General features: G+C 35.9%; 2 protein-coding genes across 3 annotated transcripts; both read left to right on the top strand.

Annotated features, from left to right (window-relative positions):
- Positions 1–41,445: 41,445 nt before the first annotated feature.
- Positions 41,446–45,637, top strand: LOC144256520 (uncharacterized). The gene is made up of 2 exons (XM_077801568.1): positions 41,446–41,685; positions 45,527–45,637. Exons 1-2 carry the CDS (start codon positions 41,647–41,649, stop codon positions 45,620–45,622), a joined length of 135 nt encoding a protein of 44 aa, XP_077657694.1. The 5' UTR covers positions 41,446–41,646; the 3' UTR covers positions 45,623–45,637.
- Positions 45,638–45,970: 333 nt separating this feature from the next.
- On the top strand, positions 45,971–51,451 carry Ptp4a1 (protein tyrosine phosphatase 4A1). 2 transcript variants are annotated; one of them, XM_077801567.1, is made up of 5 exons: positions 45,971–46,076; positions 46,987–47,079; positions 47,488–47,618; positions 48,164–48,238; positions 48,602–51,451. In XM_077801567.1, exons 1-5 carry the CDS (start codon positions 45,972–45,974, stop codon positions 48,804–48,806), a joined length of 609 nt encoding a protein of 202 aa, XP_077657693.1. In that variant the 5' UTR covers position 45,971; the 3' UTR covers positions 48,807–51,451. The 2 variants fall into 2 exon arrangements, with proteins under 2 accessions (XP_077657693.1, XP_026252604.1); XM_026396819.2 differs by having other exon boundaries at positions 48,598–48,911.
- Positions 51,452–72,089: the final 20,638 nt, after the last annotated feature.

Raw genomic sequence — 72,089 nt, 5'->3', positions numbered from 1 at the left:
CAGCAGTATAGACAAAATAAGAAGATTTTGGAAAGGTAAATTTTTCTGTTTGCAGGTCCTGGGGATTGAACCTGGGAGTGCTTACCACTGAGCTATATCCCTGTCCCTTCTCTCTCTCTCTCTCTCTCTCTCTCTCTCTCTCTCTCTCTCTCTCTCTCTTTTCTTTGTACCAGGGGCACTTAATCATGGAGCCACATCCCTAGCCCATTTTTTTATTTTCAGGTTCTAAGTTACTTTGGACCTTGCTAAGTTGCTGAGACTGGCCTCAAATTTATGATCCTCCTGTCTTAGCCTCCAGAGTCACTGGGATTACAAGCATGTGCCATGGGATTTGGCGCCTGCAACCCAATAGTTTTTAAAAGCATTCATTGACAGTTTAAAAAGCCTAATAGGCTTTAAAAGTATTTATTGTGTATGGAAAGTATTTTCATCAGCTTTTCCATAACTCTTCTCTTGCCAGAGGACATTTTAAATTACTATTTTACTTTCCCTAATAAGCACAATATCAATTCGGTTGGTATTATGTACTTTTTTGGTTACTTGTATCTAAATTCACAGCCTAAGAATCTTAAGGTCCTGGCATAAAAAGCAAGAATGAATTTTACAGTTGCTAAGTATAAAATTAGTATTTTGGACATCCCCATGACAAAGAAAGAATGAGCAATGGAATCTATCAGAGGTGAAGGATAAAGACCATATTCTACCTAATCAAGATTCCTACTTTTTTTGAGGTGGAGACCAAAAAAAAAGTGGGGAGGGGGGATGTAGATATTAGCATCAGAATTGTACAAAGAAGTGTAATTCTCAGAGGAATTAAATAGCTTTTCCAAGGTCACATGGCTTGTGAGCAGCCTAGCCAGGATTTGATTCTAAGTCTTCTAAATCTGTATGTAAGGCTCTTTGCGGCAAGCCATTCAGCCTCTGTACCAACAACAGAGAGGATGAAGGCAAAGTTTTGCCTTTAGTGTTTGCAATAATAATGTATCAATGCACCTGGAAACTGCACCAGAAAAGACAGTAAAGAATTCAATATTGAGAAATCCACAATAAGAGATTTGGGTTCAAAGGAAAGGTACTATCAAGGACTAATATGTTTTGGAATTTAGGCCCTTTCAGATTTCAGAAAGAAAGCAGGATACACATACCATATGTTATGGTATACCTTCAGCAAGATCTGAGCAGTTTTTCTTCATCAAACACATTAACACTTCCACAGTGAACCATATGAATATTCACCATAAAAGGGATAAATAAAGACTATAAAAGTCACACATCAGTTTAGTACAGTTTCACTGCTAATAGGTTCAGGTCAGGCCAGGTCAGGTTTTGAGTGCAGGAAATACTTCCTCTTTTCATAGCTGTTTGGATTTCACAATTACTGGTCAGAGTCATAGATCTGTACTGGTCTTTCCTCACCAGATGAGGGAAACACTAATGGTAAACTGATTGACAGGTTTACCAGAACTGACTTGCCACTAACAGGGTAAAGACACTGTATATGCCAAGTTTCTCCCTTTTACTTGGCACAAACTTATTTCCTGCTTTGTGATTCAATGACAGTTAATGATATGATTCAATTGAATTAAAACGTAGACCATGAAAATGAAATGCAGGTCAGTCCCCTAAAATCCACATAAGCTATTAAGCAACTCATGTGTGACAGTTCTAAATCAATGCTCAAACTATAGGCAACTTCCAAATATTACACTTAACCTGAAAACAAATAATGAAAAGGCACTAAAAATAGATTACTAGCTCCTAAAAATTAATCATTAATATATCATAAAGTACATCCTGTTCAGATTGAAGGCATTTGTAACCATGCTTCACTATGACAAATGGACTTGAAATAAACATTCAACACATTAAAACTCAGTAGACCTTCATTTCCACCCTGTAAGAATATAAACCTGTGGAATGATTTAATGTATCCCCCACGTGTAATATATGGAAGAACCTCAATCTCTGAATCCAACATATTTGAAACTACAGATCAAGTAACTTTATAATTGTCCATCAAAAATTAACCACTGGGTCTCTCACGCCATTATACTCTGATATTGCATTGGTACTTGTCTCTTCTATGTGCATTCTCTTTTTATCTTCAGTCTTCCTTGATTTTGCCATTGGGATTAGTTTCCCATTAGATGTTTATGTGATTCTTATTTGTAAATGTTGAGACATGTTGGCCTCAGCCCTTAGGAGACTTATCAATTATTATTGCTAAGAACTATGAAAAATAATGAAACAAAAATGAACATGTTCATTTTAATGTTCAAAAATGAACATTAAATCTTGTTAGACTATGAGTTATTACAGGAAAAATTTGCATATCCCTGTAGTAAACCTACTCGAAATAAGACCAAAACATCTTATTTACCTAGAGCAGTCTGTGCCTGAATTTCTAAATAATCACCAATTCCTAGCAAAAAAAAAAAAAATCTTGCTGTCATTCCCACGTTTCTAAAAAAGGACTATAAAAGTAGTAGAAATAAATTAGATGTGCAAAAGGGAGAATTTTGCACCAGGCTTTTAATCTGCAGTACAAATCTGTATGGAGGCCTGAATGACACATTAATGATATACATTTTTGTGAATATTTAAGAGTAGTACCTTTCCAAAACTGCCACAACAAAAAAACATTTACTCTAAAAGACATCAACTTTAGCCTTGTTTATATCTTGTATTAATCAGTGAAGGACTCTAAGGTGCTAATCTTAAAAGTGCTTTGGAAATGGGTATAATTTTAAATTTTATATGTATTTACTTATATCCAGCCTGTTTCAAGGAAGAAAACATTATATTGGAAAATATAAAAATAAAATGATTAAAACAGAAGCCTTGGATGAGACTGTACTAAATGACTGAGCTTCCAGGCAGCCAAAACAAAAGAAAAAATCTAGGTATCATTTCTCTACTTTGCTCTGTTAAGGAAATACAAGTACATGTGAAAAGATAGATTCCCCTGCCCTACACACATACCTCATGTTAAACCACAGGAGTAATAATTATGAATGCCAGAATAATAAACATTGAATATTAGAATGGCCAAAGTTTTTATTTGCTGTTTTAAAAAACACTATAGTGGCATTTTTAATATAAGCATATAAACATTTTTAAGTGGAAAAACAAAAAAAGAATTAATTCATGAGACTAACTATATCAGAAAGTAGAATTAAACACTTCACAGGCTCTTGTTCTAACATTATTCAGGGATTTAACTTAAAGAAACTAGAACATCATTTTTTTTAAGAATGTTTTGAAAATCCCCAGCATCAGATTATTCAAAGTTCCTTTTCAAAGGTGACATTTTCTGGGCCCCTTTCTAAAACTTCTGAATCAGAATTTCAGGTATGAATCTCAGGAATAAATAAGTTATCCTGGTGAATCATATACATGTGCTGCTGTGTACAAATTCACACATGATTTGGGTCTCAGGATGCTAAAGCTAGATCTGTAGCCATATTTTTTAAAATTTTAATTAGGTTTATATGACAACATAATACATTTTTATTCATTGTACACAATTGCAGCACAACTTTACATTTCTATGGTTGAACACGAAGTAGTGTCAAACTATATGTGCAGTCATATATGTACCTTGGGTAATGATGTCCATCTCATTCCACCATCTTTCCTATCCCCATGGCCCCTCCTCACCCCTCCTTTCTCATTGCCCCATCAAAGTTCCTCCATTTTTCCCATTCTCCCCATTATGAATCAGCATCCACTTATCAGAGAGAACATTCAGCCTTTGGGTTTTGGGGACTGGCTTACTTCACTTAGAATGATATTCTCCAACTTCAATCATTTACCTGAAAATGCCATGATTTTATTCTTTTAATTCTGAGTAATATTCCTTGTGGGGGTGAAAATATATATATATATATATACATATCAATGTGTATACACACACCCCACAGTTTCTTTATCCATTAATCTATTGAAGGGCATCTAGGCTGGTTCCACAGTTTAGCTCTTGGGAATTAAGCTGCTAAACATTGATGTGGCTGTGTTACTATAGTATGCTGATTTTAAGTCCTTTGGGTGTAGACTAAGGAGTGGGATAGCTGGGTCAAATGGTGCTTCCATTCCAAGTTTTCTAAGGAATCTCCATACTGCTTGCCATATTGGCTACACCACTTTGCAGTCCCACCAGCAATGAATGAGTCTGCATTTTCCCCTGGTGCTGGGAGAAATGGAAACCCATATGCAGAAAAATGGAAATAAACTCCTATCTCTCACCATGCACAAATTTCAACTCAAGTGGGTCAAAGACGTAGGAATTAGACCAGAGACCCTGTGCCTAATAGAAGAAAAAGTGGCCCAAATCTTCATCATGTCAAATTAGGCCCTGACTTCCTTAACCAGACTCCTAAAGCACAAAAAATAAAATCAAGAATTAATAAATGGGATACACTTAAACTAAAAAACCTTTTCTCAGCAAAAGAAACAATGAGGTGAATAGAAAGCCTACATTTTAGAAGCAAATTTTTGCCACAACCACGACAGATAGAGCACTCATCTCCAAGCTATATAAAGAACTCAAAAAACTTAACACCCTCCCCCCTATTAAAAAAAAAAAAAAACTGTAACCACATTTTAAGGTTCCCCAGCTCTCTTCTCAAAATTCCAACAATAGGGGACACTAGTGGAAGATCAGAAAGCTGGAGAAAGGAGACAGAAAGTGCTCCATCCAATTTGCCCCTGTCAGTGTCACCAGCCACAGTTTTCATCCCAGCTTTTCTAGTTATTTCCAGAAGCAGCTCATGCCAGCTGCCACATCTTTTCCATATCCCAGAACCAACCCCATGGCTCTCTGAGCACCAGCTTCTTCTAAAGTCTGCATTTCAGCTCTGCTGGATTCATAACCACCATCAATATTTCCTTGCCTCAGGGGCCTGGATACCAGTTTCACAGATTCCTCCTCTGAGCATGTGTCTAGGTTCTCACAACCCCATCCTTTCCCCCTTGCTCACCTAGGCCAAGTGACTGCTTCCTGCCATTGCTCTGTCTATAGTTTAAGGGATTTTTTGCCCTTTCAGTTTTCTAATAACTGTATAACCAATCCCCTCTGCAAATTCTCTCTTAAAATAATTGGTGTGAGTTGGTTTGTTTGTTTTTTCCTGACTAGGACCTAAAAGATATAAATATTCAAGTTTGAGCTCTACTGACTTGGATGATTACAGAAACAAAATATTCCTTAGTCTTTCTCAATTATCAATGGTTTAAATTCCTCATTTGGTGCCAGCAAATAAAAAACTGTTACCAAGAACATCAACTTCTATATTTTATTGCCTTAAGACATTTCCAGAAACTTTGGGCTCCAAATGAGCTGGTAACAAAGTTGAATTTCTATTATTGAAAATGAAGAATGCTTACATGATCTTTTCCATATTAAGAGCTAATCCAGTTCTTCATAGGGGTGGCCCACTTATGAGTCTGTGAGCAGAAAAAGAAAATGTTTTTCTCAAAATATATTTTTATTCTTCTTAAAGGTTTCCAAGGAATGTACTATTTGTATTATCTGCCAGATGAAGACTAAACTTTGGCCTTATATTTAAGGGCATCTATAAACTTACACTTAGGCACATTTTCAAAAAGATTTCACTTTATCTTCCTTTATTAGGACACTGCTTCACTTGAGCCAGTTGTTTTCCTGTTATGCCTTGTATATAGATTTCTGCCTTCCTATTTTGACTCAGACAGTCCCTTCTGTCTGGGCGTCCTCATGGAATATGCAAATACCTAGAGTAATGCATGTAGTAGGTACTTAGCACATGTTGAAACTGGCTTTCATTACCTTCCTTCTACAGTAAGCAGGATAAGTCTGCTTTCAACTGTCATAGCCATTACTTCATGTACACATTTTACATTGAGCATGTGCTATATTTTGAGTGGCTAGTTCATATGTCCAAGATATTTCCTCCCAGATATTAAACTCTTTAAGGATACCCCATATATCTTACAAGGCCCACTGTACTTCACAGAACTTGCATAGAACATCCACCAACAAAAGTTTTTTGAGTGAATAAATGACCTAATGAATAGTCATCTACTATTATGTGAGTCATTCCTTTCTTTTCTACTATATTTTAGATACATCAAATACTTTTAAAAATTCAAACAATACAAACATGCATAATATAGTGTCTACAGTGTTATAAAAATGTTTCTCCTTTCATCTTAATCTGCATAGCATTTCCCATCCATTAGCTATTTAAGTTTCAGTGCCAACTCTGAAGAACCATTTCCATTTTAACCAAGGAAAGTGAGGCTCTGGGAATTTTAGAAACCTTAGTTATGGTACATAATGAGACAATAATATTCCTGGAATTTGACAAGGGCTCTTTTCACAGACGTTGCATGGTCTCTCAGGAAGTTAGTGCTGAGACAGTGATGATGACAGTGATGAGCTCACCTGACAGATTGCTCTTTTTCCTCTGCAGAGACTCGCTTTAACACAAGGAAGAACCTGAAAAGAGTGACTCACAATTCCCAGCAGCAGTGCCAGTTCATGTGCTGAAATTCTGACCACAGGGTAATGATCGGGCTTGGGAGTCATATTTCTGCTTGATTTAGAAAAGCATCTAAGAGTTCATAAAAGAAACCCAGTGGGTTGTGGATAGTACAGCAGCTCTTGGAGGATCCTATTCACCCTTTCTCCCCAGCCAGGAGCATGGCTCGGGGAGGAGGAAGGAAGGCATCAGAGAGGTGAGTGTGGCTTCCCCACTTCCCCCTTCTTCCCCTTCTAAAGCTGCAGAGTGGATGCTGGGTGACCCAGTCCTGTACATTGGTTCATAAAGCCCAGTGAACCACAGAAATTCTTACTGACTCACAAAATTCAAACACGTTAGTGACACAGAAGGTCATACTGCAGAAAACTTAAGGACAGTAAACATTTTCTGCTCCCTTCAAGTTGTTTGACAAATAGGATTAATATATATCTTTAAGGCACTTTCCCTGGAGGATTGGCAATGAAGAACAGGTCTCATGAATATTTGTTAATAACTTCACAAACCCTTCATATTATTTAGACAAGTATCCAAGATCTCTGGGGTTTCAAGAAACAATAATTAATCTCTTCTTTCATAACATTTAATACTTGAAATAGTCTGATTGCAAGATAAATGATAGGGCAAAAAATCAAGCTTGTTAAATCTTCATTTCCTACGTCAAATATCTCTCAAACTTTTAAGCAAAAGTATTGGCCAGATTGATTGGCTCCTGTCACTATTAACCCTCTTTCCCTCCTAGCCTCTCTGACCGCTTTTCCTAACAATCCTGGCTTCCCTCTCTCTTCTAATTTTCTGCCCTATCTTCCCTTTATGAAGAAGCAATGTAACCTTTTAAGAAATTGCTTTGTCTGCCAACCCTTCTCTACAGCCTAGTTCTAGTAGCCAACCATGTTTGCATAAAAGTTAGGAAATTAAAAATTTTATGAACCTAGAGCGGAAGAGAGAGCTATGTATTTTATGGTAGTCCATTTTTTCTGGGTACACCCTATCAACAGATATTGAGATTCAGTTATTCTGAGTAATCCTTCGTTCACCCACATGCTATGTTCATAAAATATGAGCTTAAGAGGCAGGAACTCAGAAGATTAAAAATTATAAATTTAGTGTAAAAATATGTCGGCAGTTACCATAAATTATTATTTTCACTATTAGACAAATAGGATATTTTGCCATTATAAATGATTATGTAATTTGGCTCTTCACCATTATTTAGATACCTTTCTAGGACTCAGAGCAATATTTCATTTTCTGACAAAAAGAAAATTAGAATCATGAAGATTAACTGTTGCTCAAGATAGGGCAAGGATAATAACAGTATGGATTCCTGAAAATGAGCAGATAAAAAATCAATCCGAACAAACTGGCAGAAGGAAGTAAAATTGGAACCATACAAAATGATGTAACGATGAAATGCAATCATTAAAACAGCCATGAGGTTAATTACTTAGCACTCTTTTCATCCACTGGAGTCAGCAGATTATCCCAAGGTGAATAAAAGGTGTAGGTGTAACTTTGTAAGAGGAGAGCTGTGGGACACAGCTACAGACAAAGCCAGCCTGAGAAAAAGGCATGAAGGTTGAATATTGAATTTATATGGTTGTGCTGGAAGGCATCAGGGAGAGGTTTGCCCTACCTTTTTTTTTCCCCAAAAATCTGTAGTTTAAATGAATGGGCCAAGAAGATACTGCAGGTTACCTTGAAGGATGATTTTCCAACACAAATGGCTGCCTGGTACAGCTACACAGGTGGCTCATGGCAACACCTCAAACAGGTGCCATTCATATAGACCACCATGTAAAAGGAGACCTCTGTATCTTTAAAACATGGGGACCTTCTGTGCTACACCACAGGATCCATAGAATAAGAAAAAACACAGAGTATAAAATTGTATAGAAAGATGATAAAGTCTTTATTTCCCAAATGAAACATGTATATAGAAAAATAACCAGAATGAATCATATGAAATTAAAATTTCTGAAAGTATGCATGAATCCACTTTTCTTATTGCTAGTCTTCTATACTTTCATATTGAATGAATTAGCAGCTTTTAAATAAAACAACATTAGTAGTCTAAAACATCCGAATTGATATTTACTGATAGCTTCAATATTTAAAAGAATCAAAGATTTAATGATTAGAATAGTTTGTATACAAAGCAAATCTCTTAGAAATATGAGCACTATTTTTCTATATTTCTTTTCATTTTAGCCTTGTTTTGCATTTTTATCTATTCAACGAAATATAAGGATTTGCTTTTCTTTCAAACTCTTATTTTATTGTAAGCATTACTAGAGTGCTTCTATACTGGAAGCCCAAAGGTAAGTCAGGATTCAAGTGCACTTGCCTCAGGCTCCAAGGTTCTCTATATTGCCTGCCTCTAGGACTGGCTTCCGTCTACACCTCAGACACCTGTGAGCAACAACTGTGGTCACATGTTTCCTGGTTCACAGCCCGCAGGGGAGGAGACTGTCCACCATTAAACTAATCACATGCAAGAGGTGGGGCAGGGTTTAATCACTGTGAAATGTGTAGAATTATGAGCAAATACAGATTTTGTGAGATCTAGAATTTATATAATCCAGTTCTCTTTTCAAAACAACTTTTAAATTACAAAAGAAAACACTTTTTAGAATGAAAACACACAATTATATATTTTTAAAATTCAGAATTCCTATATAGAGATGACAAAATCCAGAAAGAAAAAAAGAACATTTTATTGTTATTAAGTTTCTGTCACATTGCTATTATACTTTCATCTTCACATTTTTCTGGCTATGTAATTTTTGATTGTGTCTTCATATGACAATTTTTGTCAAAGTTAATAAAGAAAAAAATAGAAATAAAATTAAGTATTTCCTACAGCATATGTAATAAAAAAATTTTCATTGTGGATTTTTTAAAATTTTCCTTTAGTCTCATAATTTTTTTTTTTTTTTTGTATTTAGGATTGAACCCAGGGGCATTTAACCACTGAGCCATATCACCTGTCCTTTTTATTTATTTTGAGACAGGTTCTTGCCAAGTGTTTAGGGCCTCCATAAGTTGTTGAAGCTGACTTTGAACTTGTGATTCTCCTGCCTCAGCCTCCCAAGCCGCTGTGATTACAGGTGTGCAAAACCGCATCCTGCTGGTATCATAATTTGATGTTAGTGAACACATACAAATTTTCAGGGATATTGTCAAATTTGGGCAAAACTTCATCAAGTTCTTTTTATATACATGGCTATCATATTTTCCACAATCTAGCTTCTGTATCCTTATCTCTCAAATTTTTAATCTCTTCCACATACTACCTGCACAGGGACCACAGAACCTGCTCCTGTCTCCATACATGCCATACACAGGTCAGCATGGCATGGTAGATGGTAGGACTATCTCTGGAAGTCATTTCTTTACCAAGGCACTTAACTGAACATGTACACATGTAATAACTAACCAAATAAATAACTCCCAATAAACCCAAAGAAAAATATTTCCTATTCACCATCTCTTTAGTTGGATTTCAAAAATGCCCTAGGCCAATGTCTGCCCCTGTCCCCAAGTGAAGGGTAAGAATGAGGGAGGGGAAGCTGAAGAGTAAAAATAATCAGTCCTAACTGATGAGAGTTAAATATTTCATTGTTATGAGTTTTACAAAAATATAACCATATTCTATCTGTGTCCAAGTCCAATAGATTGAAGTCTATTTGGAAACAAGCTATCAAAAAATATTATCTGAAAAAATAAGATAGTAAAGAATAGATATTTTGTTATAATTATCAAGTTATATCTACTTATTAGTTGATTAATAATTTATATATTACATTCCTGAGACAACCCTACATTCTATGTAATAGGAAAGGTAGGTGTATTCACAAAAATATACCACTAAACTCTGAATTCCTAATCTGAGAGGGGCATCAAAATCTAAAGACATTTATTTTCTGCTTTAAAAGAATTAATAGATTTAAAGAAAACAACAAAACATAAATCTTAGCATTAGTAACATCTTAATTTTGTAATATGCACAATTACATGAAAATAAAAGATAGTATACAATTATTTGAAATATAGTTTGCTTGGGAATTCATACTGAGATTGTTCAAGGAATAGTGCTTACCAAACTATAATATGCATTGCTTCATCTTGGAAACATCTGTCGTGTGGTTGATGGACTAAAGCACATGATGATTAAATTGACAGATAATAGCAATTGGAATAAGTGTTCCTTACTTTGAAGGACAGGATTAGAATTTTAAATGACCTTGTGAAGCTGGAATAGGAATCATATAAATAGATTGATAAGCAATTGTATTGAGAAATGTGTCAGGACATAAACCTGGGTTGGTTGGTTTGTTTGTTTTTAACTACAGAAATAAAATATAGTGAATTCTTGAGCAAGCATTAAGCATTTTTTTTAAATGCAGAAATCACAGTCCAGCTTCCAGCTGGCATGGTGGCACACGCCTATAATCCCAGCAGCTGGAGAGGCTGAGACAGGAGGATCCCAAGTTCAAAGCCAGCCTCAGAACTTAGGAAGGCACTAAGCAATTCAGTGAGACTCTGTCTCTAAATAAAATGCAAAATGGGTCTGGGGATGTGGCTCAGTGGTTGAGTTCCCCCAAGTTCAATCCCCAGTATCAAAAAAAAAAAAATCACAGTCCAGGGCTGGAGTTGTAGCTCAGTGGTAGAGTGCTCACCCTGCATTCGATCCTCAGCACCATATAAAAATAAAGGTATGTGTCCAATTACAATTAAAAAATAAATATTCAAGAAAAAAAAAAGAAATCACAGTCCATAACAAATTGAATACATATCAGTAAGAATAGCAACTATGGAAAAAGTTTCACTTTGGAGTAAGTTTACCAACAGTGTAATTGGAACAAAAAATATATGTTCCCACCACATGTAGTACCACATGCAGTCTTTCCCAAATCAAGGTTAACTCTAGTTGGGGTGGGTTTTTGAGGGCATTTGACAGCAGAGCTTCTACATGATAGATCTCCACTGCATGGAAAGAATAACACAGAGGCCTTTACTACACAAATATACTCACATTCCTAAAATAGGGGGTTCAATGCAAACAGCACTTATACAACATTTATACATCGCATTGAACCAAGTACTTTAGGCAATAAGATATAGAGAAAATGGTCCCTGTGGGCAAAGGACAATTTGCAAGTATTAAAAAATATATTTTTACATTTTTTTCTTAATTAAATGGTGAATAAAATTCACTTATCCCATAACTAAAATTCAGTGCCATTGGTCAATTGTATATGTGTCATTATGATTTCTTAAAGGGTGATATTGTGAGGTAAACTGAATGTTAATACAAATAAATATGAAAATATTTTCAAAAATAAGTATACCTAGAGCAACATCAGGAACAGTAACTTTGATGAGTTCGTCATCAGGATTGTGCTGCACACATATCAAAAGATCAGAAAGCTGACAGACTTCCAGAACATTACGGCTAGTTAAAATCAATAGGTATGTTTATTTTTGGCACAAGTCATTTTATCACTCTGCTTTCCTGGTATTTGAGAACCAGTCACAAAGGCTTAAGGTATTTCTCATTAATTTTGCTGAGAGAATGGATTATACAAAAAGATTGGATTAAAATAGTGGTATTAGAAAACATCTAAACCCAGGAACCCCATGGGAAACAAATCACCATTTATATTTTATCCACATGATTTTATCCAGTTTTAAAGATGATCTATGAATGATTTTTGTTTACCCACTACACTATTTGTGTTAACTATTTTAACTTCAAGGATAAGATGTGCTCTAAAAGAATGCTTACTCTATAGACAATAAGTATCCCTATAAGAAAATGCAAACTTAATTATTACTTATTTTAAAAGATTTCATCATATCAATAATATAAATAATAATAAATATATAACTTTTTAATACAGTTGGTTCTCCATATCACAGGGTTCTATATCCATGGATTCAACCAACATAAATAAAAAATATTTGTGGGGGAAACTGCATTTGTACTGAACATATAATTATCTTGTCATTGTTCCATAAACACTACAGTATAATAGCTATTTACATAGTGTTCACGTTATATTAAGTAATCTACAGAGGGTCTAAAGTACACAGGAGGATAGGTGCATGTTATATGAAAGTACTACATAATTTTACACAAAAGAATTGAGCATTGCAGATTCTGAGGGGTGTCCTGGAACCAATCCCCCACAGATATCAAAGAATGTCTACAAAATATCTGACAGTCTTAGCAGCACGGGACCTTTTTGTAACTTGAAGTTCCTCCAAGCTACTCCAGACTGAAAATTCTCCTCCAAATATGGCACACACACTCACGGGATTCTAGTTATTATGAAGTACTTCTATCCCCCATCTCCTTTCCTGCTCGCCAACGGTTTTCTTTACAAGTGCTTTGAAACTAAGAAACTAGTGTCTTGGATTAACTGATACCTGATAGTGCTTTCTGATTATTGAATTCTGTTTCTTGCTTTAAAAAAAAAAAGTAAGGATTGTTCAATCAGTTAAAAAAAGTACTAATAATAAAGAATTAAATTCTCAAAGCAAACGCTCTGTGACTATTAATTCTTAGGATTGGCATTTCAATTGGAATTTTTTAACAAATCGTATTTCTATATAGTTTTAAAAGGCAACATATCAAATGAGCTAGATAAAGTACCTTTGGGAGAGGAGAGAATGGGAGTAGGTATTAGAAATTAAGATAAAAAGTATTTTTAAAATAAATCTAAAATGAGAGGTGTTTTCATGCACTAATGGTAACAAGGAATGAATTAAGCAGAATAGTGTTCTCAATCATTCTAAAGTGAAATAGTATTTAAAGGGGACAGGGCAGTATATTCTTAGCAAGGGAAAAAAATCACCTAACAGTGCTTTTCAATTTTTCACTATAGTAGTGGTTCTCAATGGTCCCTGTATCGGCAGCATCAGTATCTGCTGTGAACTTATTAGAAATGCAAATTATCATGCCCCCATCTCAGACTTCATGAACCAGAAACTCTGGGGTGAATCCCAGTAATGCTGTTTTAGCAAAGCTTCCATGTATTTCTAATGCATAATAAGGTTAGAATATTAGAAGCTTTTTTAACTCCCAAAGTCTAGGCTCAGGACCAGACCAATTAAATCAGAATCTCCTATAATGGGTCTTGACATGAATATATTTTGTTTTGGATACTGGGGATTGAACACAGGGTGCCCTACCAGTGAGCTACACCCCCAGCTCTTTTTGTTTCAAGGCAGGGTCTCAGTAAACTACAGAGGCTGCCTTGAACTTGAACTTGCAATCCTCCCACCCCTCCCTCCGGAGTAGCTGGGATTGCAGGTGTGCACCAACCTTGCAGGCTGCATCAAGGTGTTTTTCAAAGCTACCCAGATAGAGAACCACTGCCTTTCTTCACTCCCAGAGGAAAGAATCAGCTTCCTTCCTCCCAAAGCAACCCTCCTTCAACAGAATTAGTTGAACCCTGCATAAATTTGTTACTTGTTTTTCCCACAAAAAAAAAAAAGGGAGGGAGGAGTGTGAAAACCACAGGTGAACACAATCATCAGAGTTGATTAATTCTACTTTACACCCTTGTCAGTAGATCAGAACTCTGAGGGAACAGGGATCCTTAAGCTTCATTTTTGTTAGTGTGGAAGGGGGAAGGGGAAGACGACCATCCCAACTCTAGGACACTGTGAGGACACCTTGACAGACAAGAATCTGGAGAAAGGGCCATAGCTGTAGTAAAGAAGCTGGTGGGAAAGTCCTACTATGAGAACAGAGGCAGGCCTGGACAGGGGGCTAAAAAGAAAAAAAAGAAGATATGATGTCACACATAAACTTGACTTGCGTTAGAGTTTACCCCAAACTAAACTTATTCAGCCAAATGGAGATTAGTTAGACAGAAAGATAAATCATCTCTGAAATTATTTTGCAAAATAGTGGGGAAACATTTTAAAATCTGCTGACATTAAATGAGCATGCAAATTTTCAGGCCCTTATCTCAGCAACAGTTGTGCCTAATCATTACCATTAAAGGTTCTTTGAAATATGAGCTGGGGTGTTTACCATTGGGAATGACTTGTTGCTCAGAGGCAGTGTTTCTCAGGTTTCCTGTTGGGAGGTAGCATCAGAGAGAGAGATTTTGAACCGCTCTATGAGTTTCTCTAGCTCTAATAAATTATAAGAAATTGTAATAAAAGTTGATTGGATATTGTTAAAGGGATTTCTTGACTTCATAAAAATGAACACACATGCAAAAACAACTGGATAATTTACAATTAAATTATAAAAGATAAATGTTAGATATGCTATATCAAAATGTAATAGAAATTAGATGACACTTTCAATTAAAGAGAGTGATGAATTTATGGGTGTTAGTATTAAAGTATTAGTATTAGTATTGTATAAACAATAAATAACAGGATTTTGAAGTTTAGCCCATATAAAATACAGAAGATACTGGGGCGGGGGTGGGGGGGAGGCAGAACAGTTGGGAGGGTTTCAACAGTGTCATTTGGGGGCGGGGGCGGGGGGGGGGTAGTGCGGGGATTGAACCCAGGGCCTTGTGCATGCGAGGCAAGTACTCTACCACCTAAACTATATCCCCAGCCTAGTAATTTCTTATTTTTAAGGTAGCATCAAAATTGTTTTAATGTGTTTCTACAATAATATTTTGAAAACTTTGCCCAAAATCATTGGGAGATTTGTTAAAATACAGATTACTAGACCCCACCCCAGAGTTCTTAGTTCAGATCTCTGAAATACAGACTGATTTTGCTGCATCTTCTTCTTTTTTACTTTTATTTATTTATTTTTTTGATACTTGGAATTAAACCCTGAGCATTATGCATGCTTGGCAAGTGCTCTACCACTAAGCAACATCTCCAGCCTGATTTTGAATTTCTAACAACATCTCTGGTGAAGCTGATGCTACTGTTGTGGGAACCACACTTTGAAAAGCACTGATTTAGAATACTGAGAAATTCTAACATGTAGAATTTGTTTAAAAACCACATAATACATAAGATTTAAAAAGAAAAAGAATAATTCAATAAATATACCTGACCTTCAAGCTAAGTTGAAGAATTGAATATCACAATGCAGTTGAGATTCCCTGTATTGCCTTTGGATTCCACTTCTCTTCCAAACTCAATCAAGATAATGATTAGCCTTCACGTTTAATCATTACTTTCTATGGTTTGCAAAAGTACTGCAAATCAGCAAGAAACAAGAAATGTATAAGAAGATAGTCAAAGGATATGAATAGGCAATTTTCGGAAGAAATCCTAAAGGTCAGCAAATACATATAAAGGCATGTTCAAACTCATTTTAGAATGACAAGGATATAAGTTTTAATAGACTATGAAATTATACTTAATTTGATTCAATGGGGAAATACCAGGAAACTGGATAATACTAAATGTGGGAAGACCCCAGAAACACCCATGCCTGTTAGTGGAAGGAAACCAATGCAATCCTATGCAAAACAATCTAGAGTTTCCTGGTCAAATTAATGTAGCTATACACTATGCCCTGTGATTTAGCTCCTAGAGGGGTAAATCTTCAAGAAATTTCACATATTCTTGCCAGGTATGGTGGCGCTCATTTGTAATTCCAGCAACTTGGGGGGCTGAGGTAGGAGGATCACAGTTCAAGGTCAGCCTCACCAATTTAGTGAGACCATAAATACTTAGAGAGACCCCCAGTCTCAACATAAAATACAAAAAAGGGCTAGGGTGGTGGCTCAGTGGTTAAGTGAACTTCAGTTCAATCCACTGTACCAAAAAAAAAAAAAAAAAAAAAAAAGAAAGAAAGAAATTTCACACATCCAAAAGGAGACTGGCTAGATAGAAATGATGGAAGTCTGAGGCAATCTTGTGTCCATGATTGGGGAGTGGATAAACAAAAGATGGTAGATGCATTTAGTCCTTGTACTACCTACCACCCAGCAGTTGGAAGAAGCAGGAAACTAGGTGTACCTAAAAATAGAGATGCATTTTAAAATCCAGTTCTTGTTTTTGTTTTTTTTTTAAAAAAAGGATACAAGTTGGGCACAGGAGCACACATGCACACATCTGTAATCCTAGCTAGTTGGGAGGATAAAACAGGAATATCACAAGTTTGAGGACAGCCTGGGCAACTTAGCAATGCCCTATCTCAAATAAATAAATAAATAAATAAATAAATAGGGCTGGGCATGTCACTCAATGGTAGAGCACTCCTGGGTTCAATCTCCAGTACCCCAAACAAGAAGATACAAAATAAGCTTTCTATCTATGTAAATTATATATATACAAAACAAGGATGTACATCAAACATATTAGATTGGTTGTGGGGGGAAGGGAGTTTTGAAATAGGAAATAGAAATAAAAAATAAATTTTAAAAAAAGATGAGTCATGTGCCACAGATTAAAGAGTGTAATCAAAGTCAACCTAAATTCCATATACTTAAAATCTGTGTGGCATCCTAGAAATCAGCCAACAACCAAAGTAGATCTCCTTACATTGTTTGTTCCCTCAATACCTCCCTCAACTTCCTCCTATCCCAATTCCCTAGGCTTCTAGCTAGTGATGGATTTTCTTCTGACAATTTTTGCAAAGGCAGAGGTTCTCGCATCCTGTGCCTTGGTATGCTTGTTGAACAATAAAGATCTGAAGGTAACTAGCCATTTAAGTTATAATTTGGTAGGGTCAGGGTGGAGCCTGAATAGTTATATTTTAAATGAGTTCCCCAGGTACTAATCAAAGAACTAATCTGTGCTCCACTCCTACTTTCCCAGCACAGCACATGAGATTTCCTAAAGAGAAAAAAAAATCAAGATGAAAAGAAATCCAGCACTAAAAATGGAATATAAATATTAGGATTGATGTTTCCAATCTCCTCACACTCACATGTCAGCTGAAGATCACACCTTATACTTCATGGAACAACTAGAAGCAATCAGAAGGATGGACTCCTATTGTCCCCATCAAATTCCATCAGACAAGTTGTATTTTCCTATTACTCAGAAATCTCACCACTCCCTTCCTGCTACTTTGAAATCTCACCACTCCTTACTGAAAGCCAATCTCTCTTATCCTCTCAAGGGCTTCACCCCTGCAATTACCTCTTTTGCATCATCGGATTTTCCCTTTGTACTATATCTTTTCCATCAGCTTAAAACTATTCTCCAGTGTCTCCTGTTGTTTTTCTTCTTTTATTTTTTCCAATAGTAGTGAAAAGCACATTAAATTTTGACATTAAATTTTCTCTCATGTTTTAAAAAACTCTCCAATGTACTAAGAAACTCCTGAAGATGACTACAGAATCTTCCCTTTTAAAAGCATAGTAAAACTCTTCAAAAGAGTCCAGCTTGTCCACATTTTCTCTTCCTGGGCTTTCTCCTTTCACCCACAGACTTGATGATCTGACCTTATTCCTCAACTTCTGGCCTCAACTTCTCCATAGGACATTCCATGACTGACCATTCTCTTCTTGAGTCACCTGATTATTATCTTGGTTTTCAGCACCCCCATACTCTGCTGGTTTGGCTTCTTCCTTCGTGGATTGTCCTGTTCCATCTTCTCTGTTGAACTCTAAATATTAAAACATCTAAATCCAGTCTTCTCCACAAAATCTACATCCCCTTAATTGCTTTATATACAAAATATATCCCCCAATTAACTGCTTCTCACCACCTAAGCCCCTTCCAATTACTTGCTTAATCTGAACTGTGACCACATCTCTCCTGAGCTACCCCTTACAAACCTTTCTCCATACAATAATCAAAAACATACTTTTATTTTTATTTTTTTGTACTTTCAGACTTAGAAATTTAGAATATTCTAATGAGCCCCATCACATTACAACATTAATCAACATAGCTGTTCTCATTTCAACAACATTCCTCTTCTCTACATTACCCTGGCTAGATTATTGCTTTAACATTATTTCATCCACTTATTAGAATGTTCTTCTCTTCTGAAAATACAAACCAGTCGTGTGTTGGGCGAGTGATACTATTTGCCCCGGACTGTCCTAATTTTAAAACTGAAAGTCCCACATGTCAGGAAACCCCTCAGTTCCAGTCATTTTTTGACCGTTCAAGTGTCCACTTAAATGAAACTTCCTTAGGGGGATCATCCCTGAAAAAACATTTTTTTCAATCATTTCATCCTGTATGTTTCCCTCCTGACATGTATCATAAGTTGGAACTGTCATGTTGAGGTACTTGGGTTCTTGTTTATTGTGTAATCCTCCCACAAAAATATAAACTCTATGAAAAGGGATCTCATCTAACTCATTCACCATTTGTCTCACACCATGAACAGTGCCTGATGAAAATAATAGTTGTCCATTGAATAAATGCATCTACATATTCAAAATACTGATCTTTTGTGTGTGTGGTTCTGGGGATTGAACCAGGGCTTTGCGAATGAGAGGCACACACTCCACCAGCTGAGCTATATCTCCAGCCTGAATATACTGATCTTGACAATGGAACTTGAAAAAGGATATAGTCACAGGAACCATTTACTGTGTCCATTCACCCAATTAGTCCCTCAGGAAAGAGCCCCAGTCTTGGGAAACAAACCCTAACGTTTACTGAGAAACCTAAGCCAAGTAATTTAATGCCCCCATCTATAAAATTAAATTAATAATAGCACTCTCCTGTCTATCTACCTCTATCTTTAATCTATCTGCCTCCCTACCCCACTCACAATGTTCTAGGCAATAGGATTGTTTCAGATCCTCAAACAAGATAGATTTCATTTCACTCTTCATGGTCTATTTGTAAACAAAGGCATTAGTATTACCTTATTATCCTATTTTTTAAGAGGTGCTTATAAACTCTTACAGAGAAATATAGTAGTCCAGATTTTAATGAAATTCTGGATTTCAACTCTTCAGTTTCTTCCTTTTGTTGTAATTCGCCCCCTATGTTTCACCCAAGAACCTCCATTTCTCCAAGAACCTATATGTGAAGATTTTCACACAGTCCCTTAGACAACTGTCCCAGAAAGCTTTATTGCAAAGCTTTTTTTAAAGTTTTTATTAAAAAGCTTTTTTTAAGTTTTCTAAAGCACTCTTTAACATAATTTGAGATTTACAGAAAGGTTGCAAGAAAAATACAAAGAATTTATATACACTCATCACCCAGATTCTTGCCACATTGGTTTCATCACCTTCTATGTTTACATGCATTTTATTTTATTCTTTTTTGGTTGCAAGTAATTTGTAGACATAATACCCTTAACCCTTTAGTATCCTAAATCCCCAGAGTCCTAAAGACAAGAATGAGAATTTTTTTAATACATACTGTAGTGAAATTATAAAAATCAGAAAATTAGCATTGGTTCAACACTCTTAGCTAATCCATAGTCAGTTGAGTTCTTTCAATTGTCCAAGTAATGTACATTATAGCGAAAGAAAATTCTAGGTACAGACAGGACTGAGTTGTCATATTGTGTTTTCTTTCATCTCAATGGTGGTTTAGTCAATGTCATCTGATACCTTAATATTTCTGATTAGAAGAAGCTAATTATTTTTAGGATGTCCCTCAGTTTGTTTTTCTAGTGTTTCCTCATAATTATATTCAGGTTGTCCATATTTGCCAAGAATATCTCCGAAGTGATGTTATTTTCTTCTTCATGCAATCTATCAGAAGACATTGGATATTAGTTTCTCCCACTGGCACTGGCTTTGGTAACTTTGTTAAGAAAGAGATTACCAGATTTCCATTAAAATAACTGTTTTTCCCTATGCAATTAATAAGTGTCTCTGGCAGAATTCTTAAAGATTATATAAGTACCTTATTATAAGCTGTGTGTGGTTGTGCATGCCTGCCATCCCAGCCACTCAGGAGGCTGAGATAGGATGATCACAAGTTCAAGTATAGCCTCAGCAACCCTGTCTCAAAATTAAAAAGCTCTGGGGATATAGCTCATTGGCAAAGCATTCCTGGGCTCAATCCCTAGTACTAAAAATACATAAATAAGTAAATAAATACCATATTCCATATCAAACTTTCACCAACTAATTGTGGGACCTTTCCCATATTTTTTTATTGAATTGTTACTATGATAGTTGGCAAATGGTGGTTTGCCAATTGCCATTTCTTCAACATGTACATTCTGCTGGACAGAGAGGCTTTCCCATATCCTATAAGGAAAGAGTCATAGATCCTCACTTGATTCATTGGGTTGGAATCTGTTAGTATCTTTAATTATTTTGATGCCCAAATTGTCCCTTATTTAGGGCAATGGAAACCCCTTCAAGTGAGATCCCGTATCCTGAATCTACAAAAGTAGAAAGTTTTAGGCCAATAACCCCAATCAATAGAGAAGCCAAAAGCTTCAATAAAATGCTAATGAACTAAATTCAGCAGCTCAAGAAAAGGATCATGCAGCATGATCAAGCAGGATTTATCCCAGGGATACAAGAATGACTTAGCATACATAAATCATAAATCACTGTATTGACGGAAGGAAAGATAAAACCATATGATTATCTCATTAGATACAGAAAAAAAATTGACAAAATTCAACATCCTTTCATTATCAAAATTCTCAACCAAGTAGGTATAGAAGGAAAGTGCCTCAATGTAACAAATGACATATCTGAGAAGCCCACAGATAATCTCTTACTCCATGGTGAAAATTTTAAAGTTTTTAATCTTAAGATCAGGAACAAAAGCACCTACCCTCAGCATTGTACTAGAACTCCTAGCCAGAAAAATTAGGCAAGAAAAAGAAATAAAAGGCATCCAAATTGGAAAAGAAGAAGTTAAATAGTCTCTTTCTTGCAGATGACATGATCTTGTATCTAGAAAACCCTAAAGACCTACACCAAAAACTATTAGAATTAATAAATGAACTCAGTATAGTTGCAATATAAAAAATCAACATATAAAAATCAGTAGCATTTCTATACACTAACAATTATTTGAAAAAGAATTTAAGAAAACAATCCCATTTAGAATAGCTATTAAAAAAGTAAAACAATTGTGAATAATTTAACTAATTTAATTTAACGGTGAAAAGGCCTAAACACTGAAAACTATTAAATGGTGATGAGGGCTGAGGATATAGTTCAGCTGGTAGAGTGCTTGCTTTGCATGCACAAGGCTCTGGATTCAATCCTCAGCACCACAAGGAAAAAAAAAGATGATGAAAAAATTGGAGAAGATAAAAATTAATAGAAAGATATCCTGTATCCATGGACTGGAGTAATTTATATCGTTAAAATGTCTGTACTGTCCAAAGCAATCTTAAAATTCAACACAAACCTTATCAAAATTCCCAAAACATTTTCCACAGAAATAGAAAGTCTTGAAATTCATATGAAAGCATAAAAGATTCCAAATAGCAAAAGCTGTCTTGAGTAAAAACAAAGTTGTAGGCATCATACTACTTGACTTCAAAATACACTAAAAAGGTACAACCATCAAAATATTATGGTACTAACATAAAAACAGGAACACAGACCAAAGAAACAGAATAGAGAGCCCAGAAATAAATCCACACAATTATGGTAGATAACTGATATTCCACAAAGGTGCCAAGAACACACCATAGGGAAAGGACAGTCTCCTCCTTAAAAAGTGCTTGGAAATTGGATATCCACAAGCAGAAGACTGAAAGTAGATCTTGTTGATACCATACACAAAAATCAACTCAAAATTAATTAAAAACTTAAGACTTGAAACTGTAAAACTACCAGAAGTAAAAACTATCAGGGAAAAACTCCATGACATGTCTGGGCAAAGATTTTGGGGGTACGAACCCCATAATATAGGCATCTAAGACAAAAATAGAAAAATGGGATTACCTCAAACAAAATCTTCTGCACAGCAAAAGAAATTATCAACAAAGTGAAGAGACAATCTACAGAATCAGAAAAAAATATTTGTAAACCACAATTTAATAATGGATTAATATTCAAAATCCATAAGGAACAGCAACTTGATGGCAAGAAAACAACTGAATTTAAAAATTAGCAAAGGACCTAAATATACATCTTTGAAAATAAGACATACAAATGGCCAAGTATGTGAAAAAATATTCATCATTACATCAGGGGAATGAAAATTAAAACTCGAATGAAATACCACCTTACCTCTGTTACAATGTCCATTATCAAAAAATAAGAAATATGGAGAAAAGGGAACCTTTTAACACCTTAGATGAGAATGTAAATGAGTACAGCTGTTATGAAAATCAGTATGGAGATTCCTCAGAAAACTAAAACTAGAACTATCATATGTCTCAGCAATCCCATTCCTGGGTATATATCCAATGGAATCGAAATTGTGATTTTAAAGAACTATCTTCATTCCAATGTTCATTAAAGTGCCACTGGTAATAGCCATACAATCAACAGCTGAATGGATAAAGAAAATGTGATACACACACACACACACACACAAACACACACACACACACGCACCCACACACACACATATACACATAACATGGAATTCAGTCATAAAAAAGAAAGAAATGCTATAATTTGCAACTACATGTATAATTTGAAAGACATTCATTATGTTACGTGAAATTAAGCCAGGTACAGAAAGACAAGTAGTGCATGATCTTATTTAGATGTGCAATCTAAAAAAAAAAATGAACTCACAGAAACAGAGTCAAGTAATGATTGAGGAGGAGTAAAGAGGCAGATGGAAAAATGTTTGTTAAAGAGAATGAAGTTTCAGTTAGGATGAATAAGTCCTGGAGATCTACAGTACAGCATGGTGACTATAGTTAATGATACTATATACTTGAAAATTGTGAAGAGATCAAATCTTTTTTTTTTTTCTTTTTAACCCAGGGCTTCTTTAACACTGAGCCATATCCTCAGTTCTTTTTTTTTTTTTTTTTTTTTTGAGATAGAATCTCGTTAAGTTGCTTTGGGTCTCTCTAAATTGCTGAGGCTGACTGGAATTTGCAATTCTCCTGTCTCAAGCTCCAAAGTTGATTGGATTACAGGCATGTGCCACCACACCCAGCTGAAGAGATCCAATCTTAAATGTTCTCACACACACAAAAAAAATGATAAGCATGTGAGGTGATAGGATGTTAATCACCTTGATTGAATCTTTTCATAGTATATACACATATCAACATATTACATAGTACATTGTAAATCTATGCAAATTTACAATGTGTGCAAATTTTCAAGGTGTCAGTGACACCTTGAACATTAACAGAGTTGGGGAAAATTTTTTAAAGTTTAAATTTTTTTAAAATATTGTGTCCAACTACAACTTAAAAAAATGTTTCCCATTTAAAAAAATGGGGAACATTTTTTTTTTAATTGTAGTTGGACACAATACCTTTATCTATTTATTTTTATGTGGTGCAGAGGATCGAACCTAGCACCTCAAACATGCTAGGCGAGCACTCTACCACTGAGCCATAACCCCAGCCCTAAAGTTTAAATTTTCATTGGCTTTGAAAGGTCTAAACAAAAATTGGATTAGCCAGACGCAGTGGCAGCCACCTATATTCCCCAGTTATCCTGCAGGCTGAGGCAAAAGGATTGCTTGAGTCCAGAAGTTTTAAGTCCAGCCTAAGCAACATAGTGAGACCTTGTGTCTTTAAAAATAAAATAAAATTAAAGTGGTATAGTTGATTTGTATTTATACCCTCCCCCTCAAAAAAAATGTACCTAAGAATGCTCCTTTCAAAGACACTGCTCTGAGCTAGAAATGGTGGCACCTGCCTGTAATCCCTGTGACTCAGAAGGCTGAAGCAGAAGGATCTCACATGTCAAACCAGTCTATGCAACTTAGAGACTGTGTCAAAATAAAAAGTATAATGAATTTTTTAAAAGGATTAGGGGCCTGTCACCATGGTGCATGCCTGTAATCCCAGCATCTGGGAAGACTAAGGAAAGAGGATCACAAATTCAAAGCCAGCCTCAGCAATGGCGAGGTGCTAAGCAAATCAGTGAGACCCTGTTTCTAAATAAAATACAAAATAATGTTGGGGATGTAGCCCATGAGTTCAATCCCTGGTACAAAAAAAAAAAAAAAGGACTAGGGATGTAACTCAGTGGTAGAGAGTCCCTGGATTCAATTCCTAGTACTGGGGGAAAAAAAATAAAAACAAAAACAAAGAACAAAGAACAAAAAAAGACTGCTTTGGCTCTGCCTTACTCAGAGATGCTAAAATAAATCTTCGGAAAGTCCTTCAAAGAGTTTCAATCTAATGGGATTGATGACTGAGCCAAATTTCTTAAGCTACAATATCCTCCAAATTTATCTCTTTGACTTCCTTCTTGCTCTTCCAAGACTCATTTAACAACTACACTTGTGACTGAAGGTTTCTTGTTTAACACTTTTCAAGGAAGGCTAGAGATGTAGCCCAGTGGCAAAGTGCTTGCCCAACATTTGTCAAGTCCTGAGTTTGAACCCCAGTACTGCAGGAAAAAAAAAGTTCCCCATTTTCTCTAGATACTTTTTATATTCCCTAGTATGGAATATAAATTCATAGTCAAGGATTTGTCTATCCCTCCAGACATCCCATGCTTGTTTCCATCCTTTCTCCTATTAAACCATTCTTTTCCCATAATTTACCTGTGAAGTCATAACTTCTTCATGTAAGTTCTCTTTGAATCCCAGATCTCAGGTACAGGCCCCTAATTCCCCCTACCACTTTCTTTCCTTTTTTTTTAATATCTTTATTTTTATTTGTTTATTTTTATGTGGTGCTGGGAACTGAACTCAGGGCCTCACATATGCGAGGCAAGTGCTCTAATACTGATCTACAACCCCAGCCCCCTCTACCACTTTCTATTCCCCTTTCTAGAGCTTTTTCTGAATTACTATTATTCATTTATTTGTTCAACAACTATTTATAAATGTCAGCATTATAGTACTTAAAAAATGGAATCTGGGCCAGGTGTGGTGGCACAGTCCTATAATCCCAGTAACTGGAGAGATTGAAGCAGGAGAAGCTTGAGTTCAAAGCCAGCCTCAGAAAAAGCAAAGTGCTAAGCAACTCAGTGAGACCCTGTGTTCAAATAAAATACAAAAAAGGAAGGGCTTAGGATGTAGCCCAGTGGTTAATCACCTCTGGGTTCAATCCCCAGTAACAAAAAAAAAAAAAAAAAAAAGAAGAAGAAAAAAATGGAATCTGGAAACAGATACCAAGCTCAGATCTCCAACTTACTTTGGTGCAACATAACTTTTCTGTATCTCAGTTCCCTCACCTCTAAAATGAAAAAAAATTACAAGACCTACCTCAGAGTTGTCATAAGAAATAAATGAATTGACATATGGAAAGGACTGACTATGGTGCTTTCACACACTAAACAGAAGTTTAGAAGTATTTCCTACTAGCAGCCATTTTAGTGTATCCTCGAGTTACTAACCTATGGGACTCTCCCTTTCCTTGTCTCTCTCTTAACAGCAGCCCACAAGCTGCAAGGAGGCTTCAACCATATCTTGTCCTGAACCTTTTAGTGCCAGGCCTGGTGGTGCGCTTGTAATCCCTGAGCCTCTGGAGGCTGAGGCAGGAGCATTGCAAGTTTGAGTGCAGCCTCAGCAACTTAGCAAGACACTGTCTCAAAATTTTAAAAATAACAATAATAAAGAGCTGAGAAATGCAAATCAAAACTACCCTAAGATACCATCTCACTCCAGTAAGACTGGCAGCCATTAGGAAGTCAAACAACAATAAGTGCTGGAGAGGATGCGGGGAAAAGGGCACTCTTGTTCATTGCTGGTGGGACTGCAAATTGGTGCAGCCAATTTGGAAAGCAGTATGGAGATTTCTCGGAAAGCTGGGAATGGAACCACCATTTGACCCAGCTATTCCCCTTCTCGGTCTATTCCCTAAAGCCCTAACAAGAGCATGCTACAGGGACACTGCTACATCGATGTTCATAGCAGCTCAATTCACGATAGCAAGACTGTGGAACCAGCCTAGATGCCCTTCAATAGATGAATGGATAAAAAAAATGTGGCATTTATACACTATGGAGTATTACTCTGCATTAAAAAATGACAAAATTATAGAATTTGGAGGGAAATGGATGGCATTAGAGCAGATTATGCTAAGTGAAGCTAGTCAATCTTTAAAAAACAAATACCAAATGACTCCTTTGATATAAGGGGTGTAAACAAGGACAGGGTAGGGACGAAGAGCTTGAGAAGAATATTTACAGTAAACAGGGATGAGAGGTGGGAGGGAAAGGGAGTGAGAAGGGAAATTGCATGGAAATGGAAGGCGATCCTCAGGGTTATACAAAATGTCATATAAGAGGTAAGGAGGGGTAAGTCAAGAGAATACAAATGGAAGACATGATTTACAGTAGAAGGGGTAGAGAGAGAAAAGGGGAGGGGAGGGGAGGGGAGGGGAGGGGGGATAGTAGACAATAGGACAGACAGCAGAATACATCAGACACTAGAAAGGCAATATGTCAATCAATGGAAGGGTAACTGATGTGATACAGCAATTTGTATACGGGGTAAAAGCGGGAGTTCATAATCCACTTGAATCAAACCGTGTAATATGATGTATTAAGAACTATGTAATGTTATGAACGACCAATAAAAAAAATAAATAAATAAATAAATAAAAATTAAAAAAAAAAATTTGACATGAAAACCAAAAAAAAAAAAAAAAAAAAAAAAGAGCTGAGGATGGGGGCTGGATAGGTCCCTCAAGCGGTAGCGTGCTCGCCTGGCATGCGTGCGGCCCGGGTTCGATCCTCAGCACCACATAAAAACAAAGATGTTGTGCCCGTTGAAAACTAAAAAATAAATGTTAAAATTCTCTCTCTCTCAAAAAAAAAAAAAAAAAGAGCTGAGGATGTAACTCAGTGGTAGAGTATCCTAGTTCAATCCCTCCATACCCAAAAAATAATAATAAAATGAAGCATTTTAAATTCAGTCAGTGGAGGATAATCCACAGTGATAGCTTTTTGGATCTATACAATAGATTTTAAGAGAGTGTTTTGTGGACCCCTCCCTAGATTGCATTAACAGAGGTATGAAAAAAGATTTGATTAGTCTAAGCAGATCAAGTAGTGGAGAAGGGGCGTGCCCATTTCCCCTGGTGTATAAAAGGAGCTGAGAGAGGTAGGCAGCCCATTTTCAGAGCTGAGGTTGAAGCTGCCGGTTCTGGAAACCTACCATAAGAGAGGACATCTTTACAGAGACAAGTGAGTAAATTACAAACTGATGTACTAGAGACCTCAAAGAGCTCATTAGGCCTTAGAAACTTAACTGGAGCTCTGGGTATTGGAGTCAGGAGTGCCCATATAGATGGAAGATTCGTTTTAAATGTTTCTATTGTGTTTAATTTTCTTTTTCTTTTCTTTTTACTTTTTTTTTTGAATTGTGCATTTCTTTTTCTGTTTACTAAAAAAACTTTCTTTTTCTGTTTACTGAAAAAACTTACTTTGTTTCATTGTTGGAGATGGAGTCTTTCTATGTTGCCCAGGCCAGCCTTGAACTACTGGGCTCAAGAGATACTCCTGCCTCAGCCTCCCAATGTAACTGGGACTAAAGGAGAGCACCACTGCACCAGGCTAAAAAGTATATTTTTGATTTTTTAAGAGGTAATCTGGATCCTTCAACTCCAGGTCCAGTAACTATGCTAGGTAATAATGTATTACAAGGCAGGCATGTTGGTGCATGCCTATAATCCCAGTGACTTTGGAATCTGATACAAGAGGATGGCAAGTTGCAGGTCAGCCTTGGTAACTTAGTGAACCTTTCTCAAAATAAAAAAATGAAAAGAACTGGGATATAGCTCAGTGGTAAAGTGCCCCTGGGTTCAATCCCCAGGACCAAAAAAAAAATTTTTTACACAGTTATGCTATGTAATAATGTTACATCTGGCTGGGCGTGGTGACACACGCCTATAATCCCATCATCTTGGGAGACTGAGGCAGGAGGATCAAAAGTTCAAAGCCAGCCTCAGCAAAAGCAAGATACTAAGCAACTCAGTGAGACCCTGTCTCTAAATAAATAAAAAAAATAAGGCTGGGATGGTTTGAGGACATAGCTCAGTTGGTAGAGTGCTTGCCTCCCATGCACAAGGCCCTGAGTTCAATCTCCAACACCACAAAAAAAAAAAAAAGACAGATCCAGGAGGAAAAAATAAGGCTGGGGATGTGGCTCAGTGATTGAATGCCCCCAGTTCAATCCCCAGTACCCACCCTCCACACATACCAAAAAAAAGTTATATATGGTTACTGGAAAGTTTAAGACTCAGAAGTTTTTAAATTAATGTTTTAACTGGAATAAATAACAAAAATGCTATGTATTAATGTGATTTATCATGTAATGTTTTGATGCATGCATACATTATTACAATCAGATTAAAAATCTATCTCAAACATTTATTACTTTTTAAATTTTTGTACCTGGGATTGAACCCAGGGATGCTTAACCACTGAACCAATCCTCGGTCCTTTTTATTTTTTTATTTTGAGGCAGGTCTTGCTAAATTGTCTAGTCTCAGCCTCCAGTCTCTGAGATTAAAGTTGTGTGCCACTGTACTCGGCCATCCTGGAACATCTTATTCCTATCTGCCACTCAATATTCTCCCCAGCCTCTACTAACCACCATCCTACTCTCAATTTCTATGAGATACACTTTTATATTACACATACAAGTAAAATTTTAAAAATCAGTATCTTTTTATACTTTAAAAAAATCAATCTAATAATCAAAAAGTGAGCCTTTTTTTTAATAACATGGCAATATTTTTGCTTTAAGAATCTTATTGTATCTAACTTGTTCACAATTACCAGGACATTGGCTTAAAATATTGGCAAGGTTTTTCTGATTTATGAAAGTAAAACAAGCCACTGTGAATAATTTGGAAGACAGAAAAACAATAAAATAGAAAATAAAATGTCCATAATCTATACTAATTCAGAAATACTCCCTATATGCATTTTGGTGTATTGTTTTCCAAGGTTTTCACTACTACATACCAATAATTTGTTTTAAAACTCAGATTATGTTATATAAAGTTCATTATTCTTAACATTACTCTATAACCAATATCTTTTTTTAATCAATATTCTTGGAACTTATGAGGTAAATAGTTGCATAGGAATCTTCATGCAAGCTTATCAACTTGAATCTAACTAGATTTCAAAGTTGCAAAACAGTTGGGTTAAGGTATATCTACATATATTGCGTATATTCAGGCCATTTTTCCCTCAAAGTGTACTATTCAAACTATTTTGTCTAATTGAATATGACTCCAGGAATTATATGATATGACTTAATGAATTCAATCTGTTAATATCAAAGCTAAAATTTTGCTCCCAAAACACATCCTTCAGGGTCATAAAGTAACCGGACACTGTTGGCAAGTCAGGTTTGAGTAGAATCACCTTTGGTAATTGGATGGTTTTCATGTACAGTTTTGGTCTTCATGAGTCTGTGTTCACTAGTGAAAGCCAAAGGTCAATGTGCTTCCTCCTTATAAATAACCAATTACATGAGTGGCCTAAAAATAGTTCTTTGCTGGCCGAGACAGGTTAATGAAAGCTGGCTTGGAATTCTGTCATGTAGCTTAGCTATTTTAGTGTCTCAGTACAACTAGATTTGTCAATCTTCTCTAGACATTAGCATATATTCTCAGTCTGGGACCCCTACTAAGGAGACAGCTAAATGTGCAGTTTACTGGTAAGGAATTTATTGCATCTCAATGATTAGGTAGAGAAAGGGGGTGATTTGTAATTCAGTATCTTTGTGAAAAGAAATAGGAAAAGTAAGTCATGATTAAAATTCACCAGGGGACTAATAGGAGAGTGTAAAGGAAGAGAAAATTGTGTGAGCCAAAATACTGTTCAACCTAGGGATGCAGTTATAATGGGGTATAATTAACTTATTTGACTAAGGTTACTTAAAAGGTAATTGCTAAAGTTGTTTAAAACAGAAAATAAGAAAGGGTAATCAGAGAGAATCGAAATTAGTGAGCTGGTATTATTTTAATAAGCTTATAATCACAGTTGAAAATTCCCAGTCACCAATCTGAAAGTTTACATTGACATTGTTTTTTTTTTCTTTTTGTAATTCTGTGTTTTAAAATATTTTTAAATGCAAAGACTGAAACACAAATATTCAGATTAACAGATAGTAGACTGCTCTTAGACAAAGCAATAAAAAGACTTTACAATTCTCACTAGAAAGGTATTTAGTTACAATTCAGTCTTATAATCTTCTCTTTTTAAAGTATATTCCATCACTGAAGGATTTTTCTCTATTCTTAAGTTTCTGGTCCCTCTTAAAAATCACAAAGCACAAGAAAAGCATTTTATTCACATTATTTTTGTGCAATTATCATAACACTGGGAGTATCTAGTCTGGGGATGAGAAATTTTTACACTTTCTTCTAGACTTTAGTACCTCCTTTGAAGACTATCTTGACTTAACTTCCGTTCCCTACATTCCAACTCTGCAGACATATTAGACATCCCTCTTCATGGTTCCCACAGCACCCAGAGAGAAACATCTATTATACATTTTAGCAAAAAACATTTTCAAACAGCATTTTATCTATTTATATTTGAATCACTTTGGGGAACAGAGTCTTATTTGTGTTTGTGTATTCACTCTTAGAATCATGCCAGTGCAGAGTAGATAGACACAGAAATTTTGTCAGAACCATACAAGGAAGAGGATTGTCAGTGTCAGCAGTTCTGCAGCACATGGTAGGATTTCTGCTAAAGACGTTAACTTGTGGTTAATATTAGAACAGAGCCAAGCAAAGCAGCAATTATTCCATGTATTCCTGGAAATACCCATACCTCCATTTCTTTTTATCTTCCCCTTCCCAGAACAATTGCTATTCATTTCTAGTAATAGGATAGTAGTGGTAACCAACACTGCTTTCTTCATATTCCTTTTTTTTTCTTTTTTGTGGTATTGGAGTTTGAACCCAGGACCTTGTGCATGCAAGGCAAGCACTCTACCAACTTAGCTATATCCCGAACCCTGCTTTTTTCAAAAGAGATCTAGTTGGTTCAGCAAAGAAAATGAACTCTAGAGATCTTCAGAGAATGTGCTGAGTGCAGGCACGTGACTCGCCACAACAAACATCTCCATCATTAAAGGATAAAGTCAGATTTTCAAAATAAAAACAAGAAACTTGTGAGAGTTCCCTGGAAGTCAGAACATTTAAGAATCATGTTTTCTTGTTATATTTGTTAGCGTAGATCTAGACCCACAGGAAATATAACCCTTGAAATGACTGATGGTCAGGAGTATCTACCTCTCCTGTCTCTTCAGTTATCCATTTGCATAAGCATCGTGGAGCCTGAGTTACTAGAAGTATTTTGCTGTATCTGCTGCTGAAGTCATAGTTCTAGGAACTACAAAAAAAGTCATGTGCCCACTGCACTAAAAATGGAGGATTTTTCTCTCCCTGAGTGACAAACCTTACAATGATAAGCTAAGCTACCTTTAGGCAATGCCATCCTGTGAATAGAATCATCCTAGGTGACTCTAAAGGCCTTGGGAGCTACAGCCTCAGAGGATACTTGAATATTTATTTCAGAAACCCATGGATCCTGATTTTATGAAAAGAAATGAGTCTGGGAGAATGGTTTTCAATTTTGACTGGTCTTTAATAAATGTACTTCAATCCCTCCTTATGTAAAAGGTACAGCCAATTCTCCCAATACTGTTTCAGCTTCTGTGAGAAATGCAGTTAGAAGGCTGCGGTTGTGGCTTAGTGCTAGAGCGCTTGCTTAGATGTGTGGGGCACTGGATTTAATCCTGAGCACCACATATGAATAAATAAAACAAAGGTCCATTGACAACTAAATATTAAAAAAAGAAATGCAATCAGATAATGTAAAGGAAATAATCTGTGCAAAATTGAATGGAAATTCAAGGTACATTACTGTTTTGAAGATTTTCCTTATCTCTGAAATGAATGTCAATCTCTGACCACTTAGATGGGATGAGTCACTTTTCCTTCCAGAACTCTGATTCCCAAAGTATAACTGGATGTTCCAGATCTTTCTATCTATACTTTTCCATGACTGTTTTGTGATGCTGGGGATCAAACCCAGGAACTGCACATGCTGGGAAAGAACTCTATCACTGACACACACATATTCCCTAAAAATCTTTCATTTTCTTATATTTGGGAGAACTTTCCTTAACCTCTTACTAGATTTGCTGCCTTTCATTTTTCTAATAGCTTCTGAATCTCAGCTGTTCCAAAAAGGCATGTAGATATAAATACAATCTCTTTTTATAATGGCCACAATAGGCAGAACAGCTGGGATACATAGTTAGATTGTTTGGGGAAAAAAAACTTAAAAACAAAAGATTATTATATAGAGCTTGGCAAGATGGCACATGCCTATAATCTCAGTGGACCTGGAGGCTGAGGCAGGAGGATCACAAGTTCAAGCTAGCCTCAGTAACTTAAAGAGGCCCTAAGCAACTCAGTGAGACCCTGTCTCTAAATAAAATATTAAAAAGGTTGGGGATGTAGTTCAGTGATTAAGCACCCTTGGGTTCAATCCCTGGTGCCAAAAAAAAAATCCAAGAATAAAAAATAATAGTCTCAAAGAAATATTTTAATGCTTTCCATAATATCAAAAGTTTTGCATGGCTTCAGATAAAAACCCTAAGTAAGATAGGACTTATTATAAAATAGTTGCCATCCTGAATTAAGCCTTATATGTACAGTTGCCACCTGACAGGATTTTCCCTCTTTTAAAGTATTTATTTGAAAGAAACTACTATAAATATTGTAAAGACTGTTCTTTAAAAAGTTGTTTATCACTATCACTGACTGGCCAGCAATTTCAATGTATGTAGGGATTACTCACTAGTCAGCACAGCCTGTGCAATATTCTTCTCAATTAAACTTCAATATAATTTTAAATTTTTTTGTATAACTAACAACAAAGATAAAGGAAATATTTTCCTTAAAATTCTAAAAAATTACTCCAGTCTTCAAGTTCCCTTTTTGCAAATTTATAAGCCTAATCACATTAACGCAATAGAAACCTAAAGACCAAAGGCATGGTTGCTATGAGTTCTAGTGCTCAACGGGTGGGTCACACCATAGGGAATTTGAGTCTAGAATTCTCTGCACAAGGGCTCTGCCAAAGTGATCAGTGTACTACTATCACTTTGGGTGAATCTGTACTAGATCAATAATTCATTCCTGAGACACCAATACTACTTGTCAGTTACTCATTTCAAGAAATAAGAGTAAGATTATTCTAAATAGTAATGTAAAAGTGAGCTACTAATCAGCTTTTAGGAGAGATACCCAAATATAATAAATGAAAACTAGGAAACAGTCTGTACTACTTGGATGATACCATCAAGATAAGCCTGCCCGTTATCATCATCACTTTCCTGATTTCACCCACTAATCTCATTGTCTGATACCAGATCCTATTTCTCCAAGTTTCTGTTTCCTACCAACACCAGAACAGTCATCCAAACATCCTTAAATTGAACATGAAATAATAATAGCACAACATCTATTTATCTGAAAGTCAATGAAGGGCCACTGGAAGATTTTGAGTAGGATAATAAGATCAGATATTCTTATTAAATATCTGTTTTTTGCCAAGTACTGTGTTAGGCATAAGGAAATTAATATAACCACATGACCATTACACTGAAAACCTTCATGGGGTATGAAAGAGATAGGTGATGTTTCAAAAATGATTATCATAATATGACAAAGGCTGCAATAGAGGTATGTGCACAATACATCATAGGTCAGGGAATGGAGTACCTATTCTTATGAGGAAGTCAGGAAAACTTAATAAAAAATTAATATTCGGATTTTAAGGAAATGAGAAAGAAATTTTTCCAGGTAAAAAGCATTGTGAATCCAAAGCCATGGATGCCTGAGAAAGTACAGCATATATATTGGAAATCATAATTGGTTTCAAAAGGTTAGAAAGCTAACAAAATAGAGCAGGGAGGTAAGACTGGTAAGGCAAAGACACAATCTTAGGGACTCTTAAATATCTTGGGTTTCGACTTTATCTAAGTGTTAATGATGAAGGGTCAGTGGACTATTTTGGGGAGAATAACAAGATCAGCTTTTTTTTTTTTTTTTTTTGGAACCAGGGATTGAACTCATGGGCATGCGACCTCTGAGCCACATCCCCAACCCTATTTTGTATTTTATGTAGAGACAGGGTCTCCTTAACTTGCTTAGCACCTCTCTTTTTCTGAGGCTGGCTTTGAACTCGCCATCCTCCTGTTTTAGCCTCCTGAGCTGCTGGGATTACAGGCATGTGCAACAGCTCATTTTTTAAATGACAATGAAATTTTAAAATATAGGATGGGTTAGATCAAACAAAAATACGTACATACATTGGTAAAGTCACCATTGTATTTCTTATTTAACGTTTGTGAAAGATGAAGGTGTTCTTTCATGACAACAAAAACGTAGGATGGACAAGGAATAAATAATATTGTAAAAGATCATAGGATGGTGTCATTCATGAAACACTAAGGAAGGTGCCCTTTGGTAATGCTTTTCATAACATGTCTAGCTACTTTTCATTTATTTGTGGCACTGCTTCACAATAAGATGAATCACCAGAAAAAAATGAAGAGAAAATATTTAAAAATACAAGAGTAGATTTTTGGAATTAAGTACAATAGATAAAAACTTACCCTATTGAACTGCTATGAAAGTTTTTTAAATGTTTGCTTTTATTTTCTGTACTTATCTCCTCTTTGAGCAGGAATAGTTCACAGATTGGCACCAATTTACAGATTCCACTTTGAGTAGCACTGATCTAGAGAAAAAGCTTTTGAAATGACCATGAGAATGAAAGGAGAGGGCACATTTTCAGCAAAGTATTGTGTAATATTTTATGATTCATTTTCACTTAACTCATAGAAAGATGGCATATAAGCCTGAATGCCAGTGCATTTTTAATATAATAGTTCCTTTCCAGGGCTAGAACAGGCCAAAGCCAAATTAGTATTTAATTCTTGTTTGTTGAACAAAGAGCCAGAGCATAAGAGAGTAAAAAATGTCAAGTGTGGGAGTGCATGCTAGAGCCCCAGTTACTTGAGGAGCGTGGTTGGAGAATTGCCACTTGGTTCACTAGTTTGAGACCAGTCTGGAAAACGCCGGGAGGCCCCATCTAAGAAAAAGTAAGAGAAAGAGGAAAAAAATGGGAGGGGGGGGGAAAGGAAAGTAAATAACCTTTAGGGATATAGTTCAAGGCCAGAACTAGTAGAGGTAGGACAGAGTAGTAGAGGTAGGAACTCTTCAGTCAGGTCACTGAGATTGGAAACACAGCTATGTCACCCAAACCAAACCTTGTGAGACCTTTATGCTTTCTAAGGTCCCAAGTCCTGATTTTTATGATGGAGATAATTGAGCTAACCTATAGAAATGTATAAAAAGATTAATACAATGCTACATATAGTATGCATCACCCAGCAAGCTCTCTGTGTCAATTGATATTAAAACCATCCCATTATAAGCTATATCCCTATAGCAACCTACATGCTTAGAGTTTTGAAACACGAACAACTTTCAAATCACTAGACTTTGTACCCAGTCATCATCATTGTGTTCTCACAATCTTCCTCTGGACAGATAACAACAAAATCAATTCATTTACAGCTTACAGTCACTTTCAGTGGGGATTCCCTTAGATTATCTCTAAGTTACCCGGAGTTTCAGATGTTTCCAAATGTTAGTCATACATTTAGAGGCAATCTCATTTATAGCCACAGACATGATAGATCAATATCTTCATGATAGCAAAGCTTCTGTTTAATTCTCTGAAAACAACTTTATTTACCTGTATTTCAAGTCCACAGGGAGATTCTCATAAGTTGCACATTCTCACATCTGCTAGCAAATCAATCCATATTAAAAGCAAATTATAATTAGAATAATTCCCCAGGAATAAAGAATCAGAACAAGAAAGGTTGTAATGTTTTTGATAGCTAGAGTCAAGTTAGGATAACATGGTGCCTCTGCCGTAGAGATTACAACAAGGCTATATAGACCTATCAACAACCTCTTTTTGGAGGTTCTCTCAATTTCTAGATGTCTTAAATTATCAGTAAAAACTGCTTCTGCTTCTGAATATCTATCATACAATTAATGTTTCAAATTTATTACATGTAAATAACTTTGCAGACAGTCATTTTCTGAAAATATTCCTTAGTCCTGCAAATTTAAAAATATCAAATATTCATAATTCTGAACATTCATTTGAGATTTATTTTTTCAGATTATATAAGTAGTACTTTTGGAATGAAATTACAAAATACAGGAAGTTATGGAAAAAATATTTTTATCTTAGCATCACTTAATGACAGCCACAAAACACTTATCTTACAAAAATGAACTACAGAAGTATACTACGATAGCAATGTTTGTTGAATATGCTGGTTAAGAAGTAATTGTGTTAGGATGTGGAAAAGCATGTCTGTGATAGCTTTTGTTAATTAATGTAATTATGTTTGCAGGAAATTGTTCAAGAACATTTCTCCTTATGTAAGCCTGGCCCCGGTAATGTTGCTTAGGTCAGTGTCTGGTTTATCTGCAGCATAAATGCCACCTCCGTAAATTAAACCTGCTTTGCCATAGCATGCATAACCAACCTTTAAATTTTATTTATGTTCCATTCCCTTTATCTAGACAGATTAAATTCTCCTTTCCTAAGTTATTTTTGCCTTAGTTCAGACTGCGGCATAATTCAACATATTCTAGACAATCACATGGAAACAATGGCCCTACTAATTTCCAGTTCCCAGATGATTTTTATTCAGACTACTTAACACCAACAGAAACTTTTTTTCTGAAAATTTAGGAAGAGTTTTCTCAAACTATCTTCCCTCAGGAACCAGTATGTGAATCACTCATAATGACATGCTATGAAAATTCTATGATTTATGGGTTCTTAAGAAGTCCCTTGCTTAGTCCCAAAGAAATGGTCTTTCCAGCATGCAAACTGATAATAGATATTTTCTTGACTAATCTGTCAATATGCATATTGAACTCTCACAGAAGTAAATACTGTAATTGGCAGAATTACTAGGGTGAAAACACATTCTCACCTAATTCAAAGACTTATATTTAAATTGATTAAAATTAGTCAATCAAAAGTAAAGGAAAAGAAAATGGAAATACAGATTAATTTTAAAAATTATTTCTTAAAATAGACAATTTTTTAAAATTCTTCAAAACTGGCTTAATTTTATAGAGCAAACATTACCTCTAATGGTTTGATTTGATGACTTAATGAGATGTTTACTCCTAATTCAGCTGGATCCATTTATGGATATTGATAGGACTTGGCTATTGACCTTATATTTTGATCATAGGCTAGATTCCTTGAGAGGCTTATTGTGATAAACTTGATTGCTCATTGTATCTAAAATTCCTGCAGAAATTATAACAAAGCCCTGTTGTTGTATTCTATTAGTCATCAAAAACCTAGTTAAGAGACTCTTGATAAGTTACTGTCTTAAAGGAAAGAATTAGGTTACTTTTTAAAATGTAGCATATTTTAGTTTTGAACCATGAACACATAAATTATATGTTCACAGAAATTTAACCATACTTCACATTTTTTTCACCTTTTTAGAATAATCTCAAAAGATTGATTATGGATATAAAATAGGCTGTTCTAAAACAACAAAAAGAAAATAAACTTTAACAATGTTAACAGTAGACATGGCTATAGATCTGGATTTTTAAAACACTTAAACACTCCAGGCACTAGTATCCAGACTCCTACTGGGTTATGGCTCATTGGAGTATTTACCTCTACTAATTATATTTGGTATATCATTATGCTTTGCAAATTAGTATCTTTTTCTGGTTGATATTGCCACATTTGATCTATCATTGCAGTGGTAATACTCTTGCTATATTAAGTGTTCTTTATCAGACTCAGTCTCAATCAATCTGACACTGGAACAAATTAAATCTTCCATTCCTTTCACATACTTAGTATAAATGAAACCCATACTTACCAGGCTATATGCTGTCCTTTTAAGGATTTCTCTATTCTCTATCATAATAGTTTGCTGATTTGTTACTTCTCTTCTGCAGTCTTTCATCTCCCATAAGTATCTTTTTTTTCCCACCAATACTAGGAATTGACCCTAGGGCATTGTACATGCCAGGCAAATATTCTATCACTAAGATATCCACAGGCCTTTTTACTTTACTATGAGACAGGATCTCACTAATGTTGTCCAGGCTGGCCTGGAAACTTCAATCCTCCTGTCTCCACCTCTCAAGTTGCTAGGATTCCAGGCATAAGATCCCAGCAGGGTCTTACTTATAATATGCTTCTAATTTTGCTTATCTTCCAGTTGTTGGCTTTGATATTTTGAATATGCTGATGAAAAGTCGTGCCTACCATAATAAGATCAAAGTTAAGAGAATTAACTTCCAGTAGAACATCACTTTGAGCAGGAGAGAAATCTTCCATTTTAGAGCCTCTTCTGAAGTTTAGAGTAGTACTGGCTTTCAGAGGTACTTTCTTACTCCTTGATGTCTAGACCACTATTGCAAATATATTAGAGTTCCTCTGCAAATAAGCACAGGTGCTAATGCTCTGTAAAGGTTAGTTAGTCGTAGACCAAGGGACCTCCTGATCATTGTTGGAATAGGTTACAGTCCTCTGAAAATCAACAGCTTGAAACAGTTGAACTGAGTGTAGTATACACCCTCAGCATAGCAGTGTGGTTTTTAACCAGTGGCACAGAACACTTATGACAGTTGGCAGAGAGGCAGACCCTTGACTATTCTAAAGGAATTTAGTACAATGGTTAGTAAATCTACACTTAAATCTTGTTTAAAATGTGTTCTTATTCTCAGTAGTAAAAGCCTCTATTTTTTCATCTTTAAATGATATCCTTTTCAAATTAGGACAGTGTGGTACCTCATCTGATAGGCTAGACTCCCTATTAATTAATCCACTTGAGAGTTTGAGTCCAGATTTTAAAGCTCAAAGATTACAGACAACTGAATGCTACATGTCAGCAGTGCTGTGGTAATTACAGGATCTGTGGAGCACAAGGATCACAACTTGTATCACTAATCTACAAGAAAACTAGTTAACACTGATTTAATTTGCTTATCATTAGCTAACTTTATATCTTATCCCACCAAATTTCTTTTCTGAAAGTCACTACATTGAAAAAGTTTCACTACTCCAATTAGTATAACTTCTCTGACCAACTTTTGGAGTAAGAGTGGCTAACAGAATATGTGAGTTTTTTTTTTTTTTAACTACCATATCATATGTTGTTCAAGCTTTTCATTTATTATGATATTAACTCTGCCCACAATATATCACCAATATCTTCTCCCACTATAAAATGCATATTTACACAAGTTATTTGCCATATGAGTTTTTAATTTTTTATAAATGGAATAACTCTTTTTCTAACTTGAGTACCCTGTTCTGCTTCGTTACCATCCCAAGACTCTTTTTTTATTAATATATTATTAGTACTTAAAAATCTTGAAATCTACTTCTTTTATGTTCATTTGTGAAAGGACATTATGTCTCAAGCTCTCTAGCTTTCCTTGACTTAAAGGGATTCCTAGGCAAGGAACTTCTTCTTAAAATGAGGATGAGTAGACATTTATTTCTTTAAAAGTCTGACCTGCTTCTTGTTTTCAAAAGATCTTACTTTGCTTATGGAGTACATGTTTTTAAGAAGGTTGAATAACCATGCAAGTAGTGTCTCTAAATAGAAATTCTAATAAATCTTAAGATGCTACAGTACACTGACCCAGGACACAATTTGATCCCTAAAGCCTTCTCCAATCTTATACTTGGGGAAAACAGCAAACAAAAGGCCTCAGTATTAGAAAACTTAGTTCTTCAAAGCAGGTGAAGGTCTTGTTTATTGCTTCCAGAAAGCAGAGGAGAATGGGTTTGCAGATTATAAATGACAGTTACGCTTGTATACCACATAACAACTGCGATAAGACTTTACTTCTTTTAGGGGCCTAAATTCAGAAGATATTGAAATCCAAAGGACTGTAACAAAAAGGAAAACTTGGATTTTGACTGAGGATTCTTAGTTGTTTAAAACGCTTCCTTTTAGTAGTGGCTAACCTTTCATTATCTGTAACAACACATCAAGTAAGCAACAGTACAAAGGATGCATGTGATTTCGAAATGCCACAACTGAGCCAACTGTAGTTGCCCTCGGACCTTGTAGGAAGGAGTAACCAAAAAAAAAAAAAAAAAAGTATATATATATATATATATATATATGGAGCACAGGGCTTTATTGGCATCAAAAGAAACAGTCCCCTGCGTTGGACTGGGTAGTTCCGTGAAGATAAGTTTCTCCTCCCCCACCCCGCCCCCTTGAAAGTGCCTCTGGCGACAATAATTCTTCCGGAACATGCCTAGGGCCGTGGCATTCGGGCTGTTGAGTCACTGGGTACAGCGGTCATGCGACATAAATATTATGTGATGACGGACATCCTAGGAGCGCAGGTGCCAAGGTAAACCTTTGGCAAATGTGACTGTAGTTGTGACTTAGACCCAGAGGAAAACAGGGTTGAGACTTGAAATGCGACTGCAACCTACAGAGACAGTATTTTAAGTTTGAGGCAAACTTCAAACCTCCCATGTGACACTCCTAGCTGGTTTTAATGATGAGAAACAGGGTTGTCTCGTGATTCCTCGTAATTGCGTGGTTGGAATCTTCCCTTGCCGGGTCCCTACACTTCACCAAGCTTCCAGCATCCTCCAAGTTTCTCCCCTTCCCTCCCCCGCGAAGAGGATGCTCGGGTTCCAGCATTTCGCCATTCATCAACCGGTTCACGCCGGTGGCGGCCGCCGTGAGGTGACGTCCACGGCGGGGGCGGGCTCTCGCCCCCGCTTGTCCGCTCAAGGCCCAGGATCCCGGGCCGGGATTGGTGGCCGGAGGTGCGCACGTAGCTCCGGCTATAAAAGGAAGGGCTTGTGACGCAAGGGCGCCTCGGCTCGCGTATTGGCTCCTGCGGCTGCGGGCCGGCTAGGCGACGCGCTCTCCTCGGAGCCGCTCACTGCATGGTAGTCTGGTGCGCCCGCCGCCGCCTGCACCGCCGCTGCCGCCGCCGCCCCGCGACGACCACCGCCACCCCCTGCCCTGCAGCCGCCGCCACAGCCGCCGCTTGTATCGCCGCCGCCTCGGGACCGGCTGTATGATTAGGCCACAATCTTCAATGAGTAAACATATTCCTGTGAGTAGTCGTCGCGCCGCCGCCTCCGGGACTGGGAATCTGCGAGCGTCCCCCCCATCCCGCCTTTGCCTTTGTTCAGGGTCCTGACTTAGCTCCCCGCGGTCCCAGGCTGTGGCCGGGTTGGTCCCGAGTGAGCTGGCGGGTTACGATCCCGTGGTCGGCCGGTAACGACCGGCTACTGGGAAGCCAACGCCAGGCCCATGGGGCTGCGGTATGGCGGTTGGCCGCCTGAAGCATCGACTTCCACGTCCCCGCCGAGCGCCGGGCTGTTGGGACCTTGCGGCCCCACCAGCGCGGCGGGCGGAGGCAGTTTCGACTGCCGCAGCGGGACGGGCGGGGTGGCACAAAAGCCGTTTTGTGACCGCCGCCCCTGCCCTCGGCCCTGGGGCCTGGCCCGCCTGGTTCAGGCTCAGTGGGTTCCGTGGCTCCCGGGGTCCCTTTGTTAAGCTTAAGGAGAGTGGCCGCACTCTAGCGGGAGACGTGGCCCGGGGTGGGGCGAGGGCTGCGCGTGTCACTGCGGAGCCGGATACGGGGAGGGCGCGGTGGCGGCGGGGTCGCCACCAGATCCGGGCTGGAGTGGGGTAGGCGGGGCGGCCCAGCGCGGCTGGTAACGGTCTCGGCCCAGAGCTGTCGGAGCTCGGGGGCTGGCGCGGGACAGGAGCGTGGTGCAGCCACTCCCATGCTGCGAGGCCGGGACCGGAGCCTCAGACAAAATGGCCTCGGCGCCCGCGCCTTCAGTCAGGCGCGGCGCGAACCCGTGATTGCGGCGCGGAGAAGGGGCGAGGCGAGCGGACGGGCGGGCGGGCGGGCGGGCCCGGGCGCGCACCGCCGCGTGCGTCGAGTGGCGGCCATCTGGGGCATTCCGGGAGCTTCCCTGCTTCCCGGGCCCAGCTCTGTTAGGTGAGGACACCGGCGCCCCGCCCCGCCCTGCCTTCTCCGGTCTCCACCTGGTAATTCGAGCTGTTCCGGATTTAACGTCCCACCCTCAGGCCCTGGATAATTGGAACAAGTCGAGTCTTGCCTTTTCTCTGGGCCACTCGTCAAGATAGATGACCTGGGTCTGAGCACTTTGGAAAGTGCCAGGGCTACTGAAGCGAAGGCGCCCCGGGCTGGGCACCAGCACGCATTTTTCCTGCCAATCTTGAAAGGGCCCTGGATGGCGCCTTTTAATCGGATACTACTTAGAATTGTTCTTGAAGTCTTTGCTTGTAATGTGTGGGTGACTCCTTTTGGCTTGTGGCAACAGTAGCCGACCAGAGCCAGAATTCTAAAGTTTATATTCTGTCGACGGAACTCGCTACAATTCCAAGAGTATTAAGTTTTTATACTGTAGTTGGAATCCTCGATCGGCTTGAGATCCAGATTCGTGAGAGTGCTTCCTGTTATTCTCTTTATGTGTGTTTTGTCGGATGCTAGTTAATCAGTTGAAAACCCGAAAAGTAGATTCAAAAGTAAGTGGCATTTTATGCACGCTTTATTAGGTGTGATACCTGAAACCTAAGAACATAGTCTCAACGAATTTTTTGGCAAAGCGGTTGGTTCTATAGATTGACTTGATTCTGCAATATGATAAACTGACTTATACAAAAACTGCTCTCTTCTCCCTCATGTATATTCGATTGAATGCAACTGAAATGTGGAAGGATATCCCTTTGTGTTTCTGAACTGACTATCATGGATAGGTTTTTAGGTTTTTTGGTTTGTTTGTTTTCCCTGTGAGGAGGAAATTGAGAATAGGGGGATGTCTTGGGCTGAATAGAAAGATGACCCTGGTCACCCTGCTTTAATTGAAGTGTCCCCCCAGCCACTGGGTGGCTCCACAGTAAGAATAACCAGTACAGGAAATGAATTATATATTGTTTTTCCCGCTTTCTTTGAAACTACTTAAAAGCTTTACCAGAGGTCTTTAATTCATTGTGTATTATCTGAAAAGTGCCAGAATGCTCCTATTATATCTAATTATTTAGGACTTAAGGTGAATTAGATTACTACAGTCTGTGTTCATTGTAATGGTGATGTCTTCCTTGGTAATTTAGACAATTTTTTCTTAACCCAGCTGGCAAATACGTGAAGTAACCTCCAAAGACTTATTAGAACAGTCTTGGACTAGGCATGGTGATATACACCTGTGATCTCAGGGGCTCTGGAACCTGAGGCAGGAGGATGGCAAATTCAAGGCTAGTTTGAGCAAATTAGCAAGATCCTAAAGGGCTGGGGTAATCTAGCTTAGAGGTAGAGCATCCCTGGGTTAACAAACAAAACTTTGGGAATTTTTAATAAACCCAACTCCTTATGCTAAATCCTTTGTTTTAACAGAAAAATAAACTAGTTGTTTAACTTGTTCTTTTTTGTGATCACATGAATTCTTTGAAATTTAGCTGTAGTAAAGAAACTAGCACGGGCTCTATTTAAAGGTATAAATGAGTATGGAAGTAGACACTTCCATTTAATTTTAAGCCTTTTAAATATTTCAATTTAAGCATGGAAAGCTAATTTGAGCCATTTTTGTTACTGTTACAAGGTTTTGTTGAGGTAAATTACTCTTTAATACATTTTGTTTGGGTCAGTGGCTCTCATTTAGAGCTCTTGTTAGCTTGTTATTAACATTTTCCTTATTCCATTCTTTACTTCCAAGTACACAATCTGCTTGGAAATAAACTAACATTAACATTATGTGCATATTCTGAAAATATCCTGTTGAGTATTCATTTAATTTTGATACTGGTATAAACCTGATTTAAAAGAGAACTTTCGTGAAAAATAGACATTATCTTGCTTTGAGACCTATGGAAAAACTCTAAGGTCCTTTCTACCACCCAACCACTGGTACCTACCTCTTTTGTCTCTGAATTCGATTTGAGGTTTAGGCCAGCTAAGGGAAGTTTTGGTTTTAAAATACAAGAAAGTATTAACATTATGAATAGTTTATAAATACAAAAGGAAAAAATTTTGTTACTTCACAATTAACTTCCCAAGAATTATTTTCCTACAATCTGACATATTGTTGACATAATGGAAATGAGAAGTCCATGAGGTTGTTAAGATAAAATGAGATAATGTGTGTGGAAAAACTTTGAAAACAAGTCCCCTTTTAAGAGCCAGTTAATTTTCTTCTAGACAGAGTAATGTGAGCTGTGTGTGAACTATCTCATTTTATTTTTACTTCAGTGTATTTTGAAACTTAAAGAGGAAGAAAGGATAACACAAAAGGAAAGTATAGGTGTGACTTCAGATTTTTTCACATTTAAGAACTAAATCTTCAAGGGCAATTATTGAGAAATAATTACATAAAGAAGTTTTTATATATGTAGAAAGGTCCATACAATTGACATCTCCCCCTCACCCCTTTCAAAAATATCTTACTAGGGCTGGGGTTGTGGCTCTGTGGTAGAGTGCTCATCTCACATGTATGAGGCACTGGTTTCGATCCTCAGCACCACATAAAAATAAAATAAATGTATTGTGTACATCTACAACTAATAAAAAATATTTTTTTAAATGTCTTACTAAATGTTAAATACAAATGCGAAAAATGAAAAGCAACCTGTTTTTTTCAGCACATATGTAAGAAGTTGTACATATGGGTCATAACAATTAAAACAGTCATATATTGAGAAATAATTAACAGAAGAATATATATAAAGAAATTTTGCCAAGTATATAACTAATGATTTCAAGGAATCTTTGAAATCTAAAGGGATTATGAGTGCTTGTTTTAGGCATATTGGTTTACATTTGATTCAATTAATAGTTGTACACTTAAATGCTATAAAAGTGTAACATGTTTCTTCTGAATTGGAAAATAACTTTTTCTTTCTTTCTTTCCTTTTCTTTTAAACAGCAGTTCTGTGGTGTTCTTGGTCACACATTTATGGAGTTTCTGAAGGGCAGTGGAGATTACTGCCAGGCACAGCACGACCTCTATGCAGACAAGTGAACTGTAGAAATTCATTACTACTCCACCAAGAAGCCCCCATAAGAGTGGTTAACCTGGACACAGACGTATTGAATTGAAAATCCACCGAGCATTTTACAAGAGTTCTGACCTGGATGGGGTAAACCTCAGTGCACTTCCTTTCTATTGCCTCAGTATTACTGGATTGAAGAATTGCTGCTTCTTGTTAGGAGGTTCATTTCATTTCCCATTACTCCCAACTTCATACTCAAAGCACTGAGAATATCAAGTGGAGTATATTGAAGTAGACTTCAGTTACTTTGCATCATTTCTGTATTCAATTTTTTAAATTCTTTCATAACCCTATTGAGTGTTTTTTAACTAAATTAACATGGCTCGAATGAACCGCCCAGCTCCTGTGGAAGTCACATACAAGAACATGAGATTTCTTATTACACACAATCCAACCAATGCAACCTTAAACAAATTTATAGAGGTAAGATTTAATACATTATGATGTCTTAGATTGTAGCTTAATAGTGGGATTTTTGTCTATTATTTTTTAAGAGATGGCATACCTATGGTTCCAGTTCCCAGAAATGAAATATCATTAGTTTGGGATAAATTGCTATAAAAATTTTGAGAAAGAATATACTTAATTTAGAACTCATAAATGAATAGTTCTTCAGGTTGGCCTATGTGTAGCTAAACCCGGCACAAATGGTAATTCCAATGATTTGGGAGATTGAGGCAAGAGGATCACAATATAATAGTGTAGTCCTCACTTTTCTTCTAAGTAATTTTATAGGGGAAGGATGCCATGTTTGGATTTTTTTTTTTTTCATATGTCCTCTTAGCATCATGCTATAAACCATATAGTTTGTCTTGGGCCCCATTTGATGCTTAGAAGCTACTGATTCTGCTGCTTTCTGATGGCAGTTTTGTGGTCAATCCTGTTTAATACCTGTCTCAGCATCAGCTTCTTTTTACTAGGAAGGAGGGAATATAATGCTGGGTAATTTATCTAGACATACACATTTTGTTTCATACATATCTACAGGTGTACAAAAACAGCAAATAGGCCACTCAGATCATAGGAAAATACCACTTGTTTTTGTAATGTTAGGAGAATTATATGAGTAGTAATGTATTTTAAAAGCTGTAGTATTAAATGATAAGGGTATTTTAAAAAACTATTCTCAGGATTTAAGAGTTTTTGCATATACTTTTAAGACTGATTTAGTTCCATGTTAAACATAGATAGGAAGTTCTACTGTTCTCTTCATGATGTTCTGTTAACCAGCATTCTCAGTGATCAGAAATTATCAAAATGGCAAATGATGAGTAATAGTAATACAATTATGAAGATCTCATTAGGATTTTTTTTTAATGTATATTTTATCCAGGAACTTAAGAAGTATGGTGTTACCACAATAGTAAGAGTATGTGAAGCAACCTATGACACTACTCTTGTGGAGAAAGAAGGCATCCATGTTCTTGTAAGTATTAATAGTTCCTGTGTGTTTAAGATAATGTGCTACAAGTTTTATTCAGGTAAACCACAGACCTCAAGAAGCCTAATTTTAAAAGTTGTGTAAGATTTTATACAATAAAATTTTCAAATATAAAGGTGAAATCTAAGCAAAGATAAGAAGTAACTAAAAAATTTTTATAGGGCTGGGGATGTGGCTCAAGAGGTAGCGCGCTCGCCTGGCATGGGTGTGGCCTGGGTTCGATCCTCAGCACCACATACAAAGAAAGATGTTGTGTCCACCAATAATTTAAAAAAAAAAATAAAAAATTTTATAATGATTTAGCATTTAGTTACATTTCATTGACAATGGGAGTTAATAAAACATGTGATTAACCTTTAAGATCTAATATATTTAAACATTCTTTTGACTTAGGATTGGCCTTTTGATGATGGTGCGCCACCGTCCAACCAAATTGTTGATGACTGGTTAAGTCTTGTAAAAATTAAGTTTCGTGAAGAACCTGGTTGTTGTATTGCTGTTCATTGTGTTGCAGGCCTTGGGAGGTAAGAGCAATTCTTCATTTGGTTCCAGATAAACATCTGTATTGATATATAAAAACACTGGTATTTATCGGGTATAGTGGGGCACACCTAAAATCTCATTGCTTGAGACTGAGACAGAAGGATCACAAGTTGAAGGCTAGCTTGGGCGATATTTTTTTTTTTTTTTTTTTTTTTTTTTTTTTTTTTTTTTGTATTTTTGGTGAGGGGAGGGTACTGGGAATTTAATTTAGGGCACTCAAACACTGAGATACATCCCCAGCCCTATTTTATATTTTATTTAGAGACAGGGTCTCACTGAGTTGCTTAGTGCCTCACCAAGTTGCGGAGACTGGCTTTGAACTCACCATCCTTTTGTCTCATCCTCCTGAACAGCTGGGATTACAGACTGTGGCACCATGCCCAGCTCTTTTTTTTTTTTTTTTTTTTTTTTTTTTAATCATGAAGTCAACATGTAACATAGGTGTAACTTAAATATGATGATGGATAATTATACTTCAGGACTTGATTTTGAAATTTTGACTGACAAAAATTCTTGACCTTTCTAGAGCTCCAGTGCTTGTTGCTCTGGCATTGATTGAAGGCGGAATGAAATATGAAGATGCAGTACAATTCATAAGACAGTAAGTTGTGAAATCTCTCTTTATTTCCTTGTTGAAGGTGTAAGTTTTAAATGTATTATAAATTGCCCTTCTGATTTTTATCGTTTTTTTTTTAAAGATAATAATATCCCCTTGTTTATAGTCCATGCAGATGCTCATACTACTAAGATTCTAATCCAACAGCATCATTTGAATTATTATTTTGCTTTAAATTATTGAAGTATAATTAGATATAGTTAAGAATACATGAGTCTCAAAAGCTCAGTTGACAATAGCCAAATAAGTGCTCTAAAACATTCCTTCATGGCTTTTGTAATTGTCTTCCTTGCCTCCAGAAGCAATCTCTATCACTGTAAAATTAGTTTGTCCTTTCCTTCCAGAAAGCGGCGTGGAGCCTTTAACAGCAAGCAACTTTTGTATCTGGAGAAGTATCGTCCTAAAATGCGGCTGCGCTTCAAAGACTCCAATGGTCATAGAAACAACTGTTGCATTCAATAAAACTCGGGCGCCTGATGCTATTGCCTTGGAAGTGGAACTTAAGACGGGACCTAATTTGTCGTACATATTAGCCAACATGTTGGCGTGGTGAATAAGTCTGATGAAGCTTCCATAGGAGTATTGGAAAGCAGTTTTACCAGGCCACAAGCTTGACAGAATTTCAACCTCTATGTTTGGGTTATGATCAACCTGTTTGGACACTTAGCAAAAGATTCTTGCTGTTCACAATTTAAAATGTGCTTATCATTTGTACCAGTTGACCTTTCCTGAAATCATGCGGTATTGAGTTAATGTCTTTAAATCTATTTCCATGCCAGAATCTTACATAAGAAATTTAGAAAGATTAGGTGCCAAAATACCCAGCACAATACTTGTATATTTTTAGTATCATACAAAACCAAAATTCCAGGAACTAAGAACACTCTAGACCTTATGTGATTTATTCCTTCAGTCATTTCAAACATTGTAGGCCCTATAAGATTATTTGCCTGCTCTTTTTATGTTTACATCTCCCACATTCATACCAGTATACATCAGGTTTGCTTTTACCTATTGGGGTTTTTTGTTTTTGTTTGTTTTTTTTTTTTTCCTTTTACCAAGTCTTACAGCAATTATTTTTATTTAATATCTTTCTATAAGTCTTATTTTTTTGCTGTTATGGGAAACCTCCATTTTGAAAACCTAAGTTTTTACAGAAGCACATGTCTTTAAGTCTCCAGACAAAAAAAAAAGCCTTACAGTTAATTTAATGTTTGCACTCTGAGGTGCAACTTAACAGGGAGGGCCTGAAAAAAAAGAATGGGAGGGGGCTATTAAATATTTTTAGTAAAATGTTGCCTTTGTCTCGTGCAGAACCTGTAGAATATATGCTCTTTAATTTAGTAAATATTTTTTTAAAAGGTAGAGATGCTCTGTTATTGTAGGTAAAACAATTCTTAATCATAAAGTTTCTGAAATTCTTGTAATTTTTTTTTCATAATTATCAGAAGTTGTTTACCAACTTTTTGTTTGAAGTGTGATTTTTTTTTCTTTTATTCCCAACCTCTTGCAAAAAAAGAAAAAAGTGGGTTTCTGCTGATGAATTGAGCAGACATCTAATATTTTATATGCCTTTTGAGCTGTGTAACTTAATATTTGGATACTTGATAATTTTGTTTTATTATGTAATTGATAAAATGGTGATGTGTATTAATGTTAGTTCAACCATATATTTATACTGTCTGGGAATGTGTGGTTATAGTTCTGTGGGAGAAATAATTTGTCAGTGTTCACCAGCTTGTAAAAACTTAGTGCGAGAGCTTAAACATCTAAATAAATAATGAAATGCATTTATCATCACTGAGATTGTTTTGCTTAAAGTTAAAAATTTGTAGTAAACAATGAATTGCACTTCACTTAATACCATTTGTAACATGTGTCCACATTTTTTTTTTACAAATGAATGAGTAAATGAAATCAGTATTTTAGTAATTTCAGAGAATTGTTTTTAGGGTCCTGAACACTGTTTAATACTAAACACTTTTCATTACAAACTTTTTAAGGGTCTAGATAATTTTGAACCAGTTTATGTATTGTGTACTGAGAAGAAACCATGTATAGTAGAGAAAGGCCTTGATTTAAAGTTCACTTCTAATTATTAGTGGTTTTGTGCAGCTTACCTTCCAAGATTCAGTTTTTCTTTTTTGCAAATTCATACCTTTATAAAGATTCTGGAAATTAACTTGAACCCAAGTATTTCGCACATGAGCGCTTAATAAATGTTAAATTTTTTTTTTCAGTAATCTGAAATACTTCACACACTTAAAGGGACAGATGTCCTTGTCTTTATAAATGCAAACAACTCCATTTGAGTAAAAAGGTGATATTACACTTTGTGTTTTCAAGAATTGTTTGTCTTCATGCCAGTCTAACACTTAATATGGATATATCCATTTTTTAAATTAGCAAGGGCCAAGGAATAACAGACTTCTCTAGGCCCTGGTTCTTCAAATCTTACATCATCTATGAGTGGGGCAAGTTATTTTACCTGAGCTATTTTGTATACTGAATAATATGTTATCACCACATAGCCCCATAAAACTTCATTTTTGTTGGGAGAAAAGAAGTGCCATCATGATTGATGAAAAAATCTGTTAAGTTTGAAAAGTTGAATTAATTTGCAGTGTTGATTGTATATATTTGGTGCTAAAAATCACTTTATAAACATCTGTACAGTATCAAATATTTTGTATCTTGTAAATATGGCTAGTTATAGGAATACCTGTAATACATCCTAACCAATCCCTTATGGCTAATGAGATTTTAAGGAATTGTGAGTTGGTCTTGAATGCAGGAAGTTTACCAGATGGTATTCTAAAATTTGGTTACTTGGGTTTGGATATCTTTAGTGGGAATATATATATATATATATATATATATATATATATATAGTGACTAGTTGCCTAGGCTTGTCTATTGGAACCATGTTGACTATAGGAAATGTGATTGCTAAATGATAATGAGAAACTGCAATCTCCTTTTAGTGGGAGGAAAACCTAGAAATTGGGTGCCACTGTTCATTTTGCAGTGTTCTGCAACCTTCATTTGTTTTCTCAGTGCCCACTTAGGGCAATGCTCTCCTATACCTACACCTTAACAGCCCATCCTGGTATGTGATCACAGCTGATCACATTCCCCTTCAAAATGATGCTGTGGTTCCCAAAATCTCAATCTCTGGGGATCTGTTTTTCAGTGTCATTCATTTGACAAAAAGCTACTGTTTGCCAGGTATTTAAGAGTTTTGCAACATAAAAGATGGTGTCAGCCAATTCTGATCACCAAATTCTGATCGAAATTAGAGAATGCTTTCTGTTGAGTTTCAGGAAATGTAATTTGGTGAGAATACTTAAAATGGAAGTAGCAATATACGGGGCAATGATTTCTTTTCTTACATGTAATCAAATTCTTAAAAAAGTACATGAAGTATAGTAGTATCTGCCATACATGTTTATACCCCACATTCTTGATTCCTTGAATTAATGTTTGTATTTATGTGCTTTCTTACACCTGAATTGAAATTAAAGACTGGTTTAAAAGTGTCTGACACAATGTTTCCGCATTACCTTTTGGGATAACCAGCCTTAAGTAGAATCTTAAAAGAAAAAGAATAGAAAATTATATTAACCTTCAATGAACTAAGCCAGTTAACATTACATGCATTTGGAGAGAAATGAAAAAACTGACCATAATTCTGTAATTTGATAAATAATACCAGTTAATTGGTATAGTTATAACTACCATTTATTAAGAATCTTACTATTGGATAATTTTTGTAATCTGAGATCCTTCCAATAACATGTTCTATAATAGTTGTACCAATTTTATAGACAAAGGATGACTCTCCAGTTAGGTGACTAGCTAATAAGATATAGAACTCAGGAATTCAATCCTGTGTTCAAATCCGTCCACTGAACCACACAATCTAATATGAATATGTGCCTATCTTGTGTAAGCAATTGTTAAAAGCTTTTATGAGTTCTTGAACTCAACTATTAAAATCGCTCATTTTCGTTAAAGAAAAAATTTCTTCCTAAAGACTACATAAACCCTCTTGTAATTTTCCACCCAAACCCCTTTTTTTTTTTGCAGAGAAACTTGAAATTTAAGTAAGAATAAATTGTAACAACTCTGCAGTCTCAGTAACAATATTTTTGACTTGTAAAATATTTATCTCCCTTTTAAATTTCATATCTGTCATAGGAGCCCAAACTGATGGGACATCTAAACAGTGCTGGTTAAGATGGAAGGCAAAAAAGGTTTTGGGATGTCTCATGGTGACAGCCACCCAGCCACCCAGCAAAGGAAACTTTACTAAGGGGAAAACCAGAAGTACATAGCATTAATTGCTACTACATCAGCATTTGTAAGAGTACATCCACAGCAACACTTAATAACAAATGAAATATCAAGTACAAAGGGATGAAATTTCCAAGCACCAAATAGATATGAAATTCAGGCACTAAAACATACTATACATAATTATATACTATAATTATATATGTAATTTTATATATAATATATAATTTTTTATCATAAGAACTTATTTAATCTTACTTTAGATATGATTTTAGCCAACTTGGGTAATTTTGATTACCTACCAGAACAGAGGTGGTAAAAAAAAAATGCAGGGGGGGCTGGGGATGTGGCTCAAGCGGTAGCGCGCTCGCCTGGCATGCGTGCGACCCGGGTTCAATCCTCAGCACCACATACCAACAAAGATGTTGTGTCCGCCGAGAACTAAAAAATAAATATTAAAAAAAAAAATTAAAAAAAATGCAGGGCACAGGGGAAAAAGCATATGGGTAGCAAGCAGTAAGACACTTAACAGCCTGATACTGAGGACTAAATTATGAAAATTCAAAAATCACATCCATTTGGAACAAGTCGATTCTATGACTAAATCCTTAGGCTTATATACAATAAAACAATTATAACAATTACCCATAGTCATCAAGAACATTAATTATTGTTTTTACAGTAAGGAATTTTATAATCCAGTATTTTCAAGGAGTATTCTTAAATGCCTATTTTTTTTTCCTGTAGAGTCCTTAACATTCTAATGAGAATTTTAAATTCGAGAGAACAATATGGTATTTAACCATTGTGTAAATCAACATCCCCCCCAAAAGAAATGATGCATTCTCAGTGAGTAGTTGAGCAGATAACAAGGGAAGTTATGTTACCGTTATCAACTCCCAGCTTAAAAGGGGGTAGAGAGGAAACTGACCAGAACTGCAGAGAAGTGTTAAATGAGAGGATGGCCTAGAAGATGCTGTGAACTTAGAAGATAAACCAACTAGTAGCAATCCAGTACTAAGAAATAAACCTATCCTCATTTCACTGTCCACTTTGATGTCTTGTTGGTCTCCCTTCTCTTCTGCATCTGCCCCTTTAGCTAAATCTAATAGGAAGAGGGCAATGGAGCCAGCAGTGTATACAGATAGCCTTTGGGATGCAGAGCAGAAAATACTCAAATGGGAAACAAAATAATCATGTACCACTGAAGATTCAGATCTTCCTCACAGATGATTTAAGGAAGGACTAATGTTCTGCAGAATGCCCTGGGAAACGTTGACATTAAGATATTCAAACTAGGCTAGGGCTGTAGCTCAGTGGTAAAGCACTTGCCTCACACATGTGAGACACTGGGTTCAGTCCTCAGCACCACATAAAAAGTGTGTCCATTTACAACTAAAAAAAAAATTTATATCCAAACTGACACATCTGCACACTTTTTAAATATAGTTTAAGGCATTAAAATAGCAAGCCTAAGGACCAGGGCAGAATATAGAATATTAAAAATATGTACTTGTATACAGGACAACTCATAAAAGTATAGTGAATGAATGTATTCTGTAATAAAAATGCTACAAACACCATTTAAGACATTTCCTTGTTTGTTTGTTTGTTTGTTTGTTTTAAAGTCCATGGGGGTAGAAAAGATGGTGGAATGAGATGGACATCATTACCCTAAGCACACGAATGAAAACACAGATGGTGTGAATATACTTAGTATACAACCAGAGATATGAAAAATTGTGCTCTATATGTGTAATATGAATGGTAATGCATTCTGCTGTCATATATAACAGAATAAAAAAATAAATGCCAACGGAGTAAAAAGGGGGAAAAAGGTTCAAGTGTTAGCATTGTCTAGAAAAATTTAACAGGTTTATTTACAAATATAAGTTGAACTGCTGAAATTTGTTCATTGAAACATTCTGACTTGCATTAGTGAATTAGTATAAATTCACACAGTTGAAAATGAAAAAAAAAATGATTTCTGTTTCCTTTTCTTCCACTTGCAATAATATATTTACGTAGCCTCAAGGGAGGTGGGGAATATCTAACATTCAGAACTAACAGAAGAGGGGAAAAAATGAGAACGAAATGTTTACCATCATATTGAATTCTTAAGCATGTTCCCCACATACGCGGCATGATAGTTGGATGTCTTGTCATAATTGTTACACGTTTGGCATGGAGAGCACACGTTCAATCTTCTGCAGAAGAGCAAATCTGTTTTGAAGTCCTGAGTAATTTCTCGCACCAGACGCTGGAAGTTGAGTTTGCCAATCAAAAGTCCAGTGGAGGTCTCTTCACCACTCCAGTAGAGGGCGCACTCTCGAGCGGCTCTTTAGCTGGTTGCTTCCAGACGCTTTACTGCAGGTCGACTTGAGGACTGTCGCCTCTGTGAAGTGGTGGTAGAAGACCATACTTACCTGCCACCTTAGGCTGGAGCTCCACTAGCTACAGACACCGCTGCGTTGAAGAGCAACAACCTGCACACCTTTTTTGAAAGTAACAATGTAATGGAAGCATCTATATTAATAGAAAAGCATTTCATTTCAATTTAATGGATCAAGTGTTGATTTTAGTTTCCAACAAAATTGTTGATTAAAAAAAAAACAATGTCTCTTTCACTTTAGACTTGTGCACTGTGGTCACAGAGTTGGTCTCTTTTGCAAAAATATTCCAGGGCTTTACTTTTTTTTTTCTAATGGTCCTTCTTCATATTATTATTCAGGAAATTTTGTCTTGGAGTATCATGTTATGGAATCCACTTAATTTTTTGAACTTTTAAATCCTCAATTGATACTAACATTGTGAATTGAGCAGTTCTCAAACATCTCTTTCATTGACTTCATAAAATCCTGTAACAAATTCCCATTTCACGTTAGTATTGTATTGTTGACTGTACTGATTGGCAAGAAAATGGCAAATAAGTTTGGTTGTACTAAGGCATTATTACAGTTATTTGGTGAGAAATAATTTATATAAGCACTTTATAAGTACTTTCACCAGTGCAAGTACTAGTGCTTCATTAAAACAGGTACTCAAATAATGACTATAAAAATAAAAAGAGACACAATCCTGGAAGAATGAGACAGAAATCAGTTGGGTCAAATAGAATTTGGATATGTGGCTCACAATTCCTTTTATTCAGGTATCTATGCTCAAAGACCTGCTCACACTTAGAAGTTCACCAGTAATGTTGAGAAAATGATCCAACAGTGCTTGACCAAGAAAGAATCCAGCCTGAGGGAAATAACTCATCATTTGGTTTCTGTAATTCTCTAACACGATAATACTTGCAGCTTGGCTTGCCCCTAGTTTCAACATATTTACTACCTGTTTTCTTTGCCTAATTGAATGCAGTCAAAACAAAATTTCATGTGCTAAGAAAACAGCCCTATGAAATCCTTTGTTTTATTTTTACTGGTCAGTATTTTGTAAAAAAAAAAAATTATCATGCAGGCTAGGATTTATTAGGCTCATACTAAATGTCAAATTTGATTGTTAAATGCTTTTTGTTTTCTCCAATTCAATACACAAATATCTAGGACTGAGGACTCTTTAGGAAACCCTAGGGAGTCTCCATGGTTTGTTGGCAGGGCTAGGAGCAAGAAGAGAGGCAAAGTTTCAACCTTGAGTGAGGTATTCAGTTTTTCAGTTAGCTTAGAATCAGGAAATCATGAATTAATTGAATAGATGTCATTGCATGAACGTTATATCCTATGTGTTGGGCACTGAATACAAAGTAGTGAGGATACACTTTTATACTGTTGAGGGGATTATAAATGAGTATCACCAGTATCAGTATGGAGGTTCCTCAAAAGACTAGGAATAGAATCACCATATGACCCAGGTATACCATTCTTTGATACTTACCCTAAAAATTTAAAGTCACTGTTGGGGCAGGCCCAAAATAGCTGTAGTTAGGCTTCCTCAGTGAGACTTCCAGCAGGCTATGCTGTGTTTTTAGGGTGTAGCCAGGGCTGAGAACTGTCTAGGTTATGGTTAGTCAAGGCCAGAAACACTGTGATTCAGCACATAGAGTCAAGATCATAAACACTAACTTGTGAACATGCAACCCCCCACACACATTTTATGTAACCTGTTGGCATTGTGCCTTCTTTGTTTGGCCTGCATTATAAAAGGGGCCTAAAAAAATGGGCAGAGGGAAGGACTAAAATGGAACTGGCTGGGTGCTGAAGCTGGGGGCTGAAGCTGAAGCTGGGAGCTAACTAATGGCTGTGGCCACCACTAAATAAAGCATGTAACTATCCTAACTAAATCTTGGATGTCTTCCACCTGCCAAACCCCAAATCTGTTTCCTGGGTCAGAACCCCCACACAACAGTCACTATAATATAGTAAGACACATATACCCATGTTTGGAGCTGGGGCTGTAGCTCAGTGGTAGAGTGCTTGCCTCACAGGTGTGAGGCCCTGGGTTCGATCCTCAGCACCACATAAACATAAATAATAAATAATGATATATTTAAAAAAAAAACCTTTAAAAAAACCCATATACCCATGTTTTATAGCAGCACAGTTCACAATAGCCATACTATGGTGTCCATCAACGGATGAATGGATAAGGAAAATGTAGTATATATCACAAAGGAGTTTTATGAAGCCATAAAATAAAATGAAATTACATTATTTGCAGAATAATGGAACTTGAGAAAATTATGTTAAGCAAAATAAGCCAAACTCAGAAAAAAAAACATTGTATGTTTTCTTTCATAAAAGGAAACTAGAGCAGAAGAAGGAAAAGAAAGTTGGGGGAGATCAGTAGAGTAGAGGAAAAGGACTATGGGGAAGGGAGAGAAGGAGGAAAAGGAGAAGTACAGGCAAATGATATTGGCCAAGTTATATTGTTACATTGTGTGCATGCATGAATATGGAACAACACGTCACCATTATTCAACTATATTGCACCAATAAAATTTTGGAAAAAAAAATAATAAAATGAAAACTAAAATAAAACACTCCTGCTAAAATGTACATGTATTTAAATAATTTTTATAGATAGTTACCACTTGAATGACATTAAAACAGGTTCAAAGAAAGCAAATACTTAGACATTAATTAAATGATTGTGTAATTATGCTTGATAAATATGGTGTGAATGAAAATAAACACAGGTAATACTGCTCAGGGGTGCATCATCCCATAAGTGCATCTCAAACTACAAGAACTTGATGGGATGAACTTCCAAGTATAGGACATTAGCATTGAGTTGTTTGAGCAGTTACATATATAATCAGATTCTTCCTGTAGAGGGTCTAGAATTTGCCAACAATTTCTACCTGGAAAATAATTCTGCCCACTAATTCTACTTTATCCTAATAGATTGAGAAAGGCTATTCTGATTAGGGTCTAACAGCCCTGACAACACAATTAATTAAGGGGTCTTTTCTTTTTTTTTTTTTTCCAATGAAAATTTTGGTTTTTTGACTATACAATTTAGACAAATCTAGAACTAGACTACAGGTCTTGTTAAAGGACAGATTGTTGGGAACTATCTCCAGATTTTCTGATTTAGAAGTACTGGGGCAGGGACAGGAGTGGCTTGAAAATTTGCATTCCTAACAAATTCTTAAGTGCTGCTGCTAAAACTAGAAAAATTGCTTAATGTCATGTATCCAACATATTTCATCACTCTTCAAATTACCTTGATTTTCACATAAAACATTTTTAAGATTCTTCAATTTAGTGTTCAAATAAGTTTCATACATTGCAAATGGTATATTTCTTTTAATTTATACATAAGTACTCTCTCAATTAGTTCTTTGTTTTTCTTCTCAATTTATTAGTTAGTTAAGAAATTGTGTTATTTGCCCTGTAGAATGTTCCACATCCTGGATTTTGCTAATTGTGTTCACATTTAATATGATCCTCTGTCTTTCATATTTTCTGTGCAATGGTAGCAACAGAGACTTATTCAGATTAAGATTGTTGTCTTTTGTTTTGTAAGATTATATCATATATGGGCCTTTTATTGGGAAACTCAAGTCTCAGTAGCTCTCTTCTTGTGACATTAATAGCAATGGATGATTATTTCCTAGATATTTTATTAGGAATTGAAAGTGGTAATATTCTGGGCTGGGGATGTGGCTCAAGCATAGCGCGCTCGACTGGCATGTGTGCAGCCCGGGTTCCCAGGTTCAATCCTCAGCACCACATACAAAGATGTTGTGTCCACCGAAAACTGAAAAATAAATATTAAAAAAAAAATTCTCTCTCTCTCTCTCTCTCTCTCTCTCTCTTTAAAAAAAAAAGAAGGAAGTGGTAATATTCTAACTATCATACCTTCTTCCTTCTTTATTTATTAGCTCAATCAACTTTCTTTTTTTTTTTTTTTGTATCAGAGATTGAACTCAGGGGGACTCAATCACTGAGCCACATCCCCAGCCCTATTTTGTACTTTATTTAGAGACATGGTCTCATGGAGTTGTTTAGTGCCTCGCTGTTGCTGAGACTGGCTTTGAACTCATGATCCTCCTGCCTCAGCCTCCTGAACAGCTGGGATTATGGGTGTTTGCCACTATGTCTGGCTCAATTTTTTTAAAATATTTTTTTTAGATGTTGATGAACCTTTATTTTATTCATTTATTTATGTGTGGTGCTGAAAATCAAACCCAGTGCCTCACACACACCAGGCAAGCGTTCTGCCACTGAACCATAACCCCAGCCCTGAATCAAGTTTTTAAAGAGAAACTTCCTGGGCCTTATGGTGTAGCTCAGCCAATTTTTAATTAACAAATAATAACTGTATATGTTTATGTGACACAATATTCTACTTTGATATATCTATATATTATGGAATGATTAAATAGAATTAATTAACATACCTATCACCTTATATTATATATATTATATTATATTATTATATTATATATCTATATCCCTTTTATTCTGGTGCAGACATTTAAAATCTGTTTTCATAGCCATTTTGAAGTGTACATTAACTATAGTCATTATACTGTGCAACAGATCTCAAAAACATTTCATCTGAAACTTTATGCCTTTGGCCAACATCTTCATACCCCACCTTCATAATTAATTACACTACTTATGTAAATGGTCACATAATTAATTAAAACAAGGTAATTATTATGAGCTTCACAAGGAAACAGTTATTTCTTGAGCCTTGCACCATATAGTTTGGTAGTTCCATTCAGAAAGACTTAGGACAAAATGGATGGAACAGGAGACTATCATGAATTAAGTGAAAGTTCATAAAATAAGTTAATCCAAAAACTTTTGCTCTCTCTGATATATGGATGCTAACACACAATAAGGGAGGAGAGAGAGAAGAATAGAAGTTTATTAGATTAGATAAAGGGGAATGAAGGAAAGGGAGGGAGGATAAGAATAAAAAAGACAGTAGAATGAATTGGACATAATTTTCCTATGTTTATATATGAATACACCACCAGTGATACTCCACATCATGTACAACCACAATAGGATCCTAAGTTATACTCCATGTATGTATAATATGTCAAAATACACTCTACAGTCATATATATCTAAACAGAACAAATAAAATAAACAACAACAAAAAAGAAAGGCTTAGGACAGAATAGCTGTCCTATTATCATTCACATAGTTATTCAAATAACTTGTATAGACTCCAATAGTCCTTGGAGATGCTACATGATACAGACTAGGTGGAAATTTTAGTCATTTCTATCTATTCTACTGATCATTCTTAGATGAGATAATCTGGATGAATAAAACTTGTCTTTCTCTCAGCCATTCATCTTCTTCCTTGTACAGAACCCAGATTTTATCAAGCAATGTGTGAAATTCCTTCAGAGAATGAACCCTGTTTGATCAAAGCAATGATTCTCAATCCTGACTACACATTATAATCCCTGTGAGAGAATTGTACAAACACTAATGCAAAGGCACTTCCCCAGAACAATTAAATTAGGATTTCTTCAAGTGGAATGCAGGTAAAAATATGTTTTTAAAGCTTCCCAGGCTGTCTCGATATGCAGACAGGAGGAAGATCCCAGGTCTAAACCAATTAATAGCAAATAACCTCATGACTCTAATCTGTATGATGAGACATAAGGGGGATTCTTTTAGAGGCTTCTGGTAAAAATTTTCCTCCTTGTAGTAAGAGAAGAATGTAAGGAGAAATGCTTTTTTTTATGCCAGTGCCCTTGCTTCCTGCCAGGAGCAGTGTCAAGTGAGTAGGCAAAGTCTGGTTGTGGTATAGCTAGGAAAAAATTGCGAATGCAATAAAGAGTTACAACACAAAGACTGAAGGTTTCCAAAGATATCAGGAAAAAAACAAATTCACTGAAAATATATTGAGAATAAAGAATTTACTACAGGAATTAGACCTTATACAATGTAAGCAAAAGTGAATGTCTACAAGGAAGACACAATGGATTAGAAAAACAGGCATTTATCAGTCAACCTAAAGTACTGGTGTAGATAGAATTACATCTGGCAGGGAAATCTAAGAAAATCTAAGTATGACCAGTTGCCAAAGTGGGACTGCAAAGGGTGTACTCATGAAGGGGTCTCTTGAAATCTTCACCTCTGGGGTAATGGTTGTCTTCTGGTAACCATAATTCCTGTAGTCTGCTGCTGAGTCAGGGACTGCTATTGATGAGTGGACCAGCAGGTGGCAAGAGAGGCAAAACACAGAATGAAGAGGGAAAGAGCAAATGGAGACTCCTGAATCGCTGCCTTTATCAGTTACTCAGTCTCATAACATCGTCCTTCTGAGTGTAATGGCTTCAGTCTCATTTGCTTTCCAAATCCTATGCAAATTCCTCTTTAGTCCAAGTCTAACCTGGAACCATATAGGAAAGAGGATTCTGGGAAACGTAGTTTCCTTTACTGTACCTTTCCTTGTGCTGTTAAATCAAACTATATGTTCACAAAACCACGTTTAGAATATATTATTTCAATTGAAGAGATTGAACAATGAATGTTGCTTTATAAATGAAACATTCATTTAAAATATTCTGAAGCCTCTTTGTACTGTTAATGATATAAGTTACAGAATACCAGAAGAATGATAACAAAAAGGACCTACTCATAATCTCAATAATCAAAATTTATAGGCCAGTAAGAATAGCTCCTTATGGAGGAAACATAGGGAATAATGGAAAAGTGCCTTAGGAAAAGAACAGATGAAGTAAGCAAAGTAAAGAGAAGGAAATATTTATTCTAAAATTAAAAATCAGGAATGACTTAATAAGACAAGCAATTTTTTTTTTTTTTTGTAATGGGAGCCATTAGAAGAGACTCTTATTCTCTGGGACCAACAAGAGCCAATAGCTACTAACAGTTATATTTTAACCTTGATAAAAGCAATTTTGGGAATGGTATAGGGACCAACAAGTATAGTAGGAGGAAACAAACCAAGGATTAGTGACAGAACAATAAGAGGAATAAAAGTCTACTCTTTCTTTTTGTGGTCCTGGGGATTGAACCCAGGGCCCTGTGCATGCACGGCAGGCACTCTTTCAACTGAGCTATATCCCCAGCTCCAAGACCTATTTTTTATTTTGTTTATTTATTTTTTTTATGTGGTGCTGAGGATCAAACCCAGTGCTTCACACATTCTAGGTGAGCACTTTACCACTGAACCACAGCCCAGTTCCCGCAAGTTCTACTTTTTATCATATGATCATAAAGATATTTGGGTCCCTGGTTCCAGACACCTCTGATGCTAACTGCATTGCTGATTTTAATAGGGTTTGTTTGCATGAATCAACATATTTTCATTTTCTATTTCAACCAGGTCCCTAAATTGGTTTTTAAAATTTTAATTAACAAACAAGTTATAATGAATCTTATTAGACAAAAACTCTTTTACCCAGTTACTAATTAATCCTGCTTAAACCTATGTTTTAATTTTTTCTTTTCTTTTTTTCTTTTTTTTTTTAAAGGAGACTCTTGGGTACTTTTTTTTAACACATTTATTTTTTTAGGTGTAGATGGACACAACACAATGTCTTTATTTGTATGTGGTGCTGAGGATCGAACCAGGGTACTGCCCGTGCTAGGGGAGAGCTCTACTGCTGAGCTACAATCCCAGCCCCAATTTTTTCATTTTTGATTTGGCAACTTTAAAGTTAATTTTTAATCTTTCTTTTGCGGAAAAATCTTGATTCCTGGGAAGTAATTCAGGATTTGCAGAATGAGGAATAATAACATATAGAAAGGATTCCTGACACCATATGACATTCACTACCACAAAATCAAATACTTTTTTTCAACTATGCAGAGGGTTAAAAAAAAAAAAAAAGACCAGAGAACAAGCAGAGTATTTCAAAGACAACATATTATAATTTATACCAAATAGAAAACTCCGTGATTCAAAATAAGTTAGTAAAACTTTTAAGTAAAACTCTAAAGGAATAGTTATCTGGACTGTTTTACAGTATTTCTTTGTGTGATGTAAAATATTAATTAATACTTTTATATTAATTATACACTAAAATAAAAATATTATAGTTATGTTGATTTGAATATATATTAAAATGAATATCTTTGTGGAAGGAACAATGATTAGAATACTTTTTAAAAAATGTTTGTTCTTTCTTTTCTTTTATTTATTTTTTTATTAGTTGTACATGGACACAATACCTTTATTTTATTTTCATATGGTACTGAGGATTGAACCCAGTGTCTTCCACATGCAAGGCGAGCACTCCACCACTGAGCTACAACCCCAGCCCCAATGACTAGAATACTATGCTATGTAATATTGGTTCTTTCCTCACATCCAGCATCGTTTAAAAAATATTTTTTATTTGTAGATGAACACAATATCCTTATTTATTTTTTTCATGTGGTACTGAGGATCGAACTCAATGCCTCACACTTTACCGTTGAGATATAGTCCCAGCCCCAAATCCAGCATTTTGAAGGTAGGATGAGAATGCTTAGCTATTACAGAGTATTTACCTTCAATAAACATTATTATTATTATTTTTTTATCCTGGAGATTGAACTCAGGGGTACTTAACCACTGAGCTACATATCCAGTCATTTTTTAAAAAATGTTTTTTTAGTTGTTGATGGACCTTTATTTTATTTATTTACATGTGGAGCTGAGAATCGAACTCACTGCCTCACACTTGCTAGACAAGTGCTCTATCACTGAGCTACAACCCCAGTCCCTAATTGTTCTTTCTTGATAGTCAAAACAAGATGAGGAACTAGATGACAGACTGTGCGGGAAAAGAAGAAAGTGGAACTTTCCATTTGCTACTAATAAAATCTGAGAATCTGGCACTGGCAACTGATCCTATCTTCTTTTTAATGCCATTTATTTATTGTGGTACATATCTCAAATATGTATGTGAGGGCTGGGGATGTGGCTCAAGCGGTAGCGCACTCGCCTGGCATGCGTGTGGCCTGGGTTCGATCCTCAGCACCACATACAAACAAATATGTTGTGTCCACTGAAAGATAAATATTAAAATTCTCTCTCTCTTTTAAAAAAAAACTCACTAGTAAATTTCTATGCTTCGAACCTTCCTTAAAAAAAAATATGTATGTGAAACACAGTTTGGTCATAAGGTTTTACAGCTAACAAACATCATAATATTGCTGAATATGCTATTTTGTTGGAAACTTCATTTTCTCAGTGGCTTCTGAATATCGTTACACTTTCAGAAACATAAGAATTTCTAAATAGGGATTATGGGTGACTTGTTTCCTTTCTTCTTCTTTTTGTCTCATGTTCTTTATTTTCTACAATAAATTTTGTATTACTTTTTAACCATGGAAAAAAAGTAATAATGATACTCTAGTGAAATAATGTAAAAGACAGCCCTTGGGATATTTTTTAACTACCTTCTTCTTTATTTTCTTTATTATAAAATACTACATACCTGTATTTGGGGTAAAAATGGGAGTTCATAACCCACTTGAATCTAATGTATGAAATATGATATGTCAAGAGCTTTGTAATGTTTTGAACAACCAATAAAAAAAGATATAAAAAATAAAATACTACATACATAACAAAAAGCATTAAAATAAAAAGGCATCTATTAATGAAACAAGACTGAAAGTTAACATTAACCTATTTCAGCTTCTCTCTCTTTTTCTCACAATAAATAGCAGATAATTTTTTTTAAACCACCCCTCTTTCAGTCTTCTCTCTCTAAGTCTGCCATAGAAGACTGTGCAGATTGTGTAAACATTTTAGTTTACATGAATGGTGCCCTGGAGGATCATGCAATTCAGAACACAGTTATGCATGGCAGCCCCCAAATTGCTATGTAGTAGTGGTTTTCATTGTAACTTTCATTTTCATACTGATTATCTATAAACATTCTTCATATACTGATCTTTTAGGATTTTTACATAGATATTGTAATAGTTTTGCAATTTGATTTTTACTTACTTTATTTATATCAATAAACATGTTTAAATCACCAATAATTACTGTTCTATAGAAGCCCATTTTATAAACAAAGCACAGTTTATCTATTCCTGTATAAGGGTAGTGAATTTTCCCCTCGTTCCCTCTCTATTACTATGAGTACTACAATGAACATCCTTATACATGTCTCCCTGTTAATACAACTGTGAGTTTGTACCTTGGGGGGGGAGGAGAACAACTGCTGGCTACTAGGGTCTATAGATACTATACATTGTCAAATTCATCCCTGGGATAACGTGGACTACAGCAATGTAACGTAATATTTAATGTTGTATAATATTTTACATGTACATGCATGTATATGTAAATATAATATAAAATGTGTATTTTAGGAAGAATACATGTTATAATCACATTGCAATCAGTAGTGTGGTTCAGATATTTGCTTATTTGTCTTAAGAAACAAACAGAAATCTAATGCATAAACATGTTTGCTGGCTCAGCCTTTTGCAAATATTGTTTAAAAGTTTGTTGCTTAAAGGTTTCTACTATCTTTAAATGTGAATTTCTTTTTTTTTTTTTTTTTTTTTTTTTTTTTTCAAAGTACAGTAATTATTTTTATTTTCCTTTCTTATTTTTTTATTTCTTACATACATGACAATAGTGGAATGCATTACAATCATTATTATCCATTCACAGCACAATTTTTCATAACTCTATAGTAATTCTTAACTCAGAATTAAAATCATCACTTGTGAAGATTTTAAAAATTTAAAAAAAAAAAAAAGCTAATGCTTAAATCCCACCCAAAAAGGCCTGGACCAGAGTATCTAAAGTGTGGCTCAAGAATGTGTTGTTGTTGTTTTTGTTTGTTTGTTTGTCTGTTTCAAGTTCTGGTGATATTTTATTTAGAAAATTATAACCATTACTTATTTTTAAGAAATAAATTTTATTTTAAATGGCATACTAATTAGACAAAATGTAGTCCTGAATAATAAAGTATTTATACACTGAATACAAGATAAAAATACACAATAACTGAAAAACAAATGGTGATCCATTGATTCATCTTGCATTCCAGTGTCCATCTTCTATTTCATTTTTCTTTGCCTTCTGTAAATTATTTTTTTTCCCCTTGCTTTCAGATAGACTTTTGGCTCTTGTTTTAGCCACTATATTTCCACGGGTTCAGTATTTTGAAAACCCTGATGCACAGCCAAGCCTGAGAACCACTGGTCTGCATGCCCTCTGGGAAAGGAGAGCAGCGGGCACTGCTACTAGCATTGTGGAACCACTTGTAATCACACAAATGGCCCTGGCACAAAAAGAGTTTTCACTCAGCCTTTTGGAGAAGACAAATTGTAGGCTACCTCTCTCTCTGGACAAGAATGTTTCAGGGAAATCACAGAGTTCTAAATGTGAATTTCTAAAGCCCAAATATTAGCGTTAAGTATCTGAAGCATAAACTAATTTAGCTTAGTAAATGCTATATCTTATTACTGTTCAATGGAAGCCCATTTTATAAACAAAGCACAATTTACCTATTCCTGTATGTATATCTACATGGTTCATTGTTTCCTTAAATTTAAGTTTTCTCTGTTTAAATGATAAATAAATTAAAATGCTAGAGTGATAAATGTACAGAGAGTTAAGTAAAATAATGGGAAAATTGGAAAAAGAAAAAGAACTGGAGCTGGTATTGACTGCTATGCTCTATAATAAAATTTATGAATCATCTTACATTAATTTGTAAAAATTTTTATCTTCCAAGCTCCTTAAAATTCACTTGGCATCACAGGGAATGAAAACAATAATGTAATGGATCAGAAAATGAAGGCTTGTATTTAATGAAAGGATTCTTCTTATTATATTTTTTTGGCATTTGGGGAACATTTTATTACTTTCTCTAGAAAGAAAGAAGAAAGAAAAGGCCTCCCCCACATCAAAAAAAAAAAAAAAAAGAGAGAGAGAGAAAGAAAAAAAACTTACATCATTCAAAGTGACATTATTAAAAAAAATGAACGAAGACAAGCATCCAACCCTTTTGGAACTCATCCTTTAGTGAGAGAGATGATTAAACAGTCACAATAAAAAATGATGCATGTATTTCCCACTGCTATGGTAACCACAGATTTGAAGCTCAACCTCCAGAGGAAGTTCAAGAGAACACACTTAACTTCTGATGTCAATATTTTGGAATCTCTGCTCTTAGTGAGCTGGGACGGGGTATTGGGCTGTGTTCTCAATTTCCTAATGTTTATGAACATTTTTAGCTTCCCTTTAATCGTATCCAACTAAATGCACATTTTCCAAAATCTTTCCCCATCCACTAAAACAAATAATAAGCTGTGCACTGTGGCACACACTTGTAATCCCAGGTACTCTGGAGGCTGAGACAGAAGGATCTCAATTTTGAAGCCCCAGCTGGCTTATCAAGATAAAGATGATCAAAATTAAAATATCTCAAAATAAAATAATTTTAAAAAGGGATGAGAGTGTAGCTCAGTCGTACAGCATTTGCATAGCAAGTTGAAACCCTGAGTTCAATCCCAGTATGAAAAAAAAAAAAAAAGAGAGAGAGAGAGAGAGAAAAAATAAAGAAAGGAAAAAACAAGGATTAGGTCTGAGTGTACTCAGTGTTTCTGTGTGCATTAAGACAGTTGAGTTTTTTTTTTTTTTCTCAAAATATTTGGTAACTCTTCACTCTTTTGGTGTAACTATCACAAACTGATATTGTAAAATAATTTAAAATTTATAAAACCTCACATAGATTTATTGACCACTTAATGTGCAATTTCATTTTCCAAGTTTTCTGTTCTAAGTATACAGTATATACATACTAAAAGCATAGATTTTAGAATCATGAAGATTCACATTTGAAACCTGCCTGTACCACTAACAAGCTGTGTGACCTTGAAAGGTTATCGGTCTCTTTTCTCATCTGTGAAATAGGAGTAATGGTAAACACTGTGTTTGTTCCAGGAACAGAGACTTAAAGGCATTAAATAAATTATTACATTAAAAAAATTTTGTAGCTGTAGATAGACAGAATGTCTTTATTTTATTTGTTTATTTTTATGTGGTGCTGAGGATCAAACCCAGTGCTTCACGCATGCTAGGCAAGCGCTCTGCCACTGAGCTACAGCCCCAACCCAAATTATTACATTTTTGTTGACTAAATGTGCTATTTTGTTTATCCTTAGAACCCATAGGGCTACTTGACTAATTTCAACTCTATGAAATTAATCTTAGGTCTGTGAAGCTTTTTTGCTTCAACCATTATACCATCTCATCTTCTCCTTCCATACTCAAACTTTCTATTCCATCAGGCATCTGTGTGATTTAATCTCAGAATATTCTCTTGTCAACACCTTCTTAACATGTTCTCAGAAATTTCCATTCTGCCTTCCTTTCATGTTCAAAATGTGAAGCATGTGTTCAGGGAGTTCTTGTAAGCCCAAACAGCAGGGTATAAACAGTCCATTCAGCCAATGCAGATGTGACCTTCATTGTTTAAAAGTTCACTTTTAAAATCCTTTGAAATACTAAATTACAGGGGCTGGGCATGTGGCTAAGTGGTAGGGCATTTGCCTGACATGCATGCAGCTCTGGGTTCCAATCCCAGCACCACAAAAACAAAACAAAACAAAAAACTGAAATACTAAATTACAATTGATTATACCATAAAATATGAAAACGTCAACTGTGTTCCCAGTGTTCAGAAGGTAAAGAAAGTTTTGCCATTACCAGAGAGAGATGATCAAACACCAATACAGGGTTGAATGTTTACCAATCAGTCATCCCATCTGTAGCATCGGAGCTTCCTTTTCTTGGTATCCTTTTTTTGCTCTCCTTCCCTTAGGATCTCTACAAACTTCTTCATCCCCTCTTGGCTCTCCCCTCTCCATCCCCACCATACTAATTCAAACTCTAATTCAAATTCTTTATTTTTCTAATAACTGAAGCTAAAGAAAGTTGAGAATGTGGGACACTGTAGTAGCTTCTCCAACCCACCATAGTGCAGAAGAGGAAAGATTGGACGCCTGGTTCAGTCCCAAGGTCAAAATCATCAAGACAAACAAAATTTTCTTTTACTTGAAGATGTATGGGACTAGAAATATAGTTCAGTGGTAAAGCACTTGCAAGGCCCTAAGTTCAATCCCGAATACCAGAAAGTAAATGAAAGAACAGATACTCTAATATTGAATATGTGCTTTTACTGAAGACTATTACATTTTTTCCCCCTCATGTTCTCTTGCATCATCCTGGCTTGGGGTGGGCCAAGTCCTAGAAAACAATTGGGAAGAGGTAGGGTCTTTTATCAAAACCACATGGTTACTATCACATTTGATTGATTCACTGGCAGCATCACATAATGTTTCCTTATCGCCCAACACAATTTTGTCAACTCCAGTGATGGGTTTATATTTTTGTTTACATCCTTATTGTCATGGAGCATACAATTGCCAAATTGCTCAATCTTTATAATCTCCTTAGAGCTTGCTTGCTTTATTTATTTATTTACTTGTTTGTTTGTTTATTTATATTTGCAGTACTGGGGATTGAACCCTGGGCCTCATGCATACTAGGTAGGCACACTATTACTGAGCTACATCCACAGTCCTTTTTTAAAATTTTAGTCTCATTAAACTGCCCATGCTGGCCTTGAACTTTCAATCCTCCTGCCTAAATCGAGTAGCTGAAATTACAAGTATGCACCAACACACCCAGCTAACATTTAAATAGCTGTAAGTGTGGGTAAGAAGCTTAGGGGGAGGGCAGTTAAAAGTTTTAAGACATATTATATATGTATCGAGTAAATTTCTATATATATAATGGCTTAAGATGAAAAGCAGAGTAGTTGTGGTGGCGCACACCTGTAATTCCAGTAACTTTGGATGCTAAGGCAGAAGGACCACAAGTTTGAGGCCACTCTGGGCAAATTAACGAAACCTTGTCTCAAAATAAAAAATAAGGACGTAGCTTGGTGGTACAGTGACCCTGGGTTTAATGCCCAATAATGCAAAAATAAATAAATAAATAAAGTTTAAAAAGCAAAATAAAAAATACAGTCATTCACCACAAAATGAGGCTTAAGTCAACAACAAACTGCATATATGATGATGGTCACAAGAAGTTTATAATGGAGTAGAAAAACTTCTATTGTCTAGTGCCATCATAATCATCCTAACATTGTAGTACAATATATTTATTATATGTTTGTGGTGGTGCTGTTGGAAACAAACCTATTGCACTGCCAGTCATATGAAAGTATAGCACATATAATTATGTATAGTACATAAAATTTGGAAATGATAACAAACATTACTGGTTTGTTTTATAAAACTTATAAAACTTCTTATACTTTCTACATTATTTTATAATGTGCTCTTTCTACTTGCTAAAAAAGAATTAGTATAAGACAGTAAGTATGTGGCTGGGTGTGGTGGTGCACACCTATAATCCCAGTGACTTGGGAAACTGAGACAGGAGCATTGCAGGTTTGATGCCTGCCTTAGCAACTTAATGAGGCCCTCAAGACTTAGGGAGACCTTGTCTCAAAATAAAAAATAAAAAGGGCTGGGGATGTACACATGCTCAGTGGTTAAGCACTTCTGGGTTCGATACCTCACCCCCCCCCAAAAAAAAAAAGAAAGAAAGAAAAAAGGAAAAACAGTATGCAGTGTTGTGTCATCAGCAACCCCCTACAGTTTGTGTTTACTGTGTCCCTTGAGACCATCATTGTCTCTTGTGCTTGATTTAATCTTGTGTTATTTTGTTCAAAATGGCCTCTAGGTATACAAAATCCATTCTAATTTTTTTTTTCAAAATCCATTCTAATTTTGAAGGTAAAATACTTCTTTGATTTATATGGAAACAAAATTAAAAGTGATGAAGGAGGACAAAAATGGAAAATCAGGGGTGGTTATTGTTTGCCAGTCAGGCATGTTCCAATCTGCCATAGCTATAATCTTGAAGAGCAAGAAGAAAGTGACAGAATATGCTAAAGGATCTGCTTCATGGAAGGCAATGAAATTAATAAAAATACTATAAAGGTCTATACTAGACTGAGAAACTTTAAATGACCTGGATTGAAGATTGACTAGACCCTGTGATGTTCACGCAAGGATTCAATCCCTGACTATGCATTTCTTAGAACACATACCTGCTGTTCAGCAATGTATGACTGTGCTCTGCTGCCCTGCCCCTCGTTCTTCTACTAATTGCCCTAGAACCTACATAGCTCTAAATAGCTTATTATTTCTGGATTTATCAATCTGAGGTAACATACACTATACATTGATTTCTAATACAAATTGTTTTTCATCCTTTCCAATTTTCCCATCCACGTCTTCTAATTAAGTAGTTGTTTGATTTTGACTTGTCAGCCACCATTCCTAGGTAAGTTATTTAACCCTCTGTGGAGCAGTTTTACTCTCTCTCAAATGGAGAAAATCTGAGTACTTCAAAGGATTGTTGGGAGGATTATGTGAGTAATTAACATATTCCTCAACATTAATATCTCGTTCAATCAGGTGACATACTATGTACTGATTTCTTACTGTATAAGTTACTCTTGGATTTTCTTCCTTCCTTTCTCCCAACTTTGCACCACTAAACTTTTAGGAATTAAATAATGCAATTAAATGAGTTTATTTATTTCAATCATTCTGCAAGCAAAATGAAGATTTCTGTGTTACATATAGTATGATTTTGAAAATTGAAACCCCAAGAGTATTTGGACAATGTTAATAATATTTACTTCAGAGTGAAGCAAAGTAAGATTATATTTTGTTATAACATTAATACTCTGCATCAAGATAAAAATATTCTTACATTTAATTAGCTATTCAAATCATTCCCTTATTTAGTTTGCTTGTTATTTAAACCATCATTCTTATAAATCTTTTATTGCTTACAGATAATTCTGATTGCTTTTCTATTGCTTTGCTGATAAAATAATCATAATTCTTTACTACATGCTGGTTTTCCAGCCTGGGGGAAAAAAAAAATTCCAGCCTGTGTAAATTGCTCTCTGTTGCAGTAGTGTTCCAGGACCTCTTTTATTTTTTGCTTACTTCTGGACAAACTTTGTCCTAATTTTTCCCTGTCTTAGCTTAATTGTTTCCATGTTTTCTCCTTATTTTCAGTTTGATTACATGTTTTGCTAAAC

This window comes from Urocitellus parryii, chromosome 8 (assembly GCF_045843805.1).
Source record: "Urocitellus parryii isolate mUroPar1 chromosome 8, mUroPar1.hap1, whole genome shotgun sequence".
Taxonomy (NCBI): domain Eukaryota; kingdom Metazoa; phylum Chordata; class Mammalia; order Rodentia; family Sciuridae; genus Urocitellus; species Urocitellus parryii.
Note: the sequence above shows the minus strand (reverse complement) of the source record. Positions and strands in the feature narration are given on the sequence as shown.

What these genes read in the sequence shown, in the direction of transcription:
- LOC144256520 (XM_077801568.1), top strand. Translation starts at nt 41,647, where the DNA reads ATGATTAGGCCACAATCTTCAATGAGTAAACATATTCCT. An exon ending in CAATGAGTAAACATATTCCT is followed by an intron (nt 41,686 to 45,526) that starts GTGAGTAGTCGT and finishes TCTTTTAAACAG; the next exon opens with CAGTTCTGTGGTGTTCTTGG.
- Ptp4a1 (XM_077801567.1), top strand. Translation starts at nt 45,972, where the DNA reads ATGGCTCGAATGAACCGCCCAGCTCCTGTGGAAGTCACATACAAGAAC. An exon ending in TGTGTTGCAGGCCTTGGGAG is followed by an intron (nt 47,619 to 48,163) that starts GTAAGAGCAATT and finishes TGACCTTTCTAG; the next exon opens with AGCTCCAGTGCTTGTTGCTC. An exon ending in GCAGTACAATTCATAAGACA is followed by an intron (nt 48,239 to 48,601) that starts GTAAGTTGTGAA and finishes CCTTCCAGAAAG; the next exon opens with CGGCGTGGAGCCTTTAACAG.